The sequence below is a fragment of the Pinus tabuliformis genome, chromosome 4_2 (genome assembly GCF_031772625.1).
Source record: "Pinus tabuliformis cultivar Carrire ecotype Pingquan chromosome 4_2, CPIR1, whole genome shotgun sequence".
Classification (NCBI taxonomy): domain Eukaryota; kingdom Viridiplantae; phylum Streptophyta; class Pinopsida; order Pinales; family Pinaceae; genus Pinus; species Pinus tabuliformis.
This window is the reverse complement of record NC_142304.1, coordinates 1,068,696,272-1,068,768,360: the sequence shown is the minus strand read 5'-3', so window position 1 is coordinate 1,068,768,360 and position 72,089 is coordinate 1,068,696,272.

The window sequence follows — 72,089 nt, the reverse complement described above, 5'->3', positions numbered from 1 at the left end:
AGATTCCAGGTACAGGTTGGAATTTTCCAATCACGGCAGTGTCACAAGGATGGCTAAGTGAAATCACTCTTCGCAGCTGTTCCTCAAAATGGGTAAACACACATATGGAGATGAACGATTGGCCAAATGAATGGATGGAGGTGAGACTGCAAGAACACGACCAAAGGTTTTTAAAACGGCTTTCAAAGGTTACATTTCTCCAGGTTATTTACCGGTTCATTTTTTCTGGATGAGCTTGAACTGTAGGGAAAGATTGCTCACAATTTATGTTTATTTTTTAACGAGCATGAACTCTATACAAAAAACTGCTCGATTTTTGCGTTTATTTTTTAACGAGCATGAACATTGCTAAAACTGCTCGATTATATGGTTTACTTTTGATTTTTACCATAATTAGCTTCTCTTTTTCATTGATAGCACTGCATTTTGAATTTGCTGCAACAAACTAGTTAGAAATGGGTAATATTTACTTGAAAATGAGATTAACACATTAATATTTACCTTGAATTACGTAAGAAAGAAAATAAAAAGGGTTTTACCTCTCATTTTACCATTTCATTTGCATTTTGCTTGTTGGAGCTTTGGAGGAGCCTCTTTCCCCTTGATTTTCATCAGCTGATTCCGGGAGATTCTGCGGACGATTTTCGGCGCCGTTTGGACCAGGTAGGAGCTAAACCTTAGCTCTTCATTTTCATGGTTTCATTTTCCTGTTTTATGCCTGTTTTGCTGTTCTATTGAGCCTCTGGGGTTTTGCCAGGGCGCCCTCTGATCAACGCAGGTTCCTCATTCGAAAACTGCGTTGGGATCCAAGCTGCTTGAAGGCAGCTTGTCCCCCAACGCAGGTAGTACACTGGGCACCTGCTTTGGGGCATAAAAGCAACAATTTTTTACAGATTTTGATGAAATTTTCGCCAGTTTTTCATCAATTTCAGGAGCTGACTCATTCTCTTGTTTGTTTTGCAGGGATTCTTGAACAAGATGGCCCTAACATGGCGAGAACGAGAACATGAAGAAGAAGATATGATTTCCCTTCATGATCCTGTTACGGTGGGCGCATTACGAGACTGTGGTTTACTGAAGTTTTTCCGTATCTCTAGCATGAGAGCACAGATTTCACTACTGCAGTATTTGCTTGATGCTTGGGATCCTGTTAACCAAGTATTCCAGATCAGGAACAAACCTATTCCATTGACTGTGACAGATATTTACTTCTTGACTGGCCTGTCAAGGCGGGGTGCCCCCATTTATTTATCAGGTATAGTTCGGGGGAATGATTCCGTGAGAGATTATGTTTGCCAGTATTGCAGGGAGGGGTCCCAGCCGAGCAGAGACGGCAAGGTGGTTATCCGTGATGTTACTAGCAGGCCTCTCAGGTCCATTCTGTATACTCTTGGTAGGATGGCCGGTAGCGCATCTTTACATGTTGCCAACAGGTCTCATATGCAGCACGCCTTGGAATGTCTCCAACCGAAAATCTTCAACTGGAGTGATGCAGTGCTTAGTTAGATGAAAAATCAGTTGAACAAGGTGAAGGACGGGAAGCTGAAGAACTTTGGTTTTGGTTCGATTCTGACTGCCTTCGCCTTGGAGAAGATCCCTCTGATGCAACCTCAGTACATTGATCTCGGAGTGCCTTCTCCTACCGAGCCACGTATGCAGCGATGGGTCGATCACATGTCCAGGCATGCAGGTCAATCCCAGATTTCTTTCAATGCTGCTTTCTTTAGGTGGTTTGATCGCCAGGAGATGGCTTTTTCCGAGTACCCATATGTTGGTATGGATTTCCGGGGTGATCCGGATATGGTACTGCCAGACGGTGCTCAGTGGGATGCTACTGGTAAGAACTTCAACCATATTACTGTTCATTGTTTTCATTCATAATGTTCTTGTGCTTTATTCTTTCAAGACTTTAATTGAACTCATGTGCGCTTGCAGATGTCGGTCCTGTTCGTCCGGCAGTTCGTCTGAGACCACCCGTTGCTGCTCCGGCAGAGGAGCCTGCTCGGAGAGTTATTATCCGTGATCTTAGTGACACAGAGACCCTTACAGCTGTGCAGGGTCAGGTTGAGAACCTTACCCGTGGTCTTCCGGATGTACAGATTGACGAGTTACCTTTACCGATGCAGCAACATACTATCGGTGTGCCTAGACGATGGACCCGTCTTCTGCGCATGATAGCATAGACTGTGGCTTACTATCAGGAGCATCACTAGGCTAGGGTGCCCCCTAGCATTTTGAGTTTTTAGGTCATATGACCAATTTTTGTCTCGGTTACAGGACATTATGTATGAATTTTATGAACAGCTTATATATATATATTTTGATTTTCGAGTCTTATTCTGGTTGATTTGGATGATTCATATGTACACTTTTTATGATGTGTCCTTTTTATAAATGTTGCAAATGTCTATCTAACACATAGTTTGCCAATGAGTCAGTTAATGTGTTTAGATTTCTTGAAATGTGTTGATATTGAATTGAATCAAATCGTCTTTCCAAGATCTTTACTCTTAGGAACATGCGATAAATAGCTGGATTACGAACAGAATATATACCATTGAGTTGTAGTACTACGAGCTGTGAGTCTAGCCTGACAATTAGTCGGCGTATGCCTCATGTGATGGCATCAGAGAGTAGTTCTATCAACGCGCTATATTCAGCGATGTTATTCGTTGATTGCCCAATACATACACCTCTGAAACTTACTAACTTGCCGCTTGGATCAAAAATGGCCCATGCTGCGGAGGATAGGTTCCGCGAACTACGACTCACTCCGTCGGCATATCCAACACATGTCTCCATAAGGTTTGACATCTGCAACGAATGAAAAAAGGGGAATCACTCAACCAGAACAAGAACTTTGGCGAAAACAAAATACAACAAAAGCATGCAGGTTACTATTTAAGCATAGTAACGCTTGAGGTACAGCCCGTTCCGGGGCTGCGCCAGTGGAATTCCGTCGTAATCTATTAACTCATAGGCTCCTTTTGCTAACACTCTTTTAACAATATAGGGGCCCATCCATAAGGAATTGAATTTACCTGCTCCTAATTTATCGGATTCTTGGTCATAAAGTAAGACCAAATCACCTTCTGAGAAGACATGGGGTTTGACATTTTTGTCGAACTGAGCCTTGACTCGTTTCTTATGGGCTTCGTTAGCCAAAGCGGCATCACGACGGGTTTCATTCAATTGGATTAATTCCAAGAAACGAGCCTCTTCTTCCGAAGTTCCGGGGAGGAGATCAATTGCGAGTTTAAGCGACGAAATTTCACACTGGATCGGTAAGACTGCTTCTAGACCGTACACCAATTGGAAAGGTGTGAATCCGGTCGCGTTTCTTACCGAGGTTCGGTAGGCCCACAAGGCTGCATACAGGATTAGGTTCCATCTTCTTTTATGAACTCCGATCATCCTTTGCAACATATGCTTCAGGACTTTGTTGATTGCTTCAACTTGTCCGTTGGCTTGTGGATAATACGGAGTAGAGATGTCGTGAGATAGCCCTAGTTTGGCAGCTAATTCGACCATCATGTGATTGCGGAAATGCGATCCATGATCTATAACTATAGCCTGGGGTACGCCGAACCTGGCGACTACATGATTGAAAAAGAAAAGGGCAGCTGTTTCACCAGTATTGTCCAATGTAGGCATCGCCTCGGCCCACTTGGTAAAATAGTCTACTGCGACTATAATATACCCATGCCCCCCGGTCGAGGTGGGGTTACATTGCATGAAATCGATGCCCCATTTGGCGAAAGGCCCAACTGCAACTATTGGTTGCAGGGGTGCGGGCGGTCTTCTGGTTTTGCTATCAAAGATTTGGCAGGAATGGCACCTTCGGACTGTGATTATGCAATCTTTGAACATTGTTGGCCAAAAATATCCTGCTCTTAATATCTTTTGGGCTGTAGCGAAACCTGATTGATGCCCCCCACACGCGCCTGAATGACACTCATTCAGGGCTTTTTCGGCTTCTTCATGGGTGAGACACCTCCTCAGAACGGTATCGATACCACGACGGTAAAGAGTATCACCGACGATCATGTAGTCTTTTGCTTGGTATCGTATACGTTTCTGTTCGGAGTGTGAGGTGTCAGGCCGGAACTTTTGGGTTTGGAGATAGATGATTATATCCCCATACCATTCATCGCTTGCAGATATTAGAAATAGAGTCTCGTCCACGATTGACTCTTTGGAAGTTTCGTCGTTGGACGATGTTGGGAGATCGCATAATAATTCTGCGAATACCAGAGCTTTCTTTGACTTGGATTTCACAAATTCCAGATCAAACTCTTGAAGGATCGCTATCCATTTGGAATACTTGCCCCCCAGCAACTGTCGCGACAGTATATAAGTCATGGGGTTGCAATCTGACAGAATGGTAGTTTTCCTAAAGAGGATATAGTGTCGAAATCTCTGTACCGCTTGAACAGCAGCAAGCGCTAGCTTTTCAACGTAAGAATATTTACTTTCTGTATCATTTAAGTTTTTACTTAAATAATATACAGGATGTTCAATTCCAACGACTTCTTGAACCAAAACCATCGCAATGGTTGTATCTGCTGCAGCTAGATACAGGTTAAAATCCTTAAGGTAATCTGGGGCGTACATTAATGATGCTTTTATTAGAGATTCTTTCAAAGCGTCAAAGGAAGCTTGCGCAACCTGGTCCCAATCGAAGGGTACATCTTTTTTCAAAAGACGTGTATAACCTTTAGCAAGTTCTGCGTAATTCGGAATGAACCTCCTCAGAAAGTTTGCTTTCCCTTGGAGTTTCTGAATCTGAAGCAAATTCGAAGGTGGGGGCAAATTGATGATTGCCTGAACCTTACAGGGGTCAAGACGAATCCCATCTTTAGAGACTACAAAGCCAAGTAAATGACCAGAACCGACGCAAAATACACATTTGTGCGGATTGAGTCTTATCTTGTAGTGTCGGCAACATAGAAATATCGCTCTTAGATGCTGCGGATGATCAGTCCGCTTTCGCGAATGAGCCGGAAGATCGTCGAGATATGGTTGAAAAATGCTCTTGATGTCATGGAAGGCATAATTCATAGCCCTCTGAAATGTCGCCCCTGCGTTCTTTAAACCAAAGGGTAATTTTCGATAAGCGAATGTGCCCCACGGACATATAAATGCAGTCTTCGACTGGTCCTGCGGGCGGATATTAATTTGATTATACCCGGAGAATCCGTCCATAAAGGAAAAGATTTCACATCCGGCTCATTCATCAATTATCTGGTCGATGAAGGGTGTAGGGTAGTTGTCCTTTGGACAAGCTTGATTTACGTCCCTATAATCGACGCACACTCGTATTGTTCCTTGTTTTTTCATAACAGGTACAATATTCGATACCCAATCAGTTAGCGGAACCGGGTAGATGAATCCAGCATGGAGAAGTTTCTCAACTTCTGCCTTGATGGCAGCGGCCTTCTTAGGGTGAACCTGTCGAAGCCGTTGCCTTACTAGTTTGACATCAGGATACATTTTAATTTCATGTTCAACGATACTCGAGTCGATGCCTGGAATTTCATCATATGACCAAGCAAAGACATCTCTAAATTCGCGAAAAAGAGCGTTATATATTTCCAGTTCTGAAGGGGAACAACCTTTGCCAACATGAATATTCTCTACAACACCTGTTTTGGTTGAGATATTTATGGCTATAGTCTCTTCAATATTGGACAAGTTTCGCTCGGAATCCACCGTGTTTACAGTATTTGTTAGGAATTCAAAGACTGAAGGGTGGTAAAGATCTTTTTGAGTATCTTCTTCGTATTCTGGAAGAAGGGAACGATGGTGGTGGTCATTCCATGGTGCCCCCTCAATCATCATTGATTGTAAGATTCCTTCGTCAGTCCCATGTACTTTTGACCAAGGATCTAATGGGGTACCATTTTCTCTAGATCTATCTACCCAAACGCTCGATGAGCGCTGATTGGGGTTCGCCTCCCAGGCCTGAAACATTGATTGCTACAATATTTCAATGGGGCTTGGTGGCAAAACCATCGAATGATCCATAGCGACTCTGCCTTCTGTGACTTTCAAGGTGGATACCATATTGCATGTTGCTACAAATGGTACATTTCCTATGCAAATAGGAGGTGGTAGCGCGAAAGTTCCCATCATAGTGGGATCTTTCAACAGACCTACTCCAATATCCTGAATCGACCGGTCGTTGCCATGGATCATGGGAACGCTTCCTGTAACTTGTGAACCATTAGGGAGGAAGTTTTGTTGATCGACGACCGTAATCCCTCCTTCAAAGGGGAATGCGATCTTCCTAAAATAAGTCGACACAACAGCTTGCATGGCATAAATCCATGGTCTTCCCAGTAGGATGTTATAGTCAAGATTGCCATCAATGACTTCAACATCTATTTCTACTGTTTTGCCCCCTAGTTCAACTTTCAGGTTACTAAGGATACCGTAAGGGGTATATATCCTTCCGTCAAATGCTTTTAATGTTGTCGATGATCGCGACAAGGTTGGAGATCCTAAAGTCTTCCAGCAACTCATCGACATAATACATGTCGATGCCCCCTCATCGATAATCGTTCTATGAACTGTTTTGTTGAGGGCTTTCACTTGGACGAGGAAAGTTAGTTGAGCTGGTAACTGAGGATCATAACCTTTGTGATCAAAGGACACTAGATTGGAATCTTTAGGATCCACCCCACCAATTGCTGATAACAATGCCTGCCTTTGGGATGGGCAATGTTGTAGTACCTCAAGAGTCGACATAGCAGATGGCGATTGCGCCAAATCTTCCACTATGTTATAATGCTGTGCCGCTCTGGCACGAGGATTAAAGGTCGACTTGTGCACTACTCCCTTTGGCAGTTTTATTGTTAATTCATGCGTGATGGGGGGTACGACTTCTGCCGAAGTTGTTGTCGAACTGCTAGGTTGATATTTACCTTTATCGTTCGAAACCTGTGGGTTCCCGTAATCTTGTTCCTTGTCGAAATCAAAGCATCATTTTGCTGTTTTGAAACCGACAACATTAGCACTTGAGATGGGGAAGCGTTTCCACTATCAACCAGATTTTGACCTGGGTTAGGAAATTGATCACTTGACACAGTTGAGGTATGAGGACTTTTAAAGAACCTCTTTAGCTCAGCTTTGAATGGGCAATCCTTAGTGTTGTGATCTTTGTCATCGCATATTTGACATGGATACCGTTTCCTATTCCCAGGAGGGTTTGAAGAATTTTTCTTAGGAGATGACTCACCTTGTTTATTCTTCTTCCCTTGGTTTTGTTTCTTCTTGCTTCCTGGTTGATTGGTTTCTTTGCCCTTATCTGTTGATACGGCATTTACTTCCGAAGCAAGAACTTCTTCATGCGCATTTTGATTCGAATCCTTACGGGCCTTCTTTTGATGGGTCTTTTTTGGATTCGTGTTTGCCGTGCCAATCACGCCATCACCGGCATGAGAGTCACTATTTGATTTAGGAGGAGGAGGGATTGAAAACTCTGGTCTAGGGGCTTCTGGTATTTTGTCATAGAGCGTGCCGGCCTGAGTATATACTAAGTCCAAATATTGTGCACGAGCGAGAACCTGCTCTTCTGTTACGACTCCTCCCTTTGCCACATCTTCCGTTATGGCCGGAAGTAACGACTTTATAAACCACTCAGCTAAAAGCTGATCAGGAACGTATGTTTTAACCATTCTTCGTCGACGTCGCCACTCATGTATATGATCTGATATATGAGTTGCGGTTGTCTGTTTGAAGTTGGTCAATATCTCTGTTCCCGTTTCATACCTTATTGGTAATTGAAAGTGGGTTAAGAATGTTGTGGCAAGGGAGCTAAAATTGTCGAACGAAGCTCTAGGCAATTCTATATACCATTTTGCCGCTGGACCTGTCAATGTCCTCTGAAAGAGGCGAAGCCTTATCGAATCGTCATTTAAAGTGTTCGACGAACACCATAGATGAAATGTCATCACATGATTTGATGGGTCTTCACCTGGATTTCCATTGAATTTAGGAATGTCGGATGGAAGTTTGTGCGGAATCACTGGCCACCATGGGGCGTAAGCAATTGGATCATTGGTTAACCGATGTAAATCAGGCAACTCTAAAGTCACCACGAATGGTAACTGTTGATTCAAGTTAGGTGAAGCGTAACCAGGATACGATGGAATCGCCTGAACAGTTGTTCTTTGCATACCAGCATAATGGAGTTGATGTTGGTATGATTGATACGGTTGATGGACTTGACCACTATAAAGTGGTTGATTTTGACCATTTTGAATATATGGTTGTCCCGTATTCGCAAAGATTTGTTGTTCAGAACCCTGGTACACTTGTTGGAATTGCGGCTGTTGGTATTGCAGTATCCACGGTTGCGACACCATGGGTTGTTGTGCTATACTAACCATTGGACCAAGATGTGGGGTAGTTGTACCCGACTGTACTTGTGTTGCCCCACCAGTAGGCGATTATGGTTGGGTCGCAGGGTCAAGGGGTTGTTGCATGAGAACCTGAGAAATCTGAGGTTGACATACAACAGGCATTGTTTGAACTTGCGACACGGTCACAATAGCCGGTGTAGTTGGGATGTTTGTCACAGGTACACACTGTTGCATAGAATATACAACTCTTGGTGGCTGGGATAGCATAGGTACCCAAATACTCGTTGCAATTCCACCATAACTTGAATAAGGTTGAGAACTCCCGTATGGGTACCCTCCCGGAGGGGGTAATGAAAGGGCATACTGCCCCCCATACGGTAGCAATCCAGAACTCAAGGCAATTGATTGTCTTGGAGGACTGGATGGCCTAATTAGATTCCCAAAAGGGTCAATTTGATGAGTCTCACCGTGAGAGTTACCAGACATTACTCCGGAACAAACAGGAACAGACCATACTGTCGAGATAGTCTCTTGGTGGACTCCTTCTAGCGATTGAGAGCTAGTTGGGACAGATGGTATGCCGGCGAACATTGTTGGATTTGCAGCAGGTAATTCTGCCGTCGCCGTGTTATTTGACACAGTCCTAGATGTTGACGGTTGTTCAGACATTTTTAGTCTATCCAATTGATCGCCTAGTGATTCTATAGGAACTTCCACTGGTGATGGACAAACTTTTGTTGTAGCAGGAAATAGAGTGACCCCTACTCCAAACTGAATTGGAATGGATACTTGGGGTTCCTCTATAATTTCCTCTATCGCAATCAGACCAGGTGGAAGAGGAAGACCGTCAGGTTCGTAAAAGATTTCCGGTGCCGAAGAAGGGGTTGTATCAAAAGCGACAGATGTTTGAGGAACAAAACTCTTTGGACCAGTTACAGATGGAACTGGTTCAGTCATACAAGTATTTGCCCCCAGACTAGGATCAGTATTACTGTCCCTCTGTGGCGGTTGAACTTCTTCTATGGAGGCAGGGTTTCCGGAAATGTTTGGAGTGACCAGAATCTCAGATGTTGTTGGAACACTTGTTCTAAATTTTAAAGGAGATTTTGAACTGGTTCGACGAGTTCGCTTTTCCCGGATTGTTTTCGATTCCGGAGACAAAGATGGTTGACTCGCAAGCCTCCGAGAACGACGGATATTCAATTGAATTTCTTCCACGATTGCGGATTACTCGATCAACTAAAATATAAAGGGGAAAATTTGTGTTTCCGATTTGAATGAATTTTATTAGACGCTTTTAAACATAACTTTGCTTTTTCATGTTTTAAGAGTCGAGAAAAAGCTAAAGATGACTCTAGTCTCCTTCGATGTATTAACGAGCCCGAAGTGACAAATGCTCGGTTGGACCTTTTCAGTTATAGAGTTTGAAAAGGGCCAAAAGAAACTGCTCTGGAGATCTAGGCAGAGGGTGTGCCAAACCTTTCGTGAAACCACAGAATACGTTTTACGGTACGCGTGGTCGATCTTCGTGAATGCTGTGTTCACTGCATCGCGATCCGTAGGGAGGCTGACACGGCTTCCTATGGATAAAGGATAATTGCCTATAGGGGTCTCCCAATATATACGCGACGGTACGTGGGAGCACAAGTCCGTATTAGTGCCACCGACTCTCAGGAGGAATCACCCACCTTCGTAGAGATCGACAGTCACTATGTTTAACGACGCCGGAACACGTCTCTACCTAGAACTCTAGATGTTTGCGTTATGTTACAATGCGTTGTTAGGTTCATTCAGTATATTTTAAGTTGATCTTTTTAAAGTTTGCCTTTCAAGGTTCACCACGAGATGTATATGACAAATTCCTAAATGCAGCCTAAGATGAGAAGCAAGCTTTTTCAAATCTTTTTGACTGATGAAAATCTTAACTACTGAGGGAGAAGAAAGGCAAATTCTTTTCACACAGCTCATACAGCACAAACTAATGCACTTTATCCTAAATCATCATGCAAACTTTTTCAAATGCAAAATGCACAATGCATGTATTTTCTTTTCCCTTTCTTAATGTTGATGTTTTACAAAAAGAAAGTTGTTATATAACTTTGATTTCGATTTAAAGCGAAAACAAACAAGTTTGTCCAAAATCAAAAGACACCTTAAGATTCACTTGTTTAATCACTGGAAATACATGAAATCAAACCATAATGACGAAAGTAAAATGACTAATCAGCTATGGACAGCAAACAAGCTAACTCTTTAGACCAGCAAAATGCCTAACACAGGTTCAGATCTAAGAGGCCAAAAGCAAGACTAGTTTACTCTTCGTTATGGGAAATTGTAAATGATTAAGAAATACAAAAGAACAAGTACAATTTCGTTATATAACAGAGGCACAATGATGGCAAGTAATGTTGGTTTCAGAACAGGTGCAAGACTGGTAACTGGCAGCCAAATCTATAGTGAAAACAGGCAAGAGAAAAGGAGGAAACCCCAACAGCACTAGGCAAAATTGGGCCAACGTAGGTGCTGCTCAGCCAATCTGGCTCTCAGCGCAGGTAGTCCCTTCAGGACCTGCGTTGCAAAGCAGGTAGCCTGTGTACTACCTGCTTTGGAAAACGAAACTTGCGTTTTTCACAGTTTCCGGGTCATAATTTTCTCAAAAATGCACAGTTTTTGCTCAAATCAGAAGCAATCAGTCAAGCACACTCAAAGGGATGATTAGGAAGGTGAAAAGCTATCACTAAGAGCTTACAAGGATCCTTGTAGATCAGCTCTTCAAATCATGAACTTGCTCAGAAATGAGCTGGAGTAGCTGCCCTCTACTTCGCTTTTGATATAGTCAAAAGCTTTTCGATTTGGTACTCTTTTGTTCAGGAAATGAATAGCAAAATACTACAAACACAATCAAACGGATACGATCCCCAGCGGAGTCGCCAGTTTGTTGTAGGGAAAAGTATCCGACTCGGATGACCCTATCCCACTCTAAGGGTGATAGTACCTTAGCAACAACTGTAAAGCAAACTACTTAAGGTTTACTTCTTTATGAAAGCAAAAGAGATTGGATAAATGCACTAACCGTTGCCTTGCGCTTAATGTCGAATCCAAACTCTTCTTTATGGCTGCTTGCTCCCAGCTCCTTGCTCTATTGCTAGCCCAACTACAGTGAGATCCTGCAAAATAGCAAAGAAGGAAACTACAAGCAACATGCAATCATAACTGATTCATAGATTAGTGTAAATCAAATATACAATCATCACAATATATCATTGAAACAAGAGCATATAGAAGAACCTCAATAGCTTTTATTAATGAAGAAGTAAAGGTTCTGAGAGTGTTACAACCATTGAAGGTCCTAATCCAGCAACACCTCCCAGCAGGAAGAATTTCTCCTCTTCACCTCTCTCAAGCAATCACCCAATAGCTCTATAGTGAAACCAACAGCATATCATTACTTTGCACAAAATTCCAGCCTCCTGAGCTCATAGGAGAGAGCTCAATATATAGATGAATTGAGAAAGGATGAGTCAGCTTGCAACTGATGTGTAGCTGTCTTGTGTCCTCTCTCTCTTCAGTTAATCTTTAGTTGATCTTCAGTTCTTGAGTCCACTTGGAGAACCTTGCTTCCACTTGGAGAAACAGAGCCTTTGACTCATCACAAGGCGAAATCCCTGATCCAAGTGTCATTTTTGGAAGATTCCAGAGCAATGACTCATTGTGCCACTTGTCCCATCCCGCTCAGCGCAGGTGGCCTTTGTTCCACTTGCTTTGCAACGCAGGTACACCATGGAGCAACTAAGTTTCAGCGCAGAAACCTAGTGGAGCACCTGCTTTGATTTCAGGATTGCTTGTTTTTGAGTGTTTTCAGGTGGAGAACTGATCTGAGAGCTGTTGGTTTGCTGACCTTGTTCCTCTAGGGGTAGGAACATCATGTTTAGGGAACTTTGGATCCCTTGGATTATTGACAATTCATGCTCGTTGCTGTAAGGCACAAAATTGTCTATAACAAGCAGTGGAACATCACATCGAACATCAACAACAAGTCCTCCAACTCTTAAAGGATAACCTAGTGTTGGCACAAAATAGAATGAAACAACAGGCAGATCAACATCGCAGCGAAAGAAGTTTTGATGTAGGTGTGTTATAGAAATTTTTGGGCACTACAACCCCAATCAATTATGTCCATAAACCGAGGGCTCCTAAGTCCCTAAAAGTTTTGTTCCATCCCCTAAAAGAACAAGGTCAACTGATTACATCATCTCCCAGAAGTTCTCCATGAAACACTACTCAGAACTGGTCAAAACTAGACCATCTCACCTACTCCATGGTCAAAGTGCTCTGCATCCCACCTAAATGCACACAGGAGGTGCGATGCATACTAAAAAACCCTTCTATGGGGTGTGATGGGCGAGAGTGGACAAATCGCAGAGTCAATTTGTGAGGTGGGAGATCATGGAATCTTCCAGAAACTTCTCCTGTGACACTTGCCTCTTTGCATTCGCTCAGGGATGAGTAAGAGATCATCAATCTCCAAGTGGAATCAAGAACTATCAGAGAGAGGACACTAATCAAATCTCAGAAACTAACTCACCCCCCTTTCAAACATCTATATATGGATCCCTCATCCCAGAGATCCAAAGGCTGGAATTTTGTATCTTGTAAGGAAGTGCTGCTGATTTCTTGGTGTAACATCATAATTTTGGGTGATATAAGCTTTTCATGAGGTGAAGAAGGGCGTTCTTGCTGAGAGGATGATGCTAGGTCAGAACAATTGGTTGTAATCCTCTTTTCTATTCTTGATATTAATAAAGCTATTCAAGTTTTCCTCCACATTCGTGTATGATTGATGATATATGCATTTGTGTGGTCAATATATATCTGGTCCTATATTGTTTATGATAGTAGATCTCTATTCTTAGATAGTGTTATGCTGCTTTGATTCCATAGGTGCTCTTTGAAGCTGGGTAGACGAGGAAGCGAGTGGAACAGATCTATCAGAAGGGAGAGGAATCAAGCAAGGAAGCAAGCGCAAGATAGAGGTTGGTCTCCTTTGTTCCCCTCTTATCTACTTCTCATAAAGGAAAACGAAAGTAGTTTTAGTTTGTTTGTTTCTAAGATAGCTACCAGTCTTAGTGGGACTAGGAGCTCTGCATAGACACTAGATTTCCCAATAAAAAAATGGCGACTCCGCTGGGGAGCAAATAGATTGTTTGTTTGTCTATATTTGTTTGCTTTATAAACTTACAGACGGAGCCTGAAGTCAAGCCAGCTAGCCTTCGAACTGCATTTGATATGCAAGTGCAAAGTAGATCAATGCTGCTTCAGTCTATCTTCAGGTTTTGTTTATGAACTAAAAAATCGATTTACAAACTCTCTAATTGCCCTTGTGGTGGCTCTAGTAACCTCCTTAGATCTACCCTTGTGATTTATTTGCTGATTACCACTTGCTCGGCCTAAATCCCTGAAGTGTGTTGCAAACTGTTGTCAAGAACTGGATCAAAAGTCTCGCACTGTACCATCGCACCCTCTCTTCAAGGATATCAGTATGCATCGCACTTCCCATGTGCTGTAGGTGAGATGCATACTGGAATTCCTGTGTAACAGGTGCGCTGATCAGAAAAGGCTACTTTTGCCTCCACACTTTGATTTTTCTTCACTCTTTTCAGCTCTATTCAGAATTTTTGTTGTCTGTAGTCAGTATACCTCTGTTGGAAAACCCCTTCCTTGCCATTATTCCACCTCCATTGTGCAAAGAATTGTAATTTTTTTTATGTATTGTGAGCCATTTTCAGTTCTCTTTTACAAAGAAGTAGCGTAATTGGACTATTGTTTCTTGATTTGGAAGTGTCGCAAGTGTCGTTTTCAGTCATAGATGAGAATCTGATTGTTCTTGATAGTTGATTACACTGTTACTCTTGTATTTGATTTGAATTAGTAGTTTTTCAAGTGTCGAAAGCAAGTTTTCAATTCAAAATCACAAAGTGTCGTCATTGTCTTCATTTTGTCTTGAAAAGAAGCTTGTTAGTAATGTCACTTTGAAAAATAATTCAGATTTGCGCTTAGCTTTCTTTTTATCATTCACACATTAAGAAGGCTGAAAACAAATACATGCATGTGCATTTTCATTTAGACTGTTTGTTGGTTTGATTTAGGACAGTGCATATAGTGTGTGCTCTCTGCTCTATGTTGAAATAATATCATCTCTCTTTCTTTAGTAGCTAGGATTTTCATTGCAAAAAGAAGATTAAATGATTGTTTATCATCTTAGATTGCATTTTAGGAATTATATATCTACATCACGTGGTGAACCTGAAAGGCAAATTTCTTCAGCAAGATCAACTGTAAAATAAATTTAATGAATCAAAAAACGCTTTGGAACCTAACACACAACATTTAGAAGTCTAGGCTAGAGACCTATTCTGGCATCGTAAAGCCTGGTAACTGTTGTTTTCATTGCTGGTTGGGTGATTCCTCCACTTTGAAATGATAAGTGCCAGTACGGACTTGTGCTCCCATGTACCGTCGAGTATATATTGGGAGACCACAATAGGCTATATCCTTTATCCATAGGAAGCCGTGTTTGCCGCCCTATCGATCGCAATGCACTGAACACAGCATTAGGGAAGATTGACTGCCGTACCGTAAAAAGTATTCTGCAATTTTGCGATTGGTTTGGTAATCCCACTATCTAGATTTCCAGAGTAGTCTCTTTCATTCCTTTTCAGACTCATTAAAGGAAAAGGTCCATCTGAGCACTTGTCACTTCAAGCTCATTAAAATCGAAGGCGATTAGAGTCATCTTTTGTTTTTTCTCGACTCTTAAAAATTGAAAAAACAAGTTGTGTCAAAGCGTCTAAAATTTATTTTAATCGGAATAAACATCACCTTTCCTACGTTGGTCTTAGGTCGAGAAAAATTGAGCCCACCAACCAAGGAGTGCCCCTTGGAGGAAATCCTAGTCCTTTCTCCTCTTAGGGAGATGTTGGTGCACCTCATATGGCCACATTGTTGCTTCCAGGATTGACAATCGGCCTACCCCTATGGCTCTTCTCGACCTCCGTCATTCAGAACACCGTGATTCCTGACCAATCAAGCAAGCAACTAGACGATACCAAAGCTACCCCCCAACCTTCTACTTCATCCGATTCTCCCTCTCCTCCTTTCTCTTCACTTGATTAAGCTGGTAAAGCCAAAAGTCAAGTAACTAAGAAGAAGAAGGAGAAGAAGAAGAAAGAGAAGAAGAAGAAGGAACCAAAGGCGACAGGGGGCAACCAGGCATCATCTAGTGAAAATCCACACACTGCACTGTCAAAGCCTAAATCTCCATGTGCCATTTGCAAAGGAGACCACTATCATCAGGATTGTCCCTGCATTCCTCAGATCTTAAGGGACTGGTCTCCTCGTTTGCACAATCCGGTGTCAACAACCTCAGACAATCATGTTGAAAGTACACCGTCAACTAGTGAAAGTGAAATGTCGGGACAGAAAAGGAAAAGTAAATTCCCTTGTAAACTGTGTGAAGGTGATCACGCTGTCCACCATTGTCCCTTCCTAGACGAAGCTAAAACAGTTTTGGACGACCGCTCGGTTTCACTGTTACGGCTCTCCTGGATATAAGAAACTCTTGCCAAGTCCATCGCTAGTTGAAAATCTGACTGACACGCCATTGTGGTCGGTCGAAGCATCTATCATTGAAGATAAACCATATGAATTCACACCAGATGAAAGTCAAAATGTCGAGGCAGTAGTTGACCCAGTCTTGCCTTCAGAAGGTCCATCTTCAAATGATATAGTCACCAGAGAGAACAAGAACGACACCGTTCAAATTCTCTTCGTAAACACAGACTGTGATGAACATGGGGGCAGTCTATCCATTCCTTTACCGCAGGAAGGAAGTTCGTCAGAGTCATATCCGACCGTCTATTCGGTCCCACATCCAAGCAACCTAGTTGTTTCCTTCGATTGGAATCTACTAGGCAGACCCCGTTTACCGGCTAGTGTACCATTTCGAATCATTGCCCAAATATACAGAATGGTCATGGCCGGTACCATCATAGATGAGGGGGCTTTTGTGAGTATCCTTTCCTCAACTGCTTGGAAAGCGCTTGGTTCGCCATCGCTTTTGCCTGAGATGAGAAATCTAATAGGCTTTGACAAAGGAACCAGTCGACTGTTAGGGATCCCTCCCAATGTGCCGATAACATTGAAAAGGAAAACCGTTCACATGGACGTAATGGTAGTCCAAGGACCCATGGATTATAATCTACTCCTTGGACGTGACTATATTTATTGCATGGGAGCCATTGTCTCCTCACTCTTTAGAGTAATGTGTTTTCCACATGAAGGAAGACTGGTCAAGCTCGTAGACCAGCTTTCATTCCCCGGTTCACACATAGCAAATATTCAAATACCATCCCTGAATGGTCTTTTCACGCAAGGAATGTCTCATCAATCCCTAGTCCGTCCACCTGATGAGCGCGAGAGATTCAGAGGACATGATTGAAACCCAGGGGGCATGCACCCTGGTCTGTTTCGACAGGAAAACCTTGGGTATAAGGTAGGTTTCCGCGAAGGATATATGACTGGTTTGTGAGATTAAACTAGAATAAGATTCCTCCGTCAAAGTTATGTGAGTGGAGGCAAGTTGCGCCGCTCACCTTTGTCTATTTCGGTAGACATCGCCGAGGAAGTGTTTTGTCTGCAAGTGCGGATAGAGCAATCTTTGGTAACTTGTAAATTTTTCGCTATACCTGAGGGCATGTAAACCTTTTGGCATGCAAGCAAAGAGTGACCATTTATTTTTTAAATTTGTAGGTCCTCTAACCCTTTAAACTCGTAGGATTGGTCGTTTCCTAACTTGCATAAAGAAAGGATGTGGGGCAAAGCTTTGAAAAAATTCCATCTTAAATGAGACATCCTTATTACACGACTGGATCGAGCAGTTTTTATGTGGAGTTCAAGCTCATTAAAAATTAAACATAAGCAGTGAGCAAATGTTTCCCCCAAAGTTTAAGCTCATTCATTAAAAAATGAACCAATTTCCGGTAAATAACCATCGTGAATGAATTATCATCAGCCTTTGAAGCCTTGGTCGTGTTCTCATCATCACCTCCACTATGTATTAGCCGATCATTCACCTCCATTTGATTGTTTACCCTTTTTGAGGAACAACTGCGAAGAGTGATCCTGTTAGCCATCCTTGTGACACTGCTGTGATTGGAAAATTCCAAACCTTACCTGGAATTAGTTGCTACCCAAATTTATCACTCGTTCCTTGAAAAACGAGTCTCCTTTAAGCTCTTTTCATTTGACTCGTAAAATATGAAAAGATTGCCAAGCAATTGGCCTCTCCAGCTTGTTAAAGTGACCGGAAGTGTTATCCCTCCTTTAGATTTTAATATTTTTGGACCTGAGGGATTATTACACAAAAAGTTCGAGCGCTTGTTTTGTTCGGCTCGTTAAAATTACCAAAAATTCATCCCTTTTGTATTATTTTATACTTTTTCAGACTTAAGGGATTATATGACGAAAAAGGATTGTTGGAGTTTTCTTTACGTCCCTTTTCAAACTCTCTAAAATTGAAAAGGACCGAGTTATCTTTGTCGTTAAACTCGTTAAAACCGAATAGCGACAAACTTGTCCATACAGACAAGAACGAGTTTCACTATCGCTAGGCTCGTTAAAACATAGCAATGGGTTTTCCCGAAGGGAAAATTATAGAACAAGCATATGTTATCCTCCTCAAGCTTGACAAAAATAAAGAGGTACTGGTTAGTAATGACTGGGGAAAAATTGGGAAGAAAACTTGAAGAAACTTTATTGGTAGCAAGTCGCTCTTGAACATGACACTTTCACTCCGCATCCGAGTCGGGTTGGGTTGTTCCGTTCACTGGTCATATCACCATTGGTCCATCACACAATCCATATTTGGGGTTAACGCTACCAATCCATCATGTCAGTGTCGCCGGTATGTTCAAGAGAAGTCGCTCAGAGAATTCACCTGTGTCTCATCCACTATAATACATTCACGCTCCATTCTTTCATGACCGCCACCCTGAACCTTATATCATCAGATCATTTTCACCTCCATTAAAATCATTTGCTCCATTCCGTGTCATAAATGAGGGATTCATTAAGGCCCTCCTATGATGGATCGCTTCTTGTTGACATCAGCTCATTATCCAGGAAGTTGATCTAGGAACAACCCTTTCAATACTTTGAAGCTTGCATGCCTCAATGGCAAGTTTCTCACTTCCGGCGATAGGTTTACATCAATGGCCTTCGTCCGAAAGATTTTGCATGGCGTTCGATGCCAAGTCCCTTATTCACACCACGTGAATTGTACTGTAGTACCTTGAGGGTCATCATCATTATCGGTGATTCCTCTCACGCCTGTTAACAGCTTACATCATTGGTTGGTAATCAGGCGATGTCCTTCCATGTTCGACTCCAGAACATCTCTCACATGGATCGACTTGTACTTTGAATGAAGATCGAACGAGATTGAAGACCCCGGATCTAGTTTCATCCATCTGGGCTGCGATATATATTCAGGAAAATAAATACATCAAATGTACAACATTTCTGCACAAATAATCATCCAATCTAAGGGATGATGGCTCTACCAGAATCATCAGTCTGCACACAGACGATTGTCTATCTTATGTACATGAAAATGAATTTATAAAGCTGAGCATGGGAATGCCCGCCTCAGCTAGATCATGAAAATATTATGAAGATAATGTATTGTATTGTATCTTATTACAAGTCGCCTTCCAGCTCGAAAAAACTTCGGATCCTCATGATAAAGCATTTCACCCGACATCAAAAGATTAACGACCTCATGCTTTAGGGGGCAACTGTTATAGACATTTTTGGGCACTGCAACCCCAATCAATTATGTCCATAAACCGAGGGCTCCTAAGTCCCTAAAAGTGTTGTTCCATCCCCTAAAAGAATAAGGTCAACTGATTACATCATCTCCCAGAAGTTCTCCAAGAAAAACTACTCAGAACTGGTCAAAACTGGACCATCTCACCTGCTCCATGGTCAAAGTGCACTGCATCCCACCTAAATGCACATGGGAGGTGCGATGCATACGGAAAATCCCTTCTATGGGATGCGATGGGTGAGAGTGGACAAATGGCAGAGTCAATTTGCAAGGTGGAAGATCATGGAATCTTCCAGAAACTTCTCCTGTGACACTTGCCTCTTTGCATTCACCCAGGGATGAGTAAGAGATCATCAATCTCCAAGTGGAATCAAGAACTATCAAAGAGAGGACACTAACCAAATCTCAGAAGCTGACTCACCCCCATTTCAAACATCTATATATGGATCTCTCATCCCAGAGATCCAGAGGTGTCACACGGAATGAGTCAATCTTGCGGACAAGATAGACCTTCCTAGAATCCAATGAGACCTAGTGACAAGCAAACCAATCACAAACTATCTTTCTCTAAATATGCATTTATAAACAAAGGAAAACAAGTGTTTTAGGCCTACCTTGGGTCCAATGCAAGTTTATGGAAGCCTCGCTCCTTTGATCCAAGTGAGCTCCCTTGTTGTGAATCTGCAAACACAAATAAGCAAACAAATTAAATAGCACCTGAAAAGCCAATATCATAAAACATATTTAACATGAAGATCAAGGAATTCATGAAACAAATGACATAAGGCAATTTGTTGAGAAAAATGAATTTGATTGTATTAATTCAAATCAAAGAAGAACTTTACAACCTATGCCTTGACGTTGTACAAGCTCTTCCCAGGGTCCAACAAGAAGTCTCCTCTACTTTGACAAGTTTCACTCTCTTCCCAATGAAGCCAAAAAGGTATGTGATCTCTCCTCTCAAGCTTAACTAGGAAGTCTCAATTCCACCAGCATTTACCCTAAAAAATGTTCAGCTTCCAACCTCCCTAGCAACTAGCCCAATGCCTTAATTTATAGTGCAATGGAGGGAAGTTACTAGGTCCTCCTTCAAAGGGATAAAGCCCTCCTTCAAAGGGATAGCTCCTCTGATCAAGGGATTAGCTCCTTCTCTTTTGGGATGCATGAACCACCTAAGAGCGGCCAATCCATGTCAAAATTCCTTCTCGAATCATCTAGAATTAACCCAAAGCGAGTTTTTTAGAATAAACTTGCGCCTTTTTGACTTTCACAGGGGTCCGCACCCACTCCTTTAGGGACAGAGCAGGCAAATCCGTAGTTTTTGTAAACAAGAGGTGCGAGACCGCAGGCAACAGTGAGAGAAAGTGCGGAACCAAAGCTTTGTTGATTTTCAATATCTTTCTCTCATTTTCAAAGCTTGACTTGAAGAGCTGAGGTCTGAGACTTGCTTAGGAGGACAGTACAAGTGATGATAGACCCATACTGACTGCAAATAATCATGGTGACGATATTTTTGTGTAACAGATTTCCCCCTAAAGTGCGAAGTCTGTAGTAGATGAGGATTTCATTTATCATTTAGGAAGAGTGAAGTACTTTATCATTTCAAGGATCATCTTGTGGAGAGCCCGGTCGGAACCTGTAAAAACATTCAATGCAAGATATATATATGAGATCATATCATCGCTGAGGTAGACATTCCCATACTCAGATCAAAACTAACTTAGAAAACTAACTACTGCCCTGATACAGGAATGATCTTGTAATACATCACAAGTATAGACTCATGTGGACACAATATGGACGCAACCATCTGTTTATGAATAATCCATCATATAATGAATACAAAATTCCTCACAGCCTGGATTGCAGAAACTAGATCCAGGGTCTTCATTTCTACTTCTCGAAACAGTACGATTCTATCCATGCGAATGAATGTGTTGATAGTCGAACATGGTAGAAACCACTTGATTACCAGTCAATGATGTAAACTATTAACAAGTGTGAGAGAAACCATCAGTGATGTCAATGGCTCTGAAAGTACCCAGTACAATCCATGAGATGTGAATAAATGTGTTGATGTCGAACATGTCATGGAATCCTTTGATCGAAGGTCAATGATGCAACTTGTTGTCAAAGGCGAGAAACCTACCATTGAGGCATGCAGATCCCAAGGTACCGACGATTTCTAGATCATCTTTCTAGATAATGAACTGAAGTCGATAGAAAGCGATCCATTGCAGGCAAGCCTACAACACGAAATCATAGACCAAGTTGAAGAAATTTAGTTGAAAGGACTGACTCAGGGATGGTCGAGATGGATGATAGATATTTTGCAGATGAATGGCTTATCGGTAGTGACCTCTTGAACACATAACGACACAACAGATGGTTTGGTGACAACTGACCCAAAGTTAATACCCAGAAATCGGCTAAAGACTTTCAATGTGGTTTGATCAACTGTTAGGCAAAGGATTTCCCAACCCAGGTGAATAAAAGTGTCGTGTTCAAGAGTGGTTACAAAGTATGACAAAGAGGTTCATTTTTCTCTCTTTTCCCCCACCATTTCTGGCAAGTACCTCTTTATTTTTGACATGCTTGAGGAGGATAACATTTTCTTGATTATAAGCTCATCCTTCGGATGAGTCCAACTTAGTTTAAATTCGAACCCTAAGAAGGACTGGTTCGTTCCTGTTTGTAATTGAATAGGTCCTTTACTGTGAAATTTTAACGAGTCCAGTATAGGAGAAACTCGGTGTTTTTCAATTTTAAAGAGTCTGAAAAAACTTAAGAAGACTACAGGGTTGACCTTTTTCGTAAATTTGTGTCTCCCAAGCCCGAAAAAGTATAAAATGATACTTGAGAGAACCGCTTGATCTTTACGACCAAGGAGTACTTTTCGTAATTAGTGCCCCTGATCCAAAAAAGTAAAAAAGCGATCAACGACACATCGTTTTATAACCAATATCGAATTTGAAACAACAAAAATCCGGCAATCTTTTCATGTTTTTACGGTCAGAAAAGAGCTGTAAGTGGACCGTCTTTTTAGTTCCTTTTTAACGAGTTTAAAAAGAAAAACTCGACGATCTTTTCATATTTTAGGAGTCAGAAAAGAGCTTAAAGGTGACTCTAAATGTTTTTCGTTGAAAATGATAGATTTCGCCTAAATAATCCGTTATCCTGAACAAAAAATGCAAACATTAATCATACCTGTTTGAAATGGATAAAAATGCTACAAAAATTACCTTTCCAAAGTGAAACATAAACAAATTTGCAATTTATTTACTCAAAAAACTTATAAAAAGGGATTTCGTCAATTCATTTTTACCGTTTGATATTTGGGTGAGAAAATAGTGCTTTTGTCCAAAAACTTCCCGTGAAGATTGCGGAAAATCCAACCGTTGGAATCGAACGCCGTCTTCTCCAGGTAATCCACATCATCCTACTCTTGATTTTTAACTGTTTCATTTTTTGTTTTAGGCTTTTATTTCATTTTTTGGAGGGTTTTTAGGCTAAAAACACGCGTGCGAGGGCCCGCAGGCGTAACACTGGCAGCCCGCGGACCCCGACTTTTTCTCAATGGGGAAAAAGTCAGGGGTCCGCACCTTCCATGTAGGCAAGGTGCGGACCCACGCACTGTCTCTAACACAGAGAGTGCGGTCCCCGCAGCAAGGGTTTTTAACCCAAAAATTCTCAAATTTGACCCAAACAAATTAATTTCTAGCATTCTAATTTGTCTTTTTATTGGATGTAGAGGGTACATCATGCTAGATTGGCGTGAACAAGAGCATGAGGACGTGGATCTTGCCGCGCTGAATCACCAACCTTCGATCGATGCATTGAAGGCATGCAGCTTGTACAAATTCTGGGCCATACCTGGCATGAGGGCCCAGGTGAATTTCTTATAGTGGCTGGTTGACAGATGGAGCATACAGGACCAGTGCTTCTTCATTGGTGGCCACCAGCTCGAAATCAAGCCGGCAGACATATATTTCTTGACTGGTTTGCATAAGAGAGGTGAAGACTTGACTCTATTCCGGACTAGGCCAGGTGGCCAGTCTGTCGATAGCCTCTGGCTAGAGTTCTGCAATAGCCAGGCTAGAGACAAAGGGATAGACATTAAAACCATATCCCTTCCTGAACTCATGGTGATTGCGTTTACTGTCACCAGACTTTGCGGGAGTGCCACATTACATATTGCCATCGGATCCCAGATGCAGATGGTAGTTGACTGCTTTTGAGGCACCATCTTCAATTGGTGCGATGCTGTGTTGGCCAATGTAAAAGGACAACTGACCAGAGCCAAGAACGGACAACTGAATACCTTTGGTTATGGGGCTTTGGTTGTGAGCTTTGGTCTGGAGAGGGTTCCGATGTTGATCCCACAACACCTTACTGTTGGAGCTGGGCTTCCTTGAGAGCCCAAACTGATGCGATGGGTTGCAGTTATGGCCCGTCATCCGGACGAGGGGACAGAGGTTGTTCGTTTCAAACCTGAGTATTTCTAATGGTTGGAAAACCAGGTTTTTTCTATTCAGGACTTCCCTTATGCTGGGGTAGATTTTCGTGGTGACCCAGACATGGCTCTTCCACTAGGAGAGCAATGGGATGACTCAGGTAAAATCATTTTCAACATTTTCCTATTTTAATTTTTTTATTATTTTTCTATCGTCCCAAAACTGATAGTAAAAGTTGCAAATGCAGATGTGGGTCCACAGTGACCAGCCGCTCTCCGACCTTACAAGAGAAAACAACCAGTTGCAGCCGCGCCAGCCCCATAGGATGAATCAGCAGAGACTTTGGCCGAGTTGGAGAGTCATCTAGAGCGCTTGACAGGAGATATTCCAGAGACCAGCATAGATGACATTCCTTGTCGACTTCAGCGCTATGTGATTGGGGTCCCAGGACCTTTTAGGAGGTTCCTTTGCAAGGTGGCCCGTGCAGTGGTTTCTTATCGAGATCATCACCAGCGATAGGATGATCGCCTATTGTGGGCATATATGACATTTTTGCTTTTTGTACTTATCATTTTTGCCGATCATAAGGTGTTTTTCAACCTATGATCGAGGACGATTTATTTTTTGACACACTCCTATATATATATCACTATTACCGACTTATCTTATAAATCATGTTATGGAATGGTTTTAAATTTACATGTATGATTATTGCAAATGTCTACTTAACATTTGAGAAGCAATTGCATCTGCTAATGTATTTAAAGATCTTGGAATATGCTGATATTCAATATAATCAAATTCACGTTCCAAGAGACGCACTCTCAAAAATAATCTCAATAACACTAGATTTCTAATGTCATACACTCCATTAAGCTGTAATACAACGAGTTCAGAATCTAACCTCACTATGAAACTCCGAATCCCAAATGAAATAGATTTAGATAATAACTCAATCACTGCACTATACTCGACAATGTTGTTCGTTGTTTGACCGAGGCTTACCCCATGCATAGATACCAACTCGTCAGAGGGCGAATAGATAACCCAAGCTGCGGAAGAAATGTTCCGTGTATTATGACAAGCACCATCAGCGAAACCAATGTATGTTTGGAGAGGCATCGACATCTGCAGTACCAAGAGTAAAACCAAGATAAGCAGGAATGATGACGAAAAACACCCTCTAAGCTAAGCACACTTTTTTAAACCAAAACACACCAGCTAGAAAGAAAAACTATCCTAACTAAAAATCTCCATACCCATTCTTTAAGCATAATAACTCTTCAGGTAAAGACCATTTCTGGGTTTACCTAAAGAGTCCCCGTCAAAGTCTACCAATTCATAGGCCCCTTTTTCTAGCTTTCGCTTGACAACATAGGGACCATGCCACATAGGAACGAATTTTCCAACGCCTAATTTATCATTAGCTTGATCGTACACTAAGACTAGATCTCCTTCTGAGAAATTTCGAGGGGTCACATTTCGATCATACTGAGCTTTCATACGTTTTGCCTGAGTCTCGATCGCCAATGCAACATCACGTCGATTCTCATCTAATTGAGCCAAGTATAACAAACGTTTTTCCTCTTCGGAAGTAGCTGGAAGTAACTCGATGGCCATTTGCAATGATGGGATTTCGCATTCAATGGGTAACAAAGCTTCCAGACCATAAACTAGTTGGAAAGGAGTGAACCCTGTTGATGTTTTTATTGAGGTTTGATACACCCAAAGTGCTGAAAATAGCATGTTATGCCAGTTCGATCGATGAATCCCAATGATTCGTCGGATCATGATGACTAAAACTTTGTTGATGGATTCAACCAGACCATTAGCTTGTGGATAATAAGGAGTTGAACTATCGTGACGCAAACCAAGCTGGCCTGTAAGTTCGGTCATCATAACGTTTCGAAAATGATGCCCATGATTAGTTATAATCGCTTATGGGACACCAAACCTAGCAATTATATGATTGAACACGAAAATTGCAGCTGTTTTTCTGTCTACCTCAAATGTAGGCATCGCCTCGGCACACTTAGTAAAATAATCTACCGCAAGGATGATATACGCATGCCCCCCAATGGAGTGAGGGTTACATATAATAAAATCAATACCCCATTTGGCGAAAGGACCAACGGAAATTATAGGGTGGAGAGGAGCAGGTGGAGCGTGCATCTTTCGATCAAAAATTTGGCAGTTGTGGCATTTTCAGACCGCGTTAATACAATCTTTAAACAAAGTAGGCCAGAAGTAGCCAGCGCACAATATATTTTGGGCTGTGGCATACCCAGACATATGACCGCCACACGCTCCAGAGTGACAGTCATTTAGAACCCTTTCAGCTTCCTCGTGAGTTAAACAACATCGAAAAATAGAGTCCGCCCCACGGCGATAAATAGTATCTCCAATAATCCTCAATTATTGGGACTGGAAGCGTATTTTCTAACGTTCTGACCTTGAAATTTCTGGCCGAAAAGATTGGGTTTGGAGATAAACGATGATATCCCCATACCATGGATCTAAAGTGCTGATGAGAAACAAGGATTCGTCTGCAATGGGCTCCTCCACCACAGTTTCCGTGTCAGCACGAGGGAAGTCACACATTAACTCCGCAAAAACTAAAGATTTCTTAGACTTAGATTTTTCAAATTCCAAGTCAAACTCCTGCAGGATAACAATCCATTCAGAGTACTTTCCCCTTAGCAATTTCTTGGTCAAAATGTAGATCATAGGGTTGCAATCAGAAATTACTGTAGTTTTACGTAGTAAAATGTAATGACGAAAACGTTGGACAGCTTGAACAGCTGCCAATGCCAATTTCTCCACATGTGAGTATTTTAGCTCAGTGGGATTTAAAGTTCGACTAAGGTAATATATCACATGTTCAGTACCGAATTCATCTTCCTGAACTAAGACCATTCCAATGGTGGAATGAGAGGTGGCAAGATACAAGAAGTAGTCCTGGTTGTAGTTGGGAGGATGCAATAACGGTGCATGGGTCAACCGTGTTTTAGTGCATCAAAAGATTTCCGAGCTATCTCATCCCAATAGAATGGAGTATTCTGTTTCAACAACCGGGTAAAACCCTTGGTAACCTCGGCGTAGTTAGGAATGAATCGTCGCAAGAAGCTTGCTTTCCCTTGCAAACTTTGGAGTTGGCGAAGACTCGAAGGAGGACGCAATTTGACAATAGCTTCGACCTTCGAGGGATCGACGCGAATGCTGGCTTTCAAAACAACAAACCCCAACAGTCGACCCATTTCTATACAGAAAGCACATTTGTGTGGATTCAACCGAATCTGATAATGCCTACACCTCATAAAGATTGATCATAAATGGATGAGATGATCAGCTCGATGTAATGAATGAGCAGGAAAATCATCGAGATAGGGTTGCACACTGTCCTTGATGTCATGAAACGCATAAGACATGGCGCTTTGAAAAGTTGCTCTGGCATTCTTGAGCCCAAAAGGTAATTTGAAATAAGAAAATGTCCCCCATGGATAGATGAAAGCCGTTTTTGGTTGATTGGTAGGTAGAATATTGATTTGATTGTATCCGGAAAAACCATCCATGAAGGAGAATATTTCGCTGCCGACACAATCATCAATGATTTGATCGATATAGGGAGTTGGGTAATTGTCCTTTGGACAGGCTCGATTAATGTCCCTATAATCGATACATATTCTTATTGTCCCTTGTTTTTTGTTAACCGGAACAATATTCGATACCCAATCCGTTAACGGGATCGGATAAATGAAACCAGCTTTGAGTAATTTTTCAACTTCTGCTTTAATAGCAGCATCTTTTCTTGGGTGAATCTGACGCAAACGTTGCCAGACGGGTTTAGCATCCGGGTAAGTCTTGATTTCATGAACAACAATCGCGGGATCAATTCTTGGCATTTCCTCATAGGACCAGGCAAACATGTCGTGAAATTCTTGAAATAGGGCCTTATATATTTGGATTTCGTCTTCTGTACATGAGGCACCTATATGAATGTTCTCAACAATTCCAGGCTTAACCGAAATGTCAATAGGAATAGTCCGAGAGATGTTTCCCAAATTTAACTCTGAATCATGGTGTTTCATTGGATTCTGAGGTTCCTTGACATATTCAGTCGTAAAAATTGATGAAAAATCATTTTCAAAATGATCATTCTCGGGTAAGAATGAAGATCTGTGATGGAGATATTCCCATGGTGAATCATCTACACATAGGATTTCACGAATTTTCTCATCAGAGTGAACAAGTTCAGAAAACGTGATTGAATCCAAGCTTGATGTGAAAAGTGATTCCTCACAGACCACATTCATTAAGTCAATTTTGGTTGAAGATGGGTCGGTAAACGATTGAACGGCCTCATACGCAATTTCATATGGACTCAAAGGCATAACATCACCAAATGAGTCTATCTCAGATTCAGAAGGAACGATCCAAGGATCATCATAAACAATGGTGTCTGACGAAATCATATGAATGGTTGCAAATGAAGACGATGCTTTGATCGGAGGAAAAGGAAAAGTTCCCAGTAAACCGTCATCTTTAACTAGTCCTACTCCAACATCCTTATATGGGATAGTAATTTTACCGACATGCTGAATACTTTGAGAAGAGGCTGGGTCAGATGAAAAGTAAGCCAGCTGGTCTATTGTTACGATCTTTCCATTATGAGGAAAATTTATAACCCGAAGGACTGATGAAACGACAGCTGTCATAGCGTAAGACCAACTACGACCCAAGAGAAGGTTGTAATCTAGAGGGTCATCAACCACCTCCACATCTAGATTAATGGTTTTTCCTTCAACCCCTATAGGTAAATCCTGTAGAATGCTAAAAGGATGAAAACCACAGCCATCAAAGGCCTTTAGAATCATCGGGGATTGATTTAGTGAAGGAGAACCAAGCGATCTCCAGCACTGTATCGACATAATACACGTTGAGGCTCCCTCATCAATCACAGTCCTATGAATAGGCCTTTTTTTTACTATCACTGGAATCTGGAAAGCCATTTGATGAGGTAAGCGCGGTGTACTATTTTCTAGATCGAAAATTATTAGGTTCGAGTCCTGAACGTCAACAGCTCCTATAGCCGACAAAAGTAATTTACGTTGTGTTGGACATTATTGCAGCACTTCCAAAGCCGACATTGCTGAGGGTGAAACAGCTAAATCCTCAACAATGTTATAGTTCTGAGCCGCTCTCGCATGTGGATTGAAAGCTGACTTTCAAAGTATACCCTTGGCGGGCGGTTTGATTACCAAGTCTGGATTAGGTTTCTCGATCTGTAGTGGATCGGAACCGGGAGCTGAGGTTGATGGGATAGAATGAGAAGATTCCGCTTCTTTACCATCAACATGACTTTTACTACCATAATCATGCGATTGAGTCGCAATCCTAACATGGGACATCATCAGTATGGGTTCTTCATTGGCACTCGAGGAAGAACCTATCATCTTACTGTCTTGACTTGGAAAAGGATCCTTCAAAACAACAGGCGTTTGGGAACCTTTGACAATCTTCTCAAACTCTGCACGATGAGGGCAGTCTCTTATAAAATGTTCTTCGTTGCAAATGAGACAAGGATAACGAGGTTTGCGTTTTTCATCATTGGATTCCGATTTTTCAGGTTTCTCTTTTGAATTTTTGTCTGTTTTATTCTTTTTCTTCCCTTTCTTCTTGCCACCAGATTTTTATTTGGCTATAGATGACTCTACAACATGAATATCAGTGGAAATCTCCACGGAAGAATCTCCTATCGGGGAATCAGGCAAGGTTATGATAGGAGAAGAATTCTTGGAATACTTCTTCTTAGTTTTAATGTTAACCGTACCAATCATACCATCAGCGGCATGAGACCCTGAAGGAGCTGCAGCGATTTGATTTTGCTTGGGAATATCGGGGATTTTCTCGTGTAACGTACCTAACTGAGTATAGACCAAGTCAAGGTACTGTGCTTGAGCAATTACTTGCTCCTTAGTAAGGACTCCGGCCTTAGCTACATCTTCAGTGATCTTTGACAACAAATATTTTACAAACCATTCAGCCAAGATCTGATCGAGAATAAAAACCTTCACTAAACGCCATCGACGTCTCCATTCATGAATGTGATCTGAAATGTAAGTGGACATCGATTGCTTTAATGAAGTTAGTAACTCCGTGCCATTTTCATATCTGACTGGCAACTGAAAATGAGTTAAAAATGAGGTAGCTAGCTGACTAAAATTATAAAAAGTGCCTCGCGGTAGCTCAATGTACCACTTGGCCACGAGACCAATTAGAGTGCGCTGGAAAAGCCTTAGACGGATTAAATAATCTGAAATGGAGTTAGACGCACACCAGAGGTGATAAGTCATCACATGGTTTGACGGGTCCTCTCCTAATTTGCCTTCAAACTTAGGAATATCACTAGGCAACTTATTTAGCATTGGCGGCGAAAATGGAAGATAATTAATGGGATCGTTCGTTAGGCGCGACAAGTCAGGCAAGTCCAAAGTTGCGATAAACGACAACTGACGATTAGGGTCCCTAAAACTCTAGGTCATGAGACCAGCCCCAGGAGGAGGATATCCAGGATAAATAGGAATAGGAATTGCATTTGGGATATTGTATCCTCCCGGAAAACCAGGATTAACCAGACCGTACTGGGGTTGTTGAGGTTGTTGATATGTTTACCCAGGGTATGGTTGATACTGATAGACTAGCTGCTGCACAGCAGGACCGAATTGGTATTGTCCCTGGTACGGTTGATAAGTAAATTGTGGTTGACTTGTGACAACCGTACTTGAACCAGGTTGTCCTACAGGCATTTGAACCGAAGTTTGAATCGTGGATCCAAACGGAGGTAAAGATGTCTGAGGAGTAGATACAGGAACAGTATAAACCGGAGCTGTCGATACTCCAGAAGTAGGTAGGGTAGATTGAACAGATGTTGCGGCAGTTGCAGCAGTCGTTTGAGGCGGAATACGAGGCGTACTAGGCCCGGGCTGAGAAACTACTGAAGGTACAAAAGTTTGAATAGAAGACTGGACAAGTTGCTGGGGTGTACTAGAAACTAAGGGTTGTCCAGTTTGAGATGACAACTGTACATTCGGTTGCAAGACCTGTTGAGTTTGCGATGGATCCGACACTAAATTCATTCTGAGGTATGGACCCATAACATGTTGAGAATAGGATTGATAATTCAAAGGTACATTTCCCGTTCCTTGAACATATGATTGACCGGAGGGTGGTTGGAAACCTTGGTTCGAGTACTGACCTTAGGGTTGATACCCTTGAGGCACGTACTGATACTGGAGTTGACCTTGAGGTACATATTGATACTGGGGTTGACCTTGGGGTACATATTGAGTCTGGGGTTGACCTTGAGGAACATACTGTCCCGTAGGTACGTACTGTCCTTGAGGTTGCCCCCCAGGCACAAATTGGGTACCTTGAGGTTGCCCCCCAGGCGATAATTTAGGATTTTGAGGTTGCCCCCCAGGCGGTAACTGGCCACCTTGAGGTTGAGGATTAGGAATAGTACCTGACATCATGAGAATATCTTCTACACTCAACGGCTTAGTACCATTGCTTCCAGTTAATAACCCTTGTTCAATGGGTTAAGCAGATGCTCCCAAAAAAGTACCAGAAAGTGACTAATACCCAGAGGGAACAGAAGGACCGTCGTACAAAAAGGGTTCTGGCGATTGAGTAAACATGGACGACTGTCTTGACATATTTAACGGAGGATAGTAACCTCTAGGTGTTGGGTGATAAGGAACACGAGGTGGTGAAAAACTTAACCCTGGGTTTTCTAAGAAATTAGTCAAAGAAAGATACCAAGCACTGCTCCTTGGTGGACTGTAGAAAATTGATTCACGCTCCCTTAGTTCAATAACAGGTTGATTTTCAGGGATAGGGATGCCTACTTCTTCTTCCGGAGTAGCAAGTTCTTCGATAGCTATAAGTCCAGAAGGAAGATTTTGGGTAATTATTCTTTCTACCCTAGGTGAACTAGGACCACTAGAAGTTGGAGAAGCAAACCCTGATGTTGGAGTAGCAGCCAATTCACTTTCAGGTTTGGATATTTTAGGTTCCTCACCTATATCACTAGTAGATGAAAAGCTACCAGTAACTTCGAAAACAGACACCGATTGTGGATTATAATCTGCTACTAAAGCTTGAAAATCAGGATGTACCACCAAAGAAGACTCTCCTTCTTCAGGTGACCCAACTCTACTGTCTCTAGGAGTTACGAGGGCTATCAACCCTTCAGGACGGCTCGGTGAAAACTCAGGAGGTTGGCCCCGAAGTCTACAGGACTTCCTTGGTAATTCAGCCACGATTAAAATTTTTTAACTACTTCACACGTAAACAAAGTAAAATCTCAATGAAAACCACCTAAAGCCTCTAAAGGACCAAACAAATTTGAATCACATGCCTAAAGAATCTAGGAGATCAAACACACACAAACAGTAACTTTCCGTACTGAAAACACTAGTTGGTGATGAAATCCAACATCGCAGAGTTCAATACAGAAGTGTCGATTAGAATAGTTACCTCGGCAACATGCTTAATGAATAGACTTGCACAAGTTCCTCCACTTAACCATCTCGAGTGAAGAGAACCCCCCAGAAAATCCAAGTGAGTCTAGCCGACATCTGCTCCAAGTACAGTGGGATCTTCCCACCACTGTCACCTTAGGAAGATCCTAAAGAATATGGTCACTAAGGTTACCAATTGAAACAAATATACCTGGGAGAACACTCTACGATCCGATACGCACGCAAGGGCAGAGTAGCAAGCTCAATCCCCTTGAAGGCTCCTTGACATAATCCAAGGTTTACAAACAAGTGACCCCAGGCTCCTCGACAATGGTTAATCCGAGGTTTACCGTTTTTAATATGTGAATATCTGGCGTCGTTCCCAATGAGGAAGGATTGATTCCCACACTGGTTCGGACACGATCTCGTGCTTCTCCTTTAAGAGGAGCTTTCCCAGAGCATAAATGCAACAATTGGATTTCTTCCTTACCACAAGATACAACTACTTGCTTGTTTTACTGTCTTGGAGAGTTAATTACTCTCCTACTCCAAGGCACTAGCCTAAGCTATGTTGGTGTATCAGAGCCCTAGAAATAAAAATATTACTAGATGAATTTTACTTTAAGCGTTATTTTTATTGGTTTTTGTTTAAGTCAAAAGGTGCGGAGATGAAACTCGTGTGTTATAGACATTTTTGTGCCTTGCATCACTGAGCATGAAATGTCAATAATGAAGGGATCCAAAGTCCCTAAACATGTTGTTCCTACCCCTAGAGGAACAAGGCCAGCAAACCACAACAATTCACAAAAGTTCTCCACCTGAAAACACTCAAAACAAGCCAATTCTGGATCATGTCAACTACTCCACTGAGCATCTGCGCTGAATGTCAACTGCTCCACTGTCTACCTGCGTTGAATGTCAACTGCAACAAAGGCTACCTGCGCTGAGCGTAACTGGACAAGTGGCAGGCTCATTTCTCAATGTGTCAATGCTCAGGAAGCTTCCAAAATGACACTTGCATCAAGGAATTCGACTGGTGATGAGTAAGAGGTTCCAAATCTCCAAGTGGAAGCAAGAACCTCCAAGTGGACTCAAGAACTGAAGAGGGAGAGGACACTAGTCAGTTTCATACCAGCCTCAAGCTGACTCATCCTCTCTCCAAAACTCCTATATATAGATCTCTCCTCCATGAGATCAGGAGGCTGGAATTTTGTTATTGCAAAGAATTGCTGTTGGTTTGAGGTTGGATCATTGGGTGCTTAATTCTTTGAAGGGAGCTGAAGAAGGAATTCCATTCTGCTGGGAAGGAGATGCTGGGTTGGAGCCCTATGGGTTGTATCTCTTCCTGAACCTTGTTATCAATCAATAAAGCTTCTTGGTTCTTTCCTATATGCTGGTGTATTTTGTATGATTTGCATTAGTATATTTGATTTACTTCTAATCCTGAATCATTTATGAATATGTATATTTGCCTTTGTGTTGTGTCCTTCTCTTGTCACAAGTAGCTGTTCTCTTGTCACAGGTAGCTGTTCTCTTGTGATCTCGTGGGAATCAAGTAGCTGTTCTCTTGAGCAAGCGAGGAGGCAAGTAGCTGTGGACACCCAAAGAGAAGAGGATCTAGATTGAGGGACAACCGGAAGACAACGGTAATTCTACCAATCTCCCCTCTTTCACATTTCATAAAGGAAGAAACCGAAGTAGCTATATCTGTTTGTTGCTAAGGTACTGTCACACCTTAGGTGGATAGGATCGTCCTGCATAGGCATTTTTCCGTGGAAGTGTTTTTTTTAATCTGCTAACGAGACAATCTTTGGGTAACCTGAAAGAGGTAAGCCTCTCCCGGTAAAACGAAAGTTTTAGTGGAAAAGAAGTAGAGGTAACCTTGAAATTTTGTCTTATGCCTGGGGGCATGCAAACCTTTTGGAGTGCTTGCAAGGGGCGACTATTTATTTTTTTAAATTTTTAGGTCCTCCCTTTAAACTTGTAGGTCTAACCCTTTAAACTCGTAGGATTAGCCGTTTTAGAGCTTGCATAACGAAAGGATGTAGAGAAAAGCATGGTGAGATGAAGCTCCAGGAAAAAATAGAAATCTCACATGAAACACTCTTATCATATGACTGGTATTATCGAGTAGTTTTAACGCGGAATTTATGCTCGTTAAAAAATAGAAAAGTGAGATCCGAGCAGTTTTAGCACATAGTTCATGCTCGTTAAAAATAAACATAAGATCGAGCAGTGTTTTTGGCGCATTCAAGCTTGTTAAAAAATGAACCCATCTCGGTAAATAACCATTGTGTATGTAACCTGATCAACCATAAAAGCCTTGGTCTTGTTTTGTGCACCATCACCTCCACTGTTCATTTGGCCGATCGTTTACCTCCATTTGATTGTTTACCCATTTTGAGGAATAGCTGCAAAGAGTGATTTCACCTAGCCATCATTGTGACACTGCCGTGATTGGAAAATTCCAACCTGTACCTGGAATCAGCTGCTAACCCTGTTCATCACTCGTTCCTCAAAAGACGAGTCTTCTTTAAGCTCTTTTCAATTGACTCGTAAAATATGAAAAGATTGCCAAGTTTTGGCCTTCCATCTCGTTAAAGCGACCAGAAGAGCTATCCCTCCTCTAGATTTTAATCTTTTTGGACCTGAGGGATTATTGCACAAAAAGATCGAGCGCTTGTTTGTTCGGCTCGTTAAAAATACCGAAAAATCATCCCTTCTGTATTGTTTTATACTTTTTCGGACTTAAGGGATTAGATGACGAAAAAGGAATTTTGGAGTTAACTTTATGTACCTTTTCAGACTCTCTAAAAATGAAAAGGACTGAGTTTTCCTTGTCAGTAGACTCATTAAAATCAATAAATAGCGACAAACTTGTCTTTAGACGAGAACGAGTTTCACTATCGCTAGGCTGATTAAAATATAGCGATGGGCTTGCCCGAAGGGCAGGTTATAGAACAAGCATATGTTATCCTCCTCAAGATTGACAAAAATAAAGAGGTACTGGTCAGAAATGACTGGGGAAAAATTGGGAAAAATCAAGAAAACTTTGATGGTAGCAGGTCGCTCTTGAACATGACACTTTTCCTCCGTACCACAATCGGGTTGGGTTGTTTCATTCACCGGTCACATCACCATGGTCTCGCCATACCATCCATATTTGGGGTAATGCTACCGATCCATCGCATCAGTGTCTCCATATGTTCAACAGAAGTCGTTCAGAAAGAGTCAACCAGGTCCCACCCACTGCCATACATTATCCTTAATCCATTCATGACCGCCACCCTGAATCATATGTTACAGATCGTTTTCACCTCCATTAAAATCATTAGCTCCGTTCCGTGTCACTGATGTGGGATTCATTAAGGCCCTCCTTTGACAGATCGCTTCTTGTCGACATCAGCTCATTATCCAAGAAGTTGATCTAGGAACAACCCCTTCAGTACTTTGAAGCTTGCATGCCTCAATGGCAAGTTTCTCACTTCCGGCGACAGGTATACATCAATGACCTTCGACCAGAAGATTTTGCGTGGTGTTCGACGCCAAGTCCTTTATTCACACCACGTGAATTGTACTGCAGTACCTTGAGGGTCATTATCATTATCGGTGATTCCTCTCGCGCTTGTTAATGGTTTACATCATTGACCGGTAATCAAGCGATGTCTTTCCATGTTCGACTTCAGCGCAATTCTCACATGGATCGACTTGTACTTAGAGTGAAGATCGAACGAGTTTGAAGACCCCGGATCTAGTTTCATCCATCCAGGCTGTGATATATGTTCAGGAAAAATAAAAACATTTGACATGTACATCATTGCAGCAGATGATCATCCTACTCAAAGGATGATAATTTCGCCAGAATTATCAGTCTACCATCAGATGATCATCTGTTCTATGTAAGAAAATGAATTTATAAAGCTGAGCATGGGAATGCCCGCCTCAGCTAGATCATGAAAGAAGTATGAATCATAATGTATTGTATTGTATTTTATTACAGGTCTCCTCCCAGCAAATGGATGAACTTCGGACTCTCCTGGATAAAGCATTTCAACTGATAAACGGCCTCATACTTTAGGGGGCAACTGTTATAGACATTTTTTTGCCTTGCATCACTGAGCATGAAATGTCAATAATCAAGGGATCCAAAGTCCCTAAACATGTTGTTCCTACCCCTAGAGGAACAAGGCCAGCAAACCACAGCAATTCACAAAAGTTCTCCACCTGAAAACACTCAAAAACAAGCCAATTCTGGATCATGTCAACTGCTCCACTGAGCATCTGCGCTGAATGTCAACTGCTCCACTGTCTACCTGCGTTGAATGTCAACTGCAACAAAGGCTACCTGCGCTGAGCGTAACTGGACAAGTGGCAGGCTCATTTCTCAATGTGTCAATGCTCAGGAAGCTTCCAAAATGACACTTGCATCAAGTAATTCGACTGGTGATGTGTAAGAGGTTCCAAATCTCCAAGTGGAAGCAAGAACCTCCAAGTGGACTCAAGAACTGAAGAGGGAGAGGACACTAGTCAGTTTCATACCAGCCTCAAGATGACTCATCCTCTCTCCAAAACTCCTATATATAGATCTCTCCTCCATGAGATCAGGAGGCTGGAATTTTGTTATTGCAAAGAATTGCTGTTGGTTTGAGGTTGGATCATTGGGTGCTTAATGCTTTGAAGGGAGCTGAAGAAGGAATTCCATTCTGCTGGGAAGGAGATGCTGGGTTGGAGCCCTATGGGTTGTATCTCTTCCTGAACCTTGTTATCAATCAATAAAGCTTCTTGGTTCTTTCCTATATGCTGGTGTATTTTGTATGATTTGCATTAGTATATTTGATTTACTTCTAATCCTGAATCATTTATGAATATGTATATTTGCCTTTGTGTTGTGTCCTTCTCTTGTCGCAAGTAGCTGTTCTCTTGTCACAGGTAGCTGTTCTCTTGTGATCTCGTGGGAATCAAGTAGATGTTCTCTTGAGCAAGCGAGGAGGCAAGTAGCTGTGGACACCCAAAGAGAAAAGGATCTAGATTGAGGGACAACCAGAAGACAACGGTAAGTCTACCAATCTCCCCTCTTTCACATTTCATAAAGGAAGAAACTGAAGTAGCTGTATCTGTTTGTTGCTAAGGTACTGTCACACCTTAGGTGGATAGGATCGTCCTGCATAGGCATTTTTCCCCACAACATCGTGGTATGAAGACTCGACTCAAAATCACTAAAAATGCACGTAAGATGATTAAACAATCTTTTCACTTCGATGAACTTCTAGCTAGGAAAGAGTTTGAGAATGCAAATACTTGTAAACACAAATCTTTCTTAACAAACAAATTAAAAGAAGAGATTTTGTCCTTTCCAATGCACTAAAAACGAGACAACAAGTTATTTTCACAAAAATTTCCCTTTTCTTTTCAAAACACTCAACCACTACAAAAACAAACTTTTTCCAAAAGAGATTTTTTTAATTTTTATAAAACACTCAAAACTATAGAAACGACTAACTTTGAGATCTATAAATTATAAAAACCTATTTGAAGTCAAAGCTTACAAGATGTCTTTTTTAAGGATTCTTTACTTAGCTAGATGTAAACTAAGGACCAATTTATGCATAATCACAAATTAGTAAAAAACAACCAATTTTGTTTTCTTCTTAAAAATGAAATCCAAACTTTTAAACACAAGCTTTTCGAAGTTTTGTAAAGAGAAAACACAAGGCGGATTCCTCAACAAAGGTAGATTTCACAAATGGTCAGACTCATAAGAAGGCTGGTAGAAACCAAGGTGATCTGAGGTTCCTACAGCTTCTAAGCTCAGAGCTACTACAAGACCAAAATGAAAAACAAACCCAACAAGCAAAACTTCTAGGAATTTCACCTAAAACCCTAACACCAATGAAATCAACCTAAGGAAAGCTTCTGACAGGCTATATTCAGGTCTGGGCAGGGGATAATAACTTCTAAATAAAAACTAAGCTGACTAACAGAGGAAATCTTATGTTTTCCAAAATTTTGACAGGGTCCGCAGGCCCACAGTTAACACAGGTGCGGTAACGCTCTGTGCTAAAAGAAAAAGTGCGGATAAGTACGCACTGTGTCAAAAGCCTACGGTGCGGTCCTCTCCCAAAGTTATGAAAAACAAAAAATAACCTTGGATCTACTAATTCTACCCAATTCCACACACAACAAGCCAAAAACAGAAACAAAACACAGTTTATCAGGTCAACGTAAAAACAAGGAAAAAATCAAGTCCCCAGCGGAGTCGTTATTTTGTCACACGGAATGAGTCAATCTTGCGGACAAGATAGACCTTCCTAGAATCTAATGAGACCTAGTGACAAGCAAACCAATCACAAACTATCTTTCTCTAAATATGCATTTATAAACAAAGGCAAACAAGTGTTTTAGGCCTACCTTGGGTCCAATGCAAGTTTGTGGAAGCCCCACTCCTTTGATCCAAGGGAGCTCCCTTGTTGCGAATCTGCAAACACAAACAAGCAAACAAATTAAATAGCACTTAAAAAGCCAATATCATAAAACATATTTAACATGAAGATCAAGGAATTCATGAAACAAATGACATAAGGCAATTTGTTGAGAAAAATGAATTTGATTGTATTAATTCAAATCAAAGAAGAACTTTACAACCTGTGCCTTGACACTGTACAAGCTCCTCCCAGGGTCCAACAAGAAGTCTCCTCTACTTTGACAAGTTTCACTCTCTTCCCAATGAAGCCAAAAAGGTATGTGATCTCTTCTCTCAAGCTTAACTAGGAAGTCTCAATTCCACCAGCATTTACCCTAAAAAATGTTCAGCTTCCAACCTCCCTAGCAACCAGCCCAATGCCTTAATTTATAGTGTAATGGAGGGAAGTTACTAGGTCCTCCTTCAAAGGGATAAAGCCCTCCTTCAAAGGGATAGCTCCTCTCATCAAGGGATTAGCTCCTTCTCTTTTGGGATGCATGAACCACCTAAGAGCGGCCAATCCACGTCAAAATTCCTTCTAGAATCATCTATAATTAACCCAAAGTGAGTTTTTTAGAATAAACTTGGCCTTTTTTACTTTCACAGGGGTCCACACCCACTCCTTTAGGGACAGAGCGGGCAAGTCCACAGTTTTTGTAAACAGGAGGTGCGGGACCGTAGGAAATAGTGAGAGAAAGTGTGGAACCAGAGATTTGTTGATTTTCAATGTCTTTCTCTCATTTTCAAATCTTGACTTGAAGAGCTGAGGTATGAGACTTGCTTAGGAGGACAGTACAAGTGATGATAGACCCATACTGACTGCAAATAATCATGGTGACGGTATTTTTGTGTAACAAGAGGCTGGAATTTTGTATCTTGTAAGGAAGTGCTGTTGGTTTCTTGGTGTAACATCATAGTGTTGGGTGATCTAAGCTTTTCATGAGGTGAAGAAGGGCTTTCTTGCTGAGAGGATGATGCTGGGTTAGAACAATTGGTTGTAATCCGCTTTGCTATTCTTGATATTAATAAAGCTATTCAAGTTTTCCTCCACATTCGTGTATGATTGATGATATATGCATTTGTGTGGTCAATATATATATGGTCCTATATTGTTTATGATAGTAGATCTCTGTTCTTGGATAGTGTTATGCTACTTTGATTCCACAGGTGCTCTTTGAAGCTCGGTAGACGAGGAAGCGAGTGGCAAAGATCTATCAGAAGGGAGATGAATCAAGCAAGGAACCAAGCGCAAGATAGAGGTTGGTCTCCTTTGTTCCCCTCTTATCTACTTCTCATAAAGGAAAACGAAAGTAGTTTTAGTTTGTTTGTTTCTAAGATAGCTACTAGTCTTAGTGGGACTAGCAGCTCTGCGAAGACACTAGATTTCCCGATAATAAGGTGATTGGGGATTCCTACGCCTACAACCATATAAGCAAATGTCCCTCAAGAAAGCTAAGAAGGATAATAAATTATCACCAAAGTATTATGGTCCGTAAAAGGTGTTGCAAAAGATTGGTACTATGGCATACAAATTGGAGCTTCCTGCAGCTTCTCGATTGCACCTAGTTTTCCTTGTTTCATGTTTAAAGAAGGTTATAGGCGATAAGCTCCCAGTTCAAACAATATTGCCAGAACTTGATGAGGAAGGAAAAATTATATTGGAACCAGAAGCAGTCACAGAAAAAAGAACTCGAAAGCTACGAAATCGATCAATTACAGAGTATCTTATCAAGTGGAAGAACTTATCTGCTGAAGATTCCCCATGGGAGGATGAGAATTTTATATAGAAGCATCTAGAACTACTCAAGCGTTGAGGACAACACTTTTTTTGAAGGAGAGGGGCATGTTGGGTCCCTATGATACTAGTGATTACCCCATTACTATTGTAGTTGTACCCCTTATTAATATTGTTGTGCCCCTATTGTCCCCATATTGTTATTACTGTGCCCCATAGAATACCTCTATTGTTATTTTTGTGGCTTTATATTATTATTGTTAGGTCGACTGGGTTATATTGTGACTCCTTAGACTCCTATATATAGAAAGGAGGTTTTGTCATTTGAATCATCGAAGAATTGTTCATTTATGTAATGTAAAGGAGGTTGCCCCCTCGAAGAGGATGAATTTTAAGGCGTTGATCTATCTTTTCTATCTTTTTCTTTAGTTGGTTTCATAACAGAATAGTTTAACAGTGGCTTCAAATATAATACTCTTATTGCATGGGGCCAAAATGGCCATCTTAGGGAAATTACCAACAGCCACAAACATACAATCATTATTATTCTTAGTGGATGGAAAAAAATACATGTAATCCATGGATATTGAATTCTAGGGATTTTTTGGGTTAGGTAGAGGAGAGTACAACCCATGCTTCTTGATGGTTGGTTTAGCAATGGCACAAATAGTGCATGATATGATATACCACTGGAAATATTGTTGAAGCTTCGGCTACTAGAAATAATTTTGAAGTACTATTATTGTCTTCTCCACATTGAAGTGCCTTATCACTTGACTATATTATGCCTCCCAAGTTAGATTTGCACGCTCACTTGAAGGAACAAAAAGGTGGCCTAAGCAACACAATATTTGGAAGTCTCAAACTTGTTTTTTGGCGATCAACTTCTGGTATGTTGTAGTGAAGTTAAAGTCATTATTGTATAATTGTGGAAACCCATAGGTATTATTCCCACAAGAGTTAATAAATATGGTTATCATCATAATGGACGACCAATTAGGGCATTTTGTGACATGATTGGTGTATCCCTTCCTGTGTTTAAAGTTCAAGTGGAATTATAGTAGGAAGTGGACTATTGAGATTTTTTGTGTATAATTTCTCATTGATATCAGTAGAATGAGATAAATTAATTGAATATTATTCAGTAGTAATTATCATATTAGAAGATTGGTTTCTACTATGCATCATTTTATAAAATTCAACAAGGCCTTGTGTAGAGTTTGTGGTGGTTGCAATGAAATTCCTTTTGCCTTCTAACCGAACCATGTAGAGGAAAAACTTTGTGGTCTAAGAGATTACCTTTTGAATCTCTTCTGTTGAGATCAATGGAATGGTAGTGGTTGGGACTACCTATAGTATCCTATAACAATTATTTATAAGAGTAAGAATGGCAATACATGGATGAGATTGTTGGACATAATGTTGTCATTGATGAGAACCAATGTCATTGATGTCAAAATGGAAGTCTAAGGAAGCAGTAGTATCATTGATAAGTCAACCAAAGAAATATGACAACCCTATCATTTGATCAAGTTCTCATCTTATGGTGTCAAAGTGCCCCAAATTTTATAGATTTTTTATTAAAGTTATGATACTAAAATGATTCTATGTATGGCATGATTGACAATCCTCTTTGATACCTTTCCATTAGAATATTGCACTTAGTCCAATGATTCTTGGATAAGAATTTATGTCAATTTGAATTTTATAGTTGAAATAAGAGGGAAAAAACACCAAATTTATGAATAAAAGCACCAAATTCGTTAAACATCATGCATCTTTGGATCATATATTTCTCCTTGAAGGTACTCAATAATGAATGGTGTGTGAACGTATGCATTGTTTAACCAGCTTAAAGGCTGAGAATCTATGGGTAGATCTGATTGTTGAGAATCACATGAATGGTGGATGATGCTTCAAGATGTGTGAAGGCTAATGAGGTCATGCACTCCACATTGATCCAATCCCATAATGACATGTGGCAGGCATTTATCGACCCCTCAATTGGATGCCAAGTGTGTTAGTAACTGTAGCAAGAAAGGCTAAATTTGACTTGTGCCTTAGTGAAATTTAGTAATTTGATTTTCCACATCAGTAGGATGACTTGGATTGTAGTTAGCTTGAGTGAAATGGCCTTGTCACTTAGATCAACAAATTCGAGTTATAGGCTAGAAGTGGAGTTGTGCATGTGATGATTGCTAAAATTTAGTAATCTAGTCAAATTATTTTTAGTTTGACTCAGATAACTGAGCTCATGTGGCTATTTGAATCAGTTGAAGGTCAATTGAGTAGTAAAACTATTGTCAAACTTATTGATCTTTCAATTGAGCTAATCAATCAGCTAAAAATAGCCCATACATGCATGGAATTCAAATTGCCTAGCTAGAGTGGAGGAAAAGGCACATTGTAATTGTCAATTGTATACTAATTGAGTGTACAGGGCTTGGGATTGAGAAGGTGAATAATTACTTGGGAATTATTCAAGAAAATAGGAGAAAATTCCTATCTTTTAGGAGATAATTTCCTCCAAGATTGCCCAAGGAAATAGGAGGAAGTTGGGTCATAGAATTGGCTAGGCTAAGTGTTGGCCAGAGCAGGGCAATTAGCATAACACGTTTACAATGCAGGTTGTGCTTCAGGACTGAAGCAAGACATTGTAATCATTTTTCATTCTAATCTAATTAATGAAACATAGTGGAGGGGTTGTTCCCAATTGGATTCCCCTATAAATCATTGTGTTCTTTTGGTTTTAATGGTTGCAAGTCATTGCATGTGTTTCTAAATTGTGATTTACATACTGTAGAATAGTAAAGGAAATTTGTAATCTCTTGTTTTCAATTTGAATTCATTAGTAGTAGAAAATTTATATTAATTTCTACTTGGTATTAGAGCATAAATCACACTATAAACCAATCAATAGATATTCTCCTTCAGAGTTTCAATTTTCATATCAGTGAAGCATTTTTTCTTCCATGCAGGAAAATGTCTTTCAACAAATTGAGATTGGAGTATTCCCTAGAGGGAACCTCAAATTTCATATCTTTTATGGAAATGATGGAAGTTGTACTTGATGATAATGGAGTGTTGGAGTACACCAAAACTGACATACCAAAACGAGTAGCATCGGATGTGCAACAGTTAGCCCAGTGGAAGAAGGATACCATCACATAGTCTCGAATTTACATGGCAAAGAAACTCGATTTTCTATATGGAAGGCCCTCACTAAGCTATTCAAAATTGGTAGTGATGCCAAGAAATTGGAATTGAGGGACAAGCTTAGAAACATCCACATGTAGAAAGGTGAAACTATTCCACATTACCTCTCCAAGTTCACACAGTGTTGAGATGAGCTCAGAGGAGTTGGAGAAAATGTTCCCTCTTCAGAACTGGTGGGCCCTATCTCTCCTAAGCCTTCCAAAATCCTGGCATAGCTACCAAGACTCTGTAAATGGAAGGGGAAAATTTCCAATTGGGAGAGACTTTGGTCTGATTTGGTGTAGGAAGAAATCCAAAGGAAAACTAGAGATGGGGTAACATCCAAATATGAGGAGGAACACAATTTTTCCTTGGCTAAGAAGGGCCCAAAGAAAGCCATAGTCCAGACAGAACAATGGCAAGAAGAAGGACCTCAACAATATAAAATGTTTTCACTGCCATGAATATGGGCACTATGCAATAAAGTGTCCACAAAATAAGTCTAACAATAAGCCTTTAGGAGGTGCAGGAGGCGAAGCACTTGCATCACAATTCAAATTAGACTTCACCTTGATTGCATGCATGGAAAACACTATAATGGGGAGTGTGTGGTATCTAGATTCAGGTGCCTCATTCCATATGATAGGGTCCAAAGAATTATTCAGTAGCATAGAGGAGAAGGATCTCTAGATGCACATAGAACTTGGCGATGATGGGCGGTACAGTACTAAAGGAATTGGTACTGTAACCTTTAAGAGGGAGTCAAGCTCCCATATTCATCTGAAAGATGTTATGTATGTACCTAGGCTCAAGAATAACTTGATCTTTTAATGGAGGAAAGATGTCATGATGTTGCTTTTAGTAAGGGGAAAGCCTTTTTGAGACATGTAGTTACCATGAAAGTGAAGCAGATTGGAGTTCGAGTGAATAACCTACACAAACTTGAGGTGGAAGCTTGCGCTGCACTGAGTAGCGAGGCAAAAAAAGTGAAGATTCAAGATGTTGGATAACTCTGGCATAGGAACATGGGACACTTACACCATGGGGCCTTAAAAATCATGCATCGGATTACCACCGGTCTCCCTAAATGCATCCTTGACTAGCATGATGTCTACAAGGGATGCATATTAGGGAAATATGTCAAATCCACCTTCCACAACCGATATAAAAGAGCTAGAGCAATCTTGGAGCAAGTCAACTCTGATGTATGTGGACCATTTTCTACAACCTCTACAACAAAACACAGGTATTATGTAATTTTTGTTGGTGACTTTTCAAGAAAATGTTGGATCTTCTTCATGTGGAACAAGGATGAAGTCTTCTATAAATTTGTTGAATTCAAAGCATTGGTTGAAAAGGAGATTGGTAAGAAACTAAAATCCCTGAGAAGTGACAATGAAGGAAAATTTGTTTCTAGCACCTTCAAGGATTTTTGTGCCAAGGAGGGTATTACAAGAGAATTGATAGCACCTCATAACCCACAACAAAATAGGGTGGCTTAAAGGAAAAACATAAGCATAGTGGGAGAAACGAGAGCCATGTTGCATGATCAAGGGATGCCATTACATCTATGGGCAGAAGAATGTAACACCAAAATTTATTTGCAAAATTGGATCCCTCATGGAATAGTTGGCGTGATCACACTTGAAGAAGCTTTCTCTTGGAGAAAGTCAGATGTATCTCATTTTCAAATTTTTGGAGCTATTGTGTATTGTCATATATCCAAGGATATTAGGAAGAAACTTTAGCCTACAACTGAGATGGGAGTCTATGTAGGATACACAGAGATACCACATAATTACTTAGTGTATTTTCCCTCACTCAGGGTGATAGTAATGAGGAGAGATGTCAAATTTGATGAGGAGAAGGTTATGAGATGATCTAGAGCAAGAGCTGAGTAACCCATAGGAGGAGGAGCATATAGTTCCTAAGGAGGAGCCTCATGCAGTGCTTTAGGATTTTTTGGAGTAGCCACAAGTGGAGGAGTAGACAAGAGGTCGAGTGGAGGCACCCACTCAACCAGAATCTTCCAGAGACAGAAGGAAGAGAACCAAAGAAGCTAGAAGATTAATATAAGATGCATAGGAGCATGTGGGAGCTCCTACATCACAGCGCAGGTAGAGGAGGTAACTAGACAGGTACACTGGATATATTGTTGTCATAAAAAATCTCATTGAGTTAGATCCTCCTTCATTTGAGGAAGTCATATCTCAAACAATGTCGGTTGATGCCATGGAGGAGAAATATGACTCCATCATGAAGAATCGTGTATGAGAGGTGGTGCTAAGACCAAAGAATAGGTCAGTGGTTGGTTCCAGATGGATCTACAAAGTGAAGCATTCAGCTGATGGCAGTATTGAGAAGTACAAGGCCATATTTGTGGCCAAAGGCTTCTCTTATGTAGAGGGAGTGGAAAATGAGGAAACATTTGCTCCAGTGGAAAGATATTCCTCAATCAGGACCAGTCTAGCATTATCTACACAAATGGGGTGGATGATCCACTAAATGGATGTGGAGAATTCCTTTCTTAGTTGTGTTGTTGAGGAAGAAATTTACATAGAGCAACCATATGGATTTGATACACATGACATGGAGATACATTTGTGTAAACACACGAGAGACCTGTATGGTCTCAAACAGGTGCTCCGAGCATGGTACACTGATGGGCCTCTAAATTAGACATAAATTAAGGCTCATGTCTATAAATTAAACATAAATTAAGGTCCATCTAACCATCCTGCAACATATTAAACCTCTCTTTTTGCATTAGATAATTTATTTTTAACATTAATATATTCATTAGGAAGGTTTATGAATAATTGGATATTTGTGCCTAATATTTTTTTTTTTTGGAATATTATGAGAATATTGGGCAGATTATGAAGATTTGGAGGAGGAGATAATTTAGGGACTTGTTCCCTACTATAGGAGGATCAATAATAAATAATAAATCAACAAGATATTATGGAATTATGGCACAGATTGTGGAACTCCAATGATTGAGAAAATCTAGGAATGTGTTCCACTAATTAGGGGATTTTGGTGGGGAAAGCTTCCTCCATTCATTGGGAATGATTCCTAATCATTTTGTATAAGTACCAAGTCGAATTTGCCTCTAGGGATATATTTTCATTAGTGTTATTGTGGAGAGAGCTTGTATATTTGCAGCGCCATTGTATCTTCTTGCAAGGATGTAATTCTATTTATGAAAATAATGAAGATTGGTGTCATGTTTAGCTTATAAAGATTGTACTCCTCCATAGGTATCTGGGTTTATTTGGCCTTGTACATCCTAGAAGCCTCAGAGCCCTTTTGTATGATTTTATTTCCTTCTTTTCATTTCTTATTCACATGCATCTCTAGTTTTTATTTCTTTCTACTTCTGCATTTAGTATTAATGATTTCTTGTTGTAGGATTGAGTAAAATGGTTAATGAAAGTTCTTTTGTAGGATCACAAGCATTATTTCATCCTTGGAAAAGCTTTGGAAGTTCATAGTAATCATTGAGATTCTTGGATTAGTATTCTTATTCCCAAATCTAGATTGTTGGACCTCCTTTTTAGTTAAGAATAGTAAATTTCTACTATTTTTTAGAGCATGCTAACAAGATTCAATCGAGTTGGTTCCACTTGCATTAGATCACAAAAAAATTCTAGTTCATAATAAAAATTACTCCATTTCATTTTCACTTGATTTGCTTAGGCATATTTTAGATTTACTAGCTCAATAGTTCTCGAATTTCTATATTTTCGACTAGTAATATTTTTTTTTTATTTTTTTTTGCATAGGTTAATAGAGGTTATTTTGAGTGATTCCACCTGGAATAGGGACCTAAGACATACTAGTTAATCGAAAAAAATTTCCCATCCAATTTGGATTTGATTTTCTTGGTCATTAAACCCTCACCAATTTCATCATTTCACAAGGAAACTACTCCAAGATTTTTGAGCAAATCCATCCATCTCCCAACTTTGGTTTTGAGTTCTGAAGTGGTCTTAGGCACTCCCTTGCCTCATTCAATCCAAAAAACACCTTCCCTAATCTTTCCATCACCTTCAACATCCATCCTTTTGCTCTCAGCTGTATCCTGTAGGTTTTCAGGGGATCCTGTAGGTTTTTAGTACATCCTGTAGGATTTCATATAGTGGCCTGTTTTGAGGCCAAATTGAGGGAAAACCTCCAGGAAGCCACACAATGTCACCTAAGGGTCTTCCAAGCCTTCCAACCATCCACCATCATCTCCAAGCCACCTGCCACATCACCAAAAGAGATTATCTTTCACTCTCAGATAGAAAAAAAAAAAAAAAGACAAAAAGAGAAACAGATTTATTTTATTCATTTTCAAGCACAGAAGTAGAAGGTTTGATGGTTTGAATCTACATGCTTAGGATAGTAGGATTTCATACATGTTAACTTAGCATTCTTTTGAAGCAAATCCTCTTAGAAGTTAGTTAGAAAACTGTGTGTTCTAGCATTTGATTTCAGTCTCTTTCCTTGTACTTTCTTTATTGCAATAGGTTAAGGTTCCATTTAAAACCTTTCATTCTCTACAATTAGTTTAGGATTTGACTTCAGTACATGCACTCCATTACATCATGACAGCAAAGGAAGGACACATTTTATGCCATACATATAGCGTTGATACCTCTTAAGGTTGTACGAACCCTGAGTTGATAATTAAAGTCGGTAGCCTTGGGAGTTGCAACATTCTTGTTGCAATACCGAGGGTCATCACTTTTTGGTGCCATTGTCGGGGAGGTGTCAAAGTATGCATTGTTTTCTTCCCTAGTTGATTCATTTATTTTTACTTTTTTCAAAAACAAAAAAATATTTTCATTAAGCATATTTCATTTCAAATATAGAAAAGTGCATTGCATTAGTGTTTTCATTCAATCATAAAAACAAAAAACAAAAATCCAGCACCAACCCACCCCCCCATTTGATCACATGGTGCAGTAAGAGCCACATCATGATTCACTTTTGCAACTAGAAGAAGATGGCAAAGAACGTAGAAGAAATGGATGGAGATGATGACAATGAGGAATATCCTCTCAGATTTCCCATTCAAGATATTGATGGTAGTGTGGACATGAAGAACATCCCTCCATCTTTTCTTACAAAATTTCATGGTCTAAGGACAGAGGATCCGGAAACCTTTCTCTTTGAATTTGAAATTGTTTGTAGATCTTATGGTTACTTACTAAAAACTCAAAAACTGAGATTGTTTCCGGAAACATTGAAAGATAGAGCTCTTAAATGGTTCACAAGTTTAGAAACTATTTCAATAAGATCATGGAGTGAGATGCAAAATATACTTCTAGAAAAATATAAAGATCATGATCTTAAGGAAAAAATCTTTAGAATGAATCAAAGAGAATATGAGAGCCTTAAGGATCTAATAGTGAGGTTTATGTATAATGTTAAGAGGGAAAAACTACACCATTTAGGATCTAACACACTAAAAACCTCTTACTTAGAACAATTAGGGATGAATGGATTGATCTCCTTAATATCATGAGTCGAGGTGATGTATACCAATTATCATTTGATGAAATTTGTGAAGCATGAAAAAACATATCAAGAGGAAAAGCAAGAGTAGGTAAATCAACATCAAGATCGGTAAGTCAAGCTAAACTTGGAAATTTGTTTGATGATTTTAACACAGAAATTCTTAGCAATCTAACAAAACAAGTAGAAATGTTAAGAATGCAAGATGAAGGAAAAGAAAATGCTGATATTTGTGTTGCAAAATCACAGGATGTTAAACATTGTTCATCATTAGCAAGGTTGAAGGAATTTCACCAAGAGAACAATGGAGCAAGTCAATTTCCAATGCAACAATGTTATGTAGCTCCAAGAGGACCATGGCATCCTATTCAGCCTGATATGATGCAAGAGCCTAATTCCCAATTTCAATGTTATGCATATCCACCTCAAAGTAATTGGAACACACATTTTCCTTGGCAACATTGGTCATCTCAACCCTGAAACCAATCTTGGCAACATTGACCATCTCAACCCCAAAACCAATCTTGGCAACAAGGTTGGAAAGGAACTTATGGGAGCCATCCACAATATCCTCAATATTTTCCTCAATATCCTCCATACCCAACTCCATGTTATCCCTACCATTCACCTCCACCACAACCACAACCCCATCCACATCCATCTCAAATATACACTCCCACTCAACTACTTGTACCACCATTTCCAAACCCACATATTGAAGTAGCTCGGCGCACTTACAATGCTGAGCTACAACACTTCCAAACAGCTCCTCTTGAGCTCAATGGTATTCACCATAGCTCAAGAAGATTATTACAAAAAGGTGATTCTCTTGATGTTGTTGAGGGACAACATGTAGAGAAAGAAGGTTTGAAAGAGAAGATCAAAGAATCATGGGTTGCACTTGATGAGGAGCAAACATCAAAATCAAAGATCGAGAGAGCTCCCTCATGCTTACCATCAAATCCTCCATGTATTCAAGAGAACAATCAGAAAAAAGAGGAATATTTGAAGGTCATGGTAGAAGAAGACATGAAGAATGATATAGATAAGCAATCAAACCAAGGGCATGAAAGTTATATTAAGGTTTGGTTCCAGACAGTCACTAAGTTGCAACACCACTCTCTTCTTCAACTATGCTTGATCCTTTCAAAGTCAAAGAATTTGATCACTCAAATCCAGGTACATGTCAAAGCATACATTTCAATCATCCACATCATTTTGTCTATCATCTTGATTTGCACATGGCTCCATTGGAAGTATTATTATACTTGAAGGTCATTTTGTTTTTCAAGTAGGGTAGGGTAAAATTAAAAAATTAAAAATAAAATAAAAAGTAAGAGAAAAAAAAAAAATCTTAGATGAAAACTTCCTTAGAGGTGCCTCATATTGGCTCATTGATTGAAAACCTCCATGCGGCGGTCAATGGGTTGGGAAAAAAGAAAAAAAGAGGAAAAAATAAAAGATCCTAGGTGAAAACCTCCTTTGAGGCACCTAGGAAGACCTACTAGTTGAAAACCTCCTTGAGGCGGCTAGTAGGCCTAGAAGAAAAAAATAAAAATAAAATCTTTGCTTCATGTATCTCTCTGATGAATGCATGTACTCTCCAACATTTGCAAGCAACAAAAACAAGTTGGTACCAAAAGAAAAATTGGTCAAGCCTAATCAAAAGAAGTCAAATTTTGGCTTTCTCCTCCTTTGCTCAAATGCTCCAAAAAGGCCAAGGCCATGTCAATCCATCACCCTCATCTATTTTCACCATCCACCCATCATTCTCAAGCATTTACCATTTAGTTTACTTTTTTCCTAAAAAACTACAGGATGCTCCATTTTACTACAGGATAGAAAAATACATAGAGAAGAAATTTGTTTTTTCCATAACTTGAAAACCATGCATCCATTTGCCAAGTTGTTTCAGGGGGATATGCATATGGATGATGGTAACATGCTCAAACAATTTCAGCAAATTCCAGTTCACAGTTTTCAAGAAATCAGCCTCCATCACCTACAACCATTTTTTCATTTTCTCGATATCCATGCATCCATTTAAAAATTTGTTTCATGGGGAGATGCATATGGATGATGGTAACATGCCCAAGAAATTTCAGCAAATTCCAATGCACAATTTCCAAGAAATTAGCCTCCATCACCTTTAGTCATTTTTAGCTTTTCTCGAGATCTGTGCATCCATTGACCAAAATATTTTTATGGGGAGGTGCATAATGATGATGGCAACATGCTCAGAAAGTTTTAGGTCAATCCATTCTACCGTTTGGGAGATATGGACAAAACAAGTTGTTGTCCTGAAAACCTACAGGATTCCCTGAGATCCTACAGGGTATAGAACAACACCTACAAGATTGGCAGTGGGCAGTTTTAAAAGGAAAAAATAGAGGTTGGCTTCATCAAGTAGTGTTAAGGAGGTAGGCTCTACATTCTCCCACATTTTTCCAAGTGAAAGGAACATAAAAAACCCTTCTAGTTTGTCGAAAGTGATTGCAGCATAAGGAAATTGTATACACATATTTTTTAAATTTTGTATCGCACCTATACAAATCCCCATCCAGTAGAGAAAAATGACAAGGGGAACCCATCAACATAGGGAGGATTCATCAGCACCCTCCTGTACTAGATATATTCACAAGGCACAATTAGATGGGTTTCTTTGAAAAATTGAGGGGATATGATGATGAAGCAGTCAGAGATTTGCAGTCAGATTCAGCATGGAGATCCAGAGGTCAAAGAAGTTCTTTCAAAGCTTAGCAGTAGCATCAGGATCATCAACATCACCATCCAACACCTGCACATCAACATCAACTCAGCAACAGCATGCAGGTCTCTCCAACAACCATCAGGTAGGTACAGGTATGCAATATTCTTGACCTCTTCTCTTGAGCATATTATAGCTAGAAATTTGTTGTCAATGCATGAGAGATGAGGTTTTATAAGCTAAGGATGGGTCAGTAGTCTTAGCCACCTTAAACTAGTTAATTGCAACTCACTCCTTCACTCATGCAATGTTGAAAAGTCAAATTATGAAGGGTGATGATTTCAAGGAATGAGGACAACAGTTAAAAGAAGAAATTTTGCAAAGGCCAAGTCACCACAACACTCCAAGCCCTCCATCCACTTCACATTCACTATCTATTAATCATTCATTCATCCCATTTCATTTTTGAAAAAAAAACAAACATAGCATCCTCTCCATTTTCACAAACCTACACTACTCCCTTTGAGCCATAGCATCATCATCCAATCCCTCTTCATCATTTCTCATCACCCCCATACAATTAGAAGACTTTGAAGGAAGAAGGATTGACTACTATAGGAAGGCATAATGCTGCTACAAGAAGGAAGAAAGGAAAAAAAAATTGTGCTAAAACCAAAAATGAGAGTGCCTAAGAGAGACCTAATCAAAACAGAGAACTCCAAGGCCATTAGGCAATCATCTAGGCCACAAGGGAGAAGAAGAAGGCAACAAAAGGAAATGAGGCATCCACCATCAAAACAGAACTCAAACTGTTGTGATGAAAAGGGACTTTCCAAGAGGTCTCTAATATCTTTATAGCTTTTGTCCAAGGCCTAAAAGATGTTATAGAAATGAGAGAAAGGCATGGGAGTCAAGTTGAGGGCCTATCCTAGGCTCAGATTATCATTTATGCTACAAAACAATTTCATGTAGTCTTAACAGGGTTTCCTATAGTTTTGACAAGGATTACTATAGGATGTCCTAGTTCTCATCTAAATGCATTTTGAAGGTGTTAGAGGTGTCCAAATGGCGAAACAAGGTAGCAGAAGGTTGATAAGGATGTGGAAGACCTTTCCAAACTGAAAAATATTCAAGAACCCATCTTGAATAAGGGGAAGAAGACAAGCTAATGGGCTTAAGAAACAATGATTTTTCTTTGCACAATTTTTTTTTTTTTGGCTTGTCCTTACAGAACTTGCAGCCAATATTCTTAATGCATAAGAGAGAGGCCACGAGGGCCATGGATGAGGCACAATGAGGTCGCTAAGTTTCTCAGAGGATGAGCAACACTTTCAGCAGGGGGGATATGATGGACCTCTAAATTATACATAAATTAAGACTTGTGCCTATAAATTAAACATAAATTAAGGTCCATCTAACGATCCTTCAGCATATTAAACCTCTTTTCTTGCATTAAATAATTTATTTTTAAGTTTAATATATTCTGTTAGTGTCAGTCTTTGAAGCCTTCCCCCAGTGATCAAACATGCTCTTACAAAGTGATTTTAAGGTGTCAAGGTCAAATTTTGTCATTTCAGTAAGTTTTCAAGCAAAATTTGGTCACTAGGTATTAGGTCTAGGGTTTGTTTTCACTCCTTTCAAAGTTGTCCAAATGTCGGTCCATGTCACCATTCAGCTGAGTGTACCATCATTCAGAGGGTTGTCATCATCATGTCAGGTTCCAATGGGTCATTTTACACCTTGTTTATGCTTTAGTTTGCCTAGGTAAGGTTCATTTCCCTCTCATAGGGTTTTGAAGGTAATTTCTCTTGGATGGTCAAATCATCAGCAAAACTTGTATCCTGATGTTCATACACCTTCCCTTAAATTTACCTTATTAAACACTTCCCATCACTGATATCCCTCAAATTCCTCATTTTCGCACAAACCCTAGTTTCTTTCTACAATTTGACAATTTTCTAGGCTAGGCCTGTGTTTTTCCCTTTTGGACCCCTTTCCCTCACTCAATATTTGAAATTCCACTTTCTCCTGCTTCCTAACATCCCTCCCTACTTCCAAAATTTTCTCAAGAATTTAGAAGCCCCTTATCCCCTTCATTTCGCTTCATTTTGACAAATCCCCTGTTCCACACATTGGGATAGGTTTTACTCCAATGATGTTTTTGAGTAATAAAATATGAATTTGGGAAACTTGAGAGAGGTTTTTTTCCAAAATAGGCCAAGGAAGAAAAACCGCCTTCACGTTTTATACAGGTGTCATGTTTTTAGAGAAATGTCAAAAATACAGTTGCCTCAATAGAATTGATGCACCTCTAAAGTGACCTTGGAAAAATCAAGATTTCTCCTAGCTTGGTTGGCCAAATGGCTTTCTTGATGAGTCAAATGATAACTAGACATAAATATATTTCCAATGAGCTATCATGAGCTCAATTTGGAGTTGAGGAAGACCTTAAAACGTTGACTTCAATAGCACTCTGCCTTCAGGCAGCCTCATTTTGCACATTTTGACCAGTCTTGGGCGATTTGACTTTTGATAGGGAAAATGAACTCCAAATTGAAAAATTCAAGTTGTGTTGGAAATTATACTCAGTAATATTTCCAACGAGCTATCCTACGCCCAATTTTGACACCGGGAAGGCCTCCAAAAGTATCCTACAAAAAGCATGACGCATTGAGGCAGCACGACGCACAAGACTTCAAGGCCCAATGAATGAGTTTTTCTTAGTGTTTATTGTGATTTAATGGGAAAAAATTGAAACCCTAGCTCCTTGCATTGCATGTTAAAAAACATTGCATAGGGTTTACAAATTGCATTTTCGCTGCTAAATCCCACTTTTGTCATTTTCACTCCCTCATTCCCACACTCCCTCACTTCATTTTTCCTCCCTTTTCATTCATATATACCCATTCCATATTCCCCATATTCCCTAAACTACTAACCCTAAATCCCTAATCCCACTATCCTAAACCCTAGTCAAATATCCCCAAACCCTTATTGTTATCCCAAAGCCTAAATACTATTCCCTAAACCCTTTCATTCCCCAAAACCCTACAGCTAGCATCAAATCCTCCCCTCATCAGTCGCACTCAACCATGGAGCTCAAAAACATAAAGAAAAACCGGCAAGCTGCCAAGAGGAGGAAAACCAAATTGACAACACTTGAAAGGGAAATTCAAGCTGATCGTGAATCTTGGCTCAAGGTGACAAACATGCACTTGTAAAAGATGTTGGGGAAAGCCAACAAAGAGAAAAATATGTTGAGGAACATGGCATACCACTACTTGGCAAGAAACAAGGTGTGCCAAGCGAGAATCAAGATTTTGAAAGCCAAGTTGAAGAAAGCCATGAGGAAGAGAAAGAGCAATATAGACTCCAGATCTTGGCTGAGGCTTCCTTAGCCCAAAATAGCACCTAATGAGGAACACTCAGTCCAAATTTCAAGAAATTTGGGAAACTCTTTGCAAATTTTGAATTTTTGGCCTGAAAAACAGGTTTTTCTGCCTGATGCACCGCGCCACTTGGCGCGTGCTTTTGCTAGAGACCTCCTTTTGAGGAAAATTCTGTATTTTTGGATTTTTCATGGAAAAATATGAATTCCAACACATAGACAATAAATTTTGATAGGTTGTGAGCTTCCAAAAAGGTCAAAAACACCTCAAAAATGACCTTTCTGCCCCCTTTTGGACACATAGGAAGCAGTGTTGGGAGAACTCAATTTGGGATGGGAAAATGGAGGCCAAATTTAGAAATTCCACTTGTTGTGGAAATTAGACAGGTAGACCTTTCCAACAAGCCCACTTGGAGCAAATTTGGTGCACGGGAAGGCCTCCAAAATCAACTACAAAAAGGCGCTACGCATAGGGAAATCAATGCGGCACATAGGGTGAAAATTGCTCATTTTGGCCAAAAAACTCTGCTTTTTGCCTAGTTTATTCACAGTTTGACTTTTCTCTTTCTAATAGTCAAACTCATGATGTAATTTAATGTGACTTGATGGTTTTTGATGTAATTATGCTAAATTTTCACTCATACAGGTAGATTCATCATGAAAACGTAGTTTGCAACTGAATGAATCAGTTTCCTAGGTTTAGAGGCATGTTGTTCCACTGCCTACTTTTCAATTCTTAGTTTAGATCTTGTTGAAACAGCTCCTAAACTCATGAACTCGACCCCTAAAGCCTAACATGAGTTGTTTGATGCCTATATCTAGTAGTTTTTCAGTCATTGAGAAAGGTTTGACTCTTGTGAATGCTTTGAGCATTATTGTACATTCATTTTCAGCAGTTTGGCAAAGGAATTGACCAAGGTTTGCAACACTTTATGGGATTCTTGTGGCATCTTGATTTGGTATTGTGTTTTCCTTTGTAATTGCAACTTTTACATGTGTTTTATGTATGCCATTATCTCTCTTTGCTTCATCTTAACTAAATCAAACAAGGATAAAGTTAGAATACATTGAAATTGCAATGCTATACCTAGGGTTTGTTTAGTTATCTATGTTTTCCGCTGTTTGAAGAGGATCCCTGAGTCTTTCATGCCCTATCCAACTCCTCACCAGTCTAAAAGCTCTCCATATCATTCAATTTGAAGTGCTAAACCATTTTCCTACCTCGCCCCATAGAGATCTCTGCAAGACTGTGGCCATTCCCCAGACCCAAATCTGCCTTTCACAATTGAGCCAGCAAACCCATCTTAAATTCAATTAGACACCTCTGTACACATACCTAGCATAAAATCAGTCATTACATCAGTCATCTCAAGCTTCATTGGCCATCTTTTCTAAGATTGACAAGGAGAGAGCCCTCTCCCGACCTGGTAGGGCTAGCTACCAGGTTAAGCATGGTTTGATGTTACCCTAGATCCTTCCTTTCTCAGCTTGAGGTAGATTTAGGCCATAACATATTCATTAGGAAGGTTTATGAATAATTGGATATTTGTGCCTAATATTATTTATTTTTTTGGAATGTTATGAGAATATTGGGCATATTATGAAGATTTGGAGGAGGAGATAATTTAGGGACTTGTTCCCTACTACAGGAGGATCAATAATAAATAATAAATCAGTAAGATATTATGGAATTATGGCACAGATTGTGGAACTCCAATGATTGACAAAATCTAGGAATGTGTTCCACTAATCAAGGGACCAGATCCACTAATCAGGGGATTTTGGTGGGGAGATCTTCCTCCATTCATGGGGAATGATTCCTAATAAATTTGTATAAGTACCAGGTCAAATTTTCCTCTAGGGATACATTTTAATTAGTGTTATTATGGAGAGACCTTGTATTTTTGCAGCTCCATTGTATTTTCTTGTAGTGATGTAATTCTATTGATGAAAATAATGAAGATTGGTGTCATGTTCAGCTTCTAAATATTGTTCTCCTCCATAGGTCTATGGGTTTCCTTGGGCTTGGCCACCCTAGGAGCCTCGGAGCCATTTTGTATCAATTTCTTTCCTTCTTTTCACTGCTTATTCACATGCATCTCTAGTTTTTATTTCTTTCTACTTCTGCATTTAGTATTAATGATTTCTTGTTGTAGGATTGAGTTAAATGGCTAATAAAAGTTATTTTTTAGGGTCACAAGCATTATTTAATCCTTGGAAAAGCTTTGGAAGTTCATAGTAATCATTGAGCTGCTTGGATTAGTATTCTTATTCCCAAATCTAGATTGTTAGACCTCGTTTTTAGCAAATAACACTAAATTTCTGTTATTTTTTAGAGCATGCTAACAAGCTTCAATCAAGTTGGTTCCACTTCAATTAGATAACAAAAACATTCTAGTTCATAACCAAAATTACTCCATTACATTTTCACTTGATTTTGTTAGGCATTTTTTAGATTTACTAGCTCACTAGTTCTCGAATTTCTAGATTTTCGACAAAATGTTTTTTCTTTTTTTGCATGGGTTAACAGAGGTATTTTTGAGTAATTTCACTTGGAATAGAGACCTAAGACATCCTAGTTAATAAAAAAAATTTTCCCATTGAATTTGGATTTGATTTTATTGGTCATTAAACCCTCACCAATTTCATCATTTCACAAGGAAACTTCTCCAAGCTTTTTGAGCAAATCCATCCATCTCCCAACTTTGGTTTTGAGTTCTAAGTCCTCTTAGGCACTCCCTTGCCTCACTCCGTCCACCAAACACCTTCCCTAAGCTTTCCATCACCTTCAACATCCATTCTTTTTCTCTCGGCTGTATCTTGTAGGCTTTCAGGGGATCTTGTAGGTTTTTAGTACATCCTATAGGTTTTCTTGTAGTGGCCTGTTTTGAGGCCGAATTGAGGGAAAACCTCTAGGAAGCCACACAAGGTCACTTAAGGGTCATCCAAGCCTTCCAACCATCCACCATCATCTCTAAGCCACCTGCCACATCACCAAAAGTGATTAGCTTTCACACTCTCACATAAAAAAACAAAAAAAAAGACAAAAAGAGAAACAAATTTATTTTATTCATTTTCATGCACAGAATTAGAAGGTTTGATGGTTTGAATTTGCATGCTTAGGACAGTAGAATTGCATACCTGTTAACTTAGCGTTCTTTTGAAGCAAAGCCTCTTAGCAGTTAGTTAGAAAGTGATGTGTTTTAGCATTTGATTTTAGTCTCTTTCCTTGTACTTTCTTTCTTGCAATAGGTTAAGGTTTCATTTCAAACATTTCATTCTCTTCAATTAGTTTAGGATTTGACTTCAATACATGCTCTCCATTACATCATGACAACAAAGGAAGGACAAATTGTATGCCGCACATATAGTGCTGATACCTCTTAATTTTGTATGAACCCTGAGTTGATAATTAAAGTCGGTAGTCTTGGGAGTTGCAGCATTCTTGTTGCAATACTGAGGCTCATCATACACTTAGACTGATACATATCTCAGAGGAATGGGCTTCGCCAAAGGTGAAGTAGATGCCAATCTCTATCACATTGTGGTAGATTGCAAGTTTTTATTTTATTGAGGAAAAACCTGTGAACGGATTTGAAACCAACGTTTTGGACTAGCTTAGTGAGTCCATCATCACGGCAATGAGATTTGTTTTTGAGAAGAGAGAGCGTGAAAAATACGGAGCTTATTAATAATTATTTGAAAATTTGGTAAATTTGATTTCATGTTTAATGAGGGTTTTACTGAGATTATTGAAGACAGAGATGTTCCGACCTCGTTGACATGCTTCAAGTTTCTGAACAGAAATTTAGTGTTATCTGTTTCTGAACTCCAGAAGGTAAAGGAGAAATTTGTCAATTTAGAGCAGAAGTATGATGTTTCAAAGATTAATTTTGCTGAAGAAGTGAGGAAGAATAAAGGATTAGCCCAACAAGTCAAAACATTGGAAAAGGACCTCACATTTGAAAAGCCTTTAACGGATATAAGAAAAATTCTATGGACCAACATCACTCAATCAATAAATGATGTTGGTCATCAATACAGATTATTTTTGAACAGATTGAACTGGTGAGAGTTTCTTTTCAAGAAATTCAAAAAACCAAGGAAGATCTAGGAGGGAAGCTTGGGGAAGCTATCAGGCTGATAAACTTTTTGAACAGCAGGACCAAGCATCAATTAGAGCAGCTCAATATTGAAGATAGAACTGCAACCATCCTCGAAATCAAAAAAGTTTTGACCAAAAGGTCTTTAATGCAGAACCTGGAAAGGAAATTTTCAGAATATGCAAGAAGATATTGATGAATTTATGGAAACGTTTGGCATTTTACAAAGCAAAGGACTTCCCATTACTTTAGTTATTAATGATAAATGGATGAGGCATGGAGATTATGTTGACAAATTGTACCAGTATGCAAAAAACCAAGCCAGTTCCTCTGCTGTTGCATTTGCACCCAAGGCACTACCTATAGGTAGAGTTCTCTATGACAGCTTGGAGAACCTTTTCTATGTGGAGCATGAATTAAAACACTTGTTTCCTATACAGCCCAATTTTGTAAAATATACAGAGGCTGATGAAGTCCTTAGGAAGCTACAAAGGACAAGGATACCAAAGGATGATTGGTGGGTAGATATGATAGAAATTTTGTGATTTACCTTGGTAAAATCAAGTATTTACTATGGTCAATTTTGGTAAAAGAAGATGAATGAAGATAAAACATGTTAAAGTGTATCAGAAGAGGTTAAAGAGTATTATTTAAAAGTCCAAAGAAAGCAGCCAGCACAGAATTACTAGCAGGATAGCAAGATTCTCGATCATAGGACCTGCCTCCAGCTCATTCATAAAAACAGGAACAACAAGCCATCAATTCATTTTTAGTTTCTATCTTCGAGACCATCTGTCTCTATTTTTATGTAACATATAGTTAGTCTTCCTAGATTATATCTCTCTTAGTTAAAGAGATATTTTGTTGTAAATTTTTGTATAAGTGCTTCCCCATTCAGAGTACTTAGGGTGGATTCTTAGACATTTCTGTAAAATTGTTATTTTGGAAAAGAAGTGCTATTGGAATAACTCTTGTATGGCTAGCTGGGAGAAGGAATAAATCAAAGATATTTCACAGGATAAGTCAAATAAGTATTCTATATCTCTTGTTTAGTATTGTTTTTTCCTCTATTTATTAATAATCATATGTGTTTTCATGAAATTTGAATGATAAACGAAATAATGATATCTCAGGAAGTGCTTTATTGCAATCTATTTTAAAAGGTTTATCTTTCCTAATGTTTTATTTAAAACTACTATTGACAAGGAATTCTTAGTTGCTCCTTGTTTCTTAGTTTTTCATCGTGGTCATTTAGTAAGAAATTCTTAACTGCTTTTTATTAGTGATCACCCACTTTCCCTCCCCTTGAAATTTGTTGAAGGATTCTTGACTTCCCTTCCTCCCTTTTGAGACCATTCCACCCTTTCAAGTTACCATTTGCCTCTTGTTTTGCTATCTTTCCTTTTGAAGCCATCCTTTGCGATATGATTGTGGGCCGTCGGATCAAGCACGGAGGATCGACGACTAGGATTCATCGGGCATGTCAGTGGGTCCATGTGGTTAGGCAGCAAGCTTTTTGGCAATGCGATTTCTTCCTCAGCTGTTGGATCAAGCTTGGGAGATCTACGGTCAGGCACCTTCGTGCATGTCAGTGGGTCCATACAATTAAAATTCAGGCTCCTTAGCACTATGATATCTTCCCCTACCGTTGGATCGAGCATGGTGTTTTGACGATGGAGATTAAAGGCTTCAACATTGATTTTCGTGCTGATTTAGGTGTTGATTTAGGTGTAGATTTAGATTTCCATTTGGTTTGTGGTGAGTTGAATGGCTAGCCTTGGTACGGTTGGGATCGGGAGGGTTTTTCGTTGTTTTGACTGGGAGGGTGTAGGGTTTATACCCTTAACCAGATGCCCTTGGTTGTTAGGTGGTAGATTTTTCCCAGTCCATGGATCCACTTGGATGGTTGTAATCTATGTAAATTATTTTCTGATTTAATGTAATGAAGGTCCAACTCTTGCTTTAGCAAAAAAAATAACCCTGACCCCCAGCTGCATTAAAAAGGATTAATTAACCCTCATGGTTAATTAACAACTTCAATAACCAATCTCGTTATTCCCGATGTGATTAAAAAATCTTTAATTACATCGAACCCGTCCTCATTAAACTCCTGTCACCTCGCATCCTGGATAGCCATTCGATCAAGCCTCCCAGATCCGACGACTATTATGCATATCGCATTGCCCTTCGCAACCGAACATTAACGTGTGATCGTGGAGCGGTTTCGTGAAAAATGCCCTTTCCATGCGTCATTCATCCTATCGTATCACATGGATAAGCCCAAATACCACCACCCATAAGCGGTTCAATAAAAACCACTTACCGCCTCCCACTAAACGACAAAACGTTAATTCCTTCCACTCACGCCACCCGTCCAAATCCCGAAACCCGCCAAATTATTGACTTTGTATTAAAAAAAAAAAAATCATTTCGTCGTTCTATTCTGCGAACTTGTACATCCATGCAAATAGAACGACAAGGTCAACCAGCTCGTGCTCCCAGCTGCCAACCTTTTTCAAAATTTGTAGTCGACACCGCTCAGAGTCCTCCATTCACACCCAGTGTACTTACATACCGTTACCCATCCCTAAAGCAGGTATTTACCAATTCCTGTCAAGAAACCCTCTGAATACCTGCTTTCACTACAAATTTAACTGAAAAGAAGCCCAATTCACCATAATTCAGTGGCCATACTTGAAATTCAAGTTCCCAGACCTGCGATTTCATCATTTTCACTTAATAAACCTCAGTTTCCTTTCTGAATCCACAAGATCCAGTATGGAAACCCCGGTAGCCCTAAATATTGCACCCATTACCACCCTCACTGTGATTTAGACTATCTTCCCCTGGCAGATAAAGATTTTTAAATAAAAGACCTAATCACTGATAAAGACCATCTAAGAGTTTTCTACCAATGACGAGATAACCACTTGAATCTCTATGATGCCATAGGACTGTGGGAATCCAATCTCCCGATATACTTTCTCCCCTCTATGCATGTTTTCCCTGACATAATACATTAGTGCCATGCAAATTATGATCCCAACCGTAGAGTCGTGATGTCTCCCAACCAAATAGTCCTCTTCACAATAACTGCTGATTTAATCAATGAGATGCTGCAATTTCATCTTAGTCAAGCCCTCACCCACATTTCCTTTGGAAACTTTCTTGAGAAATCAACCAAATTATCCCAATTTGAGCTCAGTCACCCCTGCTAGTGGTCCATCAGATCAGCCGAGTGCTAAGAGGCACAGGCTAAATCCTCATTCAGAAGAGGAATTTTTTGAATAAACAACAAAGAGTCAGAGAAAAGAAGATGCAGACAGTCAACATACTTTCCCAGCAGGTGGGAACCTTATAGCTCACAGAGACAGGAGCTGGAAAGACAACAAAGTGCTGAAGTATTATCCTTCAGGCCTTCAGGTAATAAGAACCTAGACATTAAAGAGAAATTCAAAGAAATAAAGGCCAGAAATAAACCACTAAGGGCCCAAGTCTACAATCAATACATGAAGATGGCTCCCACCAATCATACTAGGTTGATGTCAACCTATGATATCAAGGAGGGAAAAATGCAAATGAGCTTCATTAAGCCCAAAGTACAACAGCCTCAGTCAATAGAAAATTACCTCAAGACTGATTTTGAGGTCATGTCTAATGACATCCACCCCCTAGACCAGATTGAGTTACATAAGCAAACAGGGGAGATGGTATATTCAACATTGACAACTAAAGCTATGATGGCCCAAAGACTGGAAAACTCATTAAACAATACCACTGCTCAATTATAGCTAGAGAGAGCCTCCTCAGAGGCTAAAGACAATAGAATTAAATTTTTGGAAGAGTTGGTTATTGGACTGGGTCATAACCCAAAGGATGTAAAGGTAGCATAGGCCTTGATAAAGAAGAAATATGAAGACATAGTTGCCTTAAGAAAATAGTTAAATTTGCCTCCATCAAGGCATCCAAAAACTGCTGAAGTGATTCAAAAGAAGTGTGAAGAAGAGCTTATGGACTTAGTCCTCAAGTTTAATGAACAGTTGAAGGAGACTGAGCAGGAATTGGAAAAAAAATTGAAAAGTAGGCAGGGAGAGTCAATCTCTCAGCCTCAAAATGTAATACCAGTGGTCTCCACAACAGTCCCCTCAACACTTGCAACAGCTCTGGCACCAAATGTCCCCTTGGTCACAGAAGAGACAATTACAGGTACAAACACAGGAACATCACATGCAGGAACTTCAGGTTTGAGTACAGAGGAGTTAATCAAGTCAATGGAGGAGATGAAAATCCAAGTTTCTGAACTCCAGAAGGTAAAGGAGAAATTTGTCACTTTAGAGCAGAAGTATGATGTTTCAAAGATTAATTTTCCTGAAGAAGTGAGGAAGAATAAAGGCTTAGCCAAAAAAGTCAAAACACTGGAAAAGGACCTCACATTTGAAAAGCCTTTAGCAGATATAAGAAAAATTCTATGGACCAACATCACTCAATCAATAAATGATGTCTGGTCATCAATATAGATTATTTTTTAACAGATTGAACTAGTGAGAGTTTCTCTTCAAGAAATTCAAAAAACCAAGGAAGAGCTAGGGGGGAAGCCTGAGGAAGCTATTAGGCTGATAAACTTTTTGAACAGTAGGGCCAAGCATCAATTAGAGTAGCTAAATATTGAAGACAGAACTGCAACCGTCCTCGAAATCAAAAACGTTTTGACCTAAATGTCTTTAATGCAGAACCTGAAAAGGAAATGTCAAAATATGCAAGAAGATATTGATGAATTTATGGAAAATTTTGGCATTTTATAGAGAAAAGGACATCCCAGTCCTTTAGTTATTAATGATGAATTGATGAGGCATGGAGAATATGTTGACAAACTATACCAATACGCAAACAACGAAGCCAGTTCCTCTGTTGGTGCATCTGAACACAAGGCACTACCTACAGGCAGAGTTCTCTATGACAGCTTGGAGAACCTTTTCTATGTGGAGCATGAATTAAAACACTTGTTTCCTGTTCAGCCCAATTTTGTAAAATATACAGAGGCTGATGAAGTCTTCAGGAAGCTACAAAGGACAAGGATACCAAAGGATGATTGGTGGGCAGATATGACGGAAATTTTTTGATTTACCTTGGTAAAATCAAGTATTTACTATGGTCAATTTTCGTAAAAGAAGATGAATGAAGATAAAACAGGGTAAAGAGTATCAGAATAGGTTAAAGAGTATCGGTTAAAATTCCAAAGCAAGTAGCCAACACAAAATTACAAGTAGGACAACAAGATGCTCAATCATACGACCTGCCTCTAGCTCATTCACAAAAACAGGAACAGCAAGCCGTCAGTTCATTTTTAGTTTCTATCTTCGAGACCATCTATCTCTATTTTTATGTAACATATAGTTAGTCTTCCTAGATTATATCTCTCTCAGTTAAAAAGATATTTTGTTGTAAATTTTTGTATAAGTACTTCCCCATTCAGAGTACTTAGGGTGGATTCTTAGACATTTCTGTAAAATTGTTATTTTGGAATAGAAGTGCTATTGGAATAACTCTTGTATGGCTGGCTGGAAGAAGGAATAAATCAAAGGACTTTCACATGATTCTCGTGAAAAACAATGGTCAAATAAGTATTCTATATCTCTTGTTTAGTATTGTTTTTTCCTATGTTTATTAATAATCATATGTGTTTTCATGAAATATGAATGATAAACGAAATAATTATATCTCAGAAAGTGCTTTATTGCAATCTATTTTAAAATCTTTATCTTTCTTAATGTTTTCTTCAAAACTATTACAGACAAGGAATTCTTAGTTGCTCCTTGTTTCTTAGTTTTTTATCGTGGTCATTTGGTAAGAAATTATTAACTGCTTTTTATTAGTGATCACCCACTTTCCCTCCCCTCGAAATTTGTTGAAGGATTCTTGACTGCCCTTCCTCCCTTTTGAGACCATTCCACCCTTTCAAGTTACCATTTGCCTCTTGTTTTGCTATCTTGTCCTTTGAAGCCCTCCTTTGCTGAATCAAATTTATCCAGTTAAGCCATCTGCAGTTGACTCCATAGGCCAGTGGCCTAAAATACTTTGTTTTAACCATCAGTTTCTGAAATTCCACCACGCAATCAAATCAAAATCCCCAAGCTTTCATAACTAGCCTAATGCCTTAACAAACAAAGCTAAATTTTAAAGAGAGAGCCCTCTATGAGTACAGATTGGCTAGATTATGTACTTAAAAAGTTGGTTTGTGGTTACCTCTGACCCCTTTCCTTCTTCTGACAACTTCAAGGAAAATCTGAGTGATAACATTGTGGCGACTCCATTGGGAACAATTCTTTAGTCAAAAGAAATATTTAAGAAAGTTTAAATCTTATATCTATAGCCTCTTAAAGAAATCATAGAAGTTGTTTGTTGATATCAATTAATAAAAACCAAAAACAAAACCTAAAATCCTGGCTTCAGAAAGGACTCATTACACTAGAGCTAATCCTGATCCCAATCCACCACAAGTGTTTGAGAACCCCAATCTGATCCCCAGAATTCTTAGGAGACAAGAAAGTTCTACCAGTTTTCGGCCCACCTTCAGATCAACATCTTGTCCTGTTAGGTGGATTTATCTTGAAGACCAACCCTTTGACGAATACTTTGAGGCCTCTTTGTTTAGGACTTCACCTGATTCTGAATTAATTGACCTAGTCCTAGACCCAGTATTCATTGAAGAATTACATATTCAAGTTGTCAATTGTCAATTGACAGACATTTGCAGAGCTCACTACAATCTGATCTTACCACTGAAGGAACACCCAATCCCTCTGTAATCACTACTCCCTCTGCAAGCTCATCACCATTTCCTCATACATCTTAACCTCAAACCACTCCACATCAGACCACCCCTTTTACCCTTCCATCCACAACCCAAACATCCATTGTTATCCCAACCGTAGTTGTTGTTTCACCATTACCTACAAAAATGGCGAATAGATATGCTCCCCTGGTACTACCAGCGAACTTAGGTGCCATGCCCCAGGATTACCAAAGTAAGATCACTCAATTTGATGGTATTGGTACCTATACAGCCCAACGACACACCAAGAAGATGACTGATTATTTTGAAATTTATGAAATAGATGATGATGATGTGCGAATGAGAATATTTGTTTAGAGTTTAATTGGGGAAGTTAGAACCTAGTTTAGAGCTCTAGTAGCAAATAGTATAGACAGCCTGGAAACTCTCTATAGACAATTCTTGAACCGATGGGAGAAAAATAAAGATCCCCTTCAAATTCTATTTGACTATGAAAACCTAAAGAGAGGAACACAAGAAACTGTGCAAGATTACTGCACTAGATTTAACAGTGTCTATAATGTCATCCCTCAAAACCTTAGACCCCCACCTGATTCAGCCTTAATCAAATTCCCTGATGGATTTGATTCTGACATGGCCTTCTAGCTAAGAGAATGAGCTCCTCGTACTTTGGAAGATATGAAAAGCATAGCTGTCAGTGTTGAAGCCAACCTGATGTCTAAAAGAGCCAAGGTTAGGAGTGAAAGGAGAATACCATTGAAGGAAGAATCCTCACCCTTTGAACAGAAACTAGATGCTATAATTAAAGGGATGGATATGCTATGAGATAGAGTGGAAACAATTGAAAGGAAAGCTCCCTAGGACGGTCAGCCAACCAACACAGGGAGAAATCCTAATTTCAAAAAAAATCAAAACCAGAACACTGGGAAGACTTGTCCAGACAAAAAAATTAGACCCCCTTTCCAAGAGAATTATGAAAAAGGCTCAAACTCTGAAGAGCCTAAAGAGGACACTCAAATAAATCTGATGGGACTCAGTAATGAAAGAGAAGTTTTCTTGACACAAGAGGATCAAGAGGCCCACATTCTTAAACAATTTCAAACTCAGTCGGGTGAATCATTCGACTTTAGGGAAGGATATGACACAACCATATATGAAGTGAATAAGCAATACAACCTAAGGAGTATGAGAATTGATGTTCCTAAAACAAACAAGCAAAAGGCTCCGAAACAGCCTATAAAAGGTAAGACAATCACTACACCTGTACATATTATTTTTAGATCAGGCCCTAATCCTTCTAACCCCATTTGAAGATGTCTCTGATAATCAACCAAACAATAAACAACCCTCCACTTCTCCTCCTTCCAAAGGAAATGTGAAAAAACCTCCAGAAGTTGATTCAAGATAACCTGCTAATTATAATTCCACTCCTAAAAAGGAGAAAAACAAAAAAAACATAGAAAACAGAGAGAATACTACTGTTCGAAACCCAAAAGCCCAAACTGAAAAACCCTTTAATCTAGAAACTGAAGTAGGTAAGATAAAAATTGTTGTTCCATTATCTGAATTAGCTAAACATGATGCCTACCGAAGTCAAATCATTAGATCACTCAAAATTACTGGAACTGAAGATTTAGTTAATGTTTTTGATGACCAGCCAGAATTAATTTTTGGCCCATAAGTGAATGGAAAACCATTAGAAGGAGGAATTCCTCCCTTCTATGTGAGTTTAAACATACATGACAAGATTCTTCAAAATGCCATGTTTGATTCTGGGGCATCTCATAACCTTATGCCCAAGTCTGTAATGGAAAAACTAGACCTAGACATCACTAAACCATACAAAGATCTCTTTTCTTTTGATTCTAGCCAGGTGAGATGTTTAGGATTGATAAAATGCTTGTGTGTGTCATTGGTTCAATACCCTGTAAAAAAAATTTTAATGGATATAGTGGTAGCAGATATACCACCAAAATATGGTATGTTATTGTCCAGATCATGGGGTGCTAAGCTTCAGGGATCTCTTCAATTGGATATGTCATATGCTACTATCTCAGTTTTTGGACAACGAAAGAAGTTATACAAAGAAACGTTGATGAAATATGTATTAAGTAGTCAGGGAAAACCACAAAATTTCCCCATCTACTCAGTACACTCTGATATGAACTCATTCATTCTTTACAATGCCGAAAAAAATCCTTCCAATAACTTAGAAGTTTTAGTAGCAGAACCAAAAGAAATCAAAAAATAAAAATCAAATGTTTAGATTCAGGAAATATCAAATAATAAAGAAAAACCAAATGAGAATAAAAAACCAGATTCCACTGTTAAACAAATTCCTACTATCCAAGACACCAATTATGAGCATGAAATTCTTTGGCATTTAGAATTTGATGGCTCAGTCAACAAACTAGGGGTAGAAGCAGGAGTTTGGGTGTACAATTTAGAAAATGATCATGTTGAAGGCCATGCCTACAGATTAAATTTTAAGTGCACCAATAATATGGCAGAGTATGAGTCTCTCTTGCTAGGACTTAAACTTGTTAAAATATTAGGAGCAATTAGAGTATCTATCATAGGATATTCTGAATTAATCATTAAATAGATCGAAGGGAAATATTTAACTAGGGGTCCTAGATTAGGGTATTATAGAGGAACAATTATAGAGATCCTCAATACTTTTTTGGAAACTCATCTTACTACAATCCCTAGAAAACATAACTTGCAAGCCCACAGCCTGGCAATGTTTGCCAGCACCTGCAAATTACCTTTCGAACCTAATCATCAGTTTACTGCTAAAATTAGGCACAGACCAGCCATACCTCATAATCTAAAGAACTGGCAGGTTTTTGATAGTGATGAGTAGATTAATAACTTTTTTAAATTTAGATCAAGAGTTTTCTAATAGTTACATAGATGTTGATACAGTTGTTAATTCAAATCAGATAGATGAGGTAGAGACAAACATTTTGGAAGAAAGTTCAGTAAATATGCTTCATCCCACAAAATTCACACAAAAGGAAGTTCAAGACCTAAAGCAAATGGACCTTGATGAGATAATTGAAGAAGAAACAGAGGTTATTAACTTAAAAGACAATCATCTGCCTAAAGGATTAACTCCTCTAGAAGATCTATTTGATTCCAATGACATTCCCAAGAAAGCTAAAATGGAACCACTAAAAGCAGGTATTGAAGAATACAATTTAGGAGCAGAGGAAAATCCAAAGATGATAAAACTATCAAAGTCCTTACCTCCTGATCAGAAATTAAAATATGTTGAACTTATGAGAGAATTCTAGGATGTATTTGCCTGGAGTTATGAGGATTTGAAGTCCTATGACACCTCCATTATTCGGCATACCATACCTCTGAAAGAAAATCAAAATCCCTTTAAACAAAATCTCAGAAGAATCAACCCTGTACTATTACCACTGATTGAAAAAGAAATTAAATGTATGTATGAAGAAGGGATTATTGCCTCTATCAGGTTTTCAGAATGGGTGTCTAACTTGGTACCTACTAGGAAGAAACTGGGGAAATAAGGTTATGTGTTGATCTGAGAAATGTGAATAAGGTCTCTCTCAAAGATAACTATCATTTACCCAAGATGGATCATATTTTACAAAGGGTAGTGGGTTCTTCTAGAATTTCACTCTTAGATGGGTTTTCAGGATATAAGCAAATCCTGGTTCATCCTGATGACCAAGAGAAAGCCACTTTTACAACACCATGAGGCTTTTTTATGTACATCAAGATGCCATTTGGACTAAAAAACACTAGAGAAACTTTCCAAATGGCAATGGACATTGCATATATTTGGATGATCTAACTGTTTTTTCTAAATCATATCAACAACACTTGAACCATTTCAGGCAAGTCTTTCTAAAATACATAAAATATGGTATTTCTTTTGATCCAAATAAGTCCTTGTTCGGTCTGGAGGAAGGTAAGCTCTTAGGTCACATCATATCCAAGGATGGCATTCGAATTGACCCTTCTAGAATAGAAGTTATTCTATTGATACCTCATCCAAGAAGTATCAATGAACCTCAAGCTTTCCTAGGGAAGATAATTTTTTTGAGAAGATTCATTTCTAACTTAGCAGAACTTATTAGATTACTAAATAACATGCTTAAAAAGGATTCAAGTATAAAATGGACAGTAGAGGCCAAGCAATCATTTGAAGAAATCAAAATGGCCTTAACCAGAACACCGGTCCTCACCAGTCCACAATTTGATAGGGACTTCATCATTTTTTCTTTTGCATCAGAACACACCATAGTAGTAGTTTTATTACAAAAGGATGATCAGGGATGTGAGAAACCTATAGCCTTTTTTAGTAAAGCACTTAGAGATGCATCACTAAAATAAAAATAATGAAAAAACAAGCTTTTGCATTGGTAAAATCCATTAAGGACTTCAGAGTCTACATATTATACTCTCATGTGATAGCCTATGTCCCTAATGTAGTTGTCAAAGACATCCTGACTTAGGATGGAATTGAGGGCAAAAGAGGTAAATGGATTGCTACCATCTTAGAATATGATATAGAGATAAAACCTACAAAACTGATAAAGGGACAGGGATTGGCCAAACTCATGGCAGAAACTAATTGTCAAGCCCTGGATATAAATGAACTAGATGACGAATAGGAGATGGTGACTCCACAAATCAGCCAGGCCTTTTCAAATTCACCTTGGCATGCTGATGTAATTTATGTTTTACAAAACCTGGTCCTCCAGGGTTATCCAGAACAAAGAATAGGTTTTTAAAAATGAAAGATTCAAAGTTTTGTATCTTAGATAATAATATTTTTTGGAAAAATCATGAAGGAATTTTATTAAATTGTTTATTAAAAAATGACGCTGACAAGGCTCTCCAAGAATTTCATGCAGGAGACTGTGGTGGACACCTCTATTGGAAGTCAACTGCAGATAAGATCCTATGGGCTGGATTCTATTGGCCAACCTTGTTTGTAGATGTGAAAAAAATTGTAACTTCTTGCCATAAATGTCAAATCTTTGAGGGCAAGAGAAAGTTGTTACCCTTACCCCTGAAACCCATTTCCACCGAGAAAACTTTTCAACAATGAGGTCTTGACTTCATTGGAGAAATCCATCCACCCTCTTCAGGCCAACACAAATGGATACTCACTGCCACTGACTATTTTTCCAAATGGATAAAGGCCATCCCCTCCAGACAGGCCAATGACACAGTGATCATAATTTTCTTAGAGACCAATATATTGTCCAGGTTTGGTTGCCCTACTAAGATCATTATTGATAATGTTGCAGCTTTCAAATCAAAGAAAATGATTAGTTTCTGTAACAAGTATCATATTACACTTTGCCATTCCACAACCTATTACCCTCAAGGGAATGGACTGGCTGAATCTTCCAACAAGAGTCTCATTAATATCATCAAAAAACTATTGGAAGAAAACAAGAGGACTTGGAACAAGAAACGGATAAATGCCTTGTGGGTAGACAGGCTTACAACCAAAAAATCCATTGGTACCAATCCTTATGAGTTAGTATATGGCATGGAGGTTGTTTTTCCCTCATCACTAGGAGTTCCTGTTATGAAAATACTCCAAGAAGCTCAAGTGGAACCTAATGATATTCAAAGAAGGATAAACCAGACCATCAATCTACAACAAACTAGAGAGGAGGTGTACCAAAGATCCCAAGTGTTGCAGGAGAAGCTTAAGAATATATTTGACAAAAGAACCAAGGCAGAATATTTCTACCTTGGAGATAAAGTGTTGAGATGGGATTCCAGGAGAGAGGATAAGGGTAAGCATGGGAAATTTGACTTCCTATGGAAAGGACCATACATCATCTATGCTTTCAAGGGAAACAATGCATATTTTCTCAAAAACTTAGATGGTATAGAAGTTGAAGAAAGACCAGTCAATGGTCGGATGTTAAAGCATTACTTTGATCCTACTTACTGATGCTATAATATTCTTAA